The 72,089-nt window shown below is 42.9% G+C and overlaps 1 protein-coding gene across 1 annotated transcript; it reads left to right on the top strand.

Annotated features, from left to right (window-relative positions):
* Positions 1 to 51,697: 51,697 nt before the first annotated feature.
* LAPTM4A (lysosomal protein transmembrane 4 alpha) lies at positions 51,698 to 71,474 on the top strand. The gene is made up of 7 exons (XM_012475099.3): positions 51,698 to 51,960; positions 61,502 to 61,622; positions 66,832 to 66,908; positions 67,009 to 67,131; positions 69,368 to 69,463; positions 70,021 to 70,119; positions 70,856 to 71,474. The coding sequence occupies exons 1-7, from the start codon at positions 51,850 to 51,852 to the stop codon at positions 70,928 to 70,930; spliced, it is 702 nt and encodes a 233-aa protein (XP_012330522.1). The 5' UTR covers positions 51,698 to 51,849; the 3' UTR covers positions 70,931 to 71,474.
* The last annotated feature ends 615 nt before the right edge of the window (positions 71,475 to 72,089 follow it).

The following is a 72,089-nucleotide window of genomic DNA, read 5'->3' as shown; positions in this document are numbered from 1 at the left end:
TGAGGGATTTCTGCAAGGCAGGCTTGCTGTGTCTTTAATAAAAGCCCAAGCTCCCAGAGAGACCGTGTTCATGGCCTGCAGGGGGTGCCTTTGAGAGGAGCGTGGAAGAGAGCCTTTTTTTTTTCTCCCAGTCTAGAAGAGAGATTTCTTTTTCCCTCCCAGGTTGGAGGGAGCTCTCAGGGAAGCCTGTGAACAAAAGGTCAGGCCAGGTGCCCCTGGGCCCCCTGGACCTGAGACCCCAGGGCTTCCAGTCTTGCCAGACATTCCTGCACCAGGAATGTTACTCTGAAAGCTCAGAGCCACTGACCCGCAGGGTCCGTGTCTTCTCAGATTCCTTCAGTGGGTGGGTGTCCAAATGGTAAACAGGAAGACCAGTAACCGATGACAGGAGGAGCTCCCGAAGTCTCCATGCTGTGTAAGACCCCCATGGCCTTGGCACAGTCCTGGTGGCGCTGTGAGGGGATTTGGGGCAGATTAAAGTTGATTTAGAAGAATTAAGGCTGAGAGTCAGTCGGTCTAGAGCCTTCTGCCCTTGTAGCCTACCTGGGCTGAGTGTGTACCAGGGCTGGGATCTCAGTGACACGTGGAGATGACTTTTGTTCCCAGGGTGGCTGTGCCAATGAGGATGGCCAGGTCAGACCAGAGACGGGGTGCCAAAAAGTGCCAAATTGCTCACAAGGGGAAAATAATTACCACAAGCAGTTTAGGCTAGTTGATTCATCTCACGAGGCTGGGAAGGGGTGCTTGGATTCATTGCCACCTTTTACAGGACAAGACCAAAAGGTGGCCAGAGAAGGCAGGTGGCTGGGACGCCCCGGTGTCTGCCTCACACCTGCTTCAGTGTGGTCCGTACTGGGGAGGACTTTGCATGCCGCTATGTAACCTGGAAGGAAGGGAGGAAGGAAAGAATACCGACCTGTTCTTTCTGATGGAGCACACCCCCCCCAAGCCTGGGGCAAGCATGTGTGGGCCTGCCTGGCTCTATGGTGGGGAGGCCACCAGAAATCTGTCTTGGGGACACAGGAGCTTTCTGGGAAAACATTCACATTTGAGGACACAAAGTGTATCCTCACAAAGAGGACCCAGACCCAAGACTGAATCAGTAAGAATCCCCTACTGATGAATCCCAAAGACAAGGAATGACGGAAGGTTGGCAGAATGGGCGTCACTGGGGTTTATTTCCCCGCCCGGCACCCTCATGTCTTCAACAATTGAGTTAGTTCTATAGTCAAGTTAAAATAGAATGAGTGGCTTCACCGCTGGGCTCAGTGGCTCATGCCTGTAATCCCAGCACTTTGGGAGGCCGAGGCGGGTGGATCACGAGGTCAGGAGATCGAGACCTTCCTGGCTAACATGGTGAAACCCCGTCTCTACTAAAAATACAAACAATTAGCCGGGTGTGGTGGTGCGCGCCTGTAATCCCAGCTACTCGGGAGGCTGAGGCAGGAGAATGGCTTGAACCCAGGAGGTGGAGGTTGCGGTGAGCAGAGGTCGCACCACTGCACTCCAGCATGGGTGACAGAGCGAGATTCTGTCTCAAAAAAACAAAACAAAGAATGAGTGGCTTCACCAAAGTTCTGAGTTATTGCAGCTTGCACTTTGAAACCTTCTGGGAAGTGTCTCATTTTCCTGGAACAATATGACTTAGAAGACATAAGAGAACATAGTGTAGCTATGGCGCTTCATGGGGAGCTCGGTTCACCATCATGGTGGTGGCCTGGGGCAATGGCAGTGGCGCCTGGCAAAGCCAGCAGAGTCTGGTGGGATCCGGCGGTGGACCCCAGGTGAGTCATGGTGGATTCGGCAGGTGCCTTCATCTAGAGGGGAACACCAGCCAGGCCTCGGCAGGCACATACCTTTCCAGGACTTAGAAACAGGCACCTGTCTGGGCCTCCTCCTCTGATCCAAAGCAGAGCTTGACAAGCGGGGCTCAGGCTGTGTTCCAGTCTCTGCTTACTCTGGGCCAGGCACCTTTGGGTGACGACCCTGGACACCAGTGCAACCCTGTGGGAGATCCAGATGTGCAGAGAAGAGACTGGGGGTGCCGTGGATGAGGGGGCGGAGAAGCACCCTGGCTACAGCAATGCTTTTATAATCTAGAAAACCATGAAAAACAATGGAAAGCATGTGTAACCTCAGCATTTGATCTTCAAGTTTAAGAAAACTCAATGCAGAGCGAAATCTAATTCTGAGGGTCGTTTAAAAGGCCTTCCTTCAGGAGGAGCTTTGAGTCTCACTGGCCGAACCAGGGCTTTGCTAGACCCTGGGCGCAGCTGCTCCCTCACTTGCCTGCAGCCTGGCCAGGATGATGTACAGTTTATGCTGAAAAACGTTCCTGCTTCCTGTGCAGCCCCAACTCAGGAATTCCATTTCTCTTATTCATAGGAGTCCAAGTGTCAGATTCCTGGGGCTCACAGTCCCTGGAAAGCCCCCAAGCTCTGGAAAACGATTCAACGATTCATGCTCATTTGAGAATATTTCTTGAGAACCTTCTCTGCCCCATCCTTACCCTCAGGAAAAAAAAAAAATCAGTGTGTCAAAAGGCCAACACGATCACTGCCTCACCTCCCCTCTGGCAGCCTGGGCCAGCGCCTCTAACTCCCTGCAGCTGTCCCTGCTACTCAAAGCCTGGCCCCGCTGTGTCAGGGCCATCAGGAGGCCTCCATCACGAGGTCCTCACACCGCCTCCCGGAGATCTGGCTCTGGCTGCTTCCTTGCTGCGGCCATTCCCAGCAGAGGTCTCATTGTACCTCCCCAGCTTCAATCTGCTTTTCGCAATATCCCTTTGTATTAGCTCAGGACTAGTCCCCGCCCTTTTCTTAAAGGTCCCAACAGAGGAGGAGAGAAGGTGATGGCGATGGAAGGAGGGAGTGCTTTACTGCAGTCCTCTGATAAAGCTTCAAGGCTCTGAAGGTCATAAGAGGTGGAAATGGAATAGGAAGGGTATTTTGAGAATGACAGTTACCAGCTTCATTCCTGTCCCAAAACCATAATTCTCAGCAAACTGACACAAGAACAGAAAACCAAACACCACATGTTCTCACTCATAAGTGGATGTTGAACAATGAGAACACATGGACACAGAGAGGGGAGCATCACACACTGGGGCCTGTTGGGGGCTGGGGGCGGCTAGAGGAGGGATAGTAGGGGTTGGGGGATTGGGGAGGGATAGCATTAGGAGAAATACCTAATGTAGATGATGGGGGGATGGATGCAGCAAACCACTACGGCATGTGTATACCTATGTGACAATCCTGCACGATCTGCACATGTACCCCAGAACTTAAAGTAGAATTTTTAAAAAAGGGTATTTTGAGCCCATTTAGTCCTGCACGATGTGAACACACATCACCCTCACAAGCACGCTGACACAACACGCCTGTGTGCTCACACTGTGTAGCAGCTCCAGCTTAAGCTGACCCCCAAGAAATTTAACAGTTCTCTGAGTGGGAAAGGGCTTACAGACAGCTGCCAACAGCAGAGGTGGAGGCTTCAGTTATCTTTTTTTTTTTTTTTTTTTTTGAGATGGAGTCTCACTCTGCAGCCCAGGCTGGAGTGCAATGGCACGATCTCGGCTCACTGCAACCTCTGCCTCCTGGGTCCCGGTTCAAACAATTCTCCTACCTCAGCCTCCCAAGTAGCTGGGATTATAGGCACAAGCCACCATGCCCAGCTAATTTTTGTATTTTTTAGTAGAGGCGGAGTTTCACCATGTTGGCCAGTCTGGTCTTGAACTCCTGACCTCATGATCCACCTGCCTCAGCCTCCCAAAGTGCTGGGATTACAGGCATGAGCCACCGCGCCTGGCCGGCTTCAGTTATCTTTTAGGGAAGATCCTTCTTTCTGTTTTTCTTCCCTCCTTATTTCTTTCCCTTCCTTTCTCTCTCCTTCTTTCCTTCCTTCTTTTTTCCTACCTTCTTTCCTTCCTCAGCAAAAAGGGCCCTTGAGTCCCACAAATGTGGTGTGCCCATTGACTTTGGGGATAAAAGACTGTGTATAGGTGCTCCTGAATTGTCACCAAAGCTGCTGGGAATTTGTGTGGGGTGGGAGGTGGCGAGGGGTGTGTGTGCAGGGACAGTGTGGAAAGAAGGGAAGAAAAGAGCTTCCAGAAGTTGGAGGAGGAGGGACAACCCTGGGCCTTCACTGTGGCTTGTTCCTGGGGGGAAGTCACTGCCCAGGTGTTTCGCACCAGCCGTTCTGTGGGCTTCTTGAAAGCTTTTTCTTCAGGAAAATGAAAATACGTAAACATCACAGACATGTTCACAGATAATTGTATCATATTGTTTGGAAGTAAAGAACTGTTTGTAAAAAATAAAAATATTATAAACAGCACATAATCAACAAGTTGAAATTTTTTTTTTTTTTTTTTGAGATGGAGTCTTGCTCTGTCACCAGGCTGGAGTGCAGTGGCCCAATCTCTGCTCACTACAACCTCCCACTCCCTGGTTCAAGCGATTCTCCTGCCTCAGCCTCCCAAGTAGCTGGGATTGCAGGTACTTGCCACCATGCCTAACGAATTTTTGTATTTTTGGTAGAAATGGGTTTCACCACGTTGGCCAGGATGGTCTCAATCACCTGATCTTGTGATCCACCCACCTCAGCCTCCCAAAGTGCTGGGATTACACACGTGAGCCACCACGCCCGGCCTAAAATTTTTTTTTTTTTTTTTTGAGACGGTGTCTCGCTCTGTCACCCAGGCTGGAGTGCAGTGGCACAATCTCAGCTCACTGCAACCTCCACCTCCCGGGTTCAAGCGATTCTTCTGCCTCAACCTCCCAAGTAGCTGGGACTACAGGTGTATGCCACCACACCAGCTAATTTTTGTATTTTCAGTAGAGACAGTGTTTCACCATATTGGCCAGGCTGTTCTTGAACTCCTAACCTCGTGATCCTCCCGCCTTGGCCTCCCAAAGTGCTGGGATTACAGGCATGAGCCACCATGCCCCGCAAGAAGTTGAAATTAGTAGTTGAACTGTGTGAGTGCATACTGTCAGCAAACTACGGCCATATCGCCCTCCGTGAGCTGGCGCTCCAGTGTGCTTGGGGAGGCCATCTGATCATCCCAGGTGGAGAGGGCTTCTTTGAGGGGATGCAGGCTGAACAGAGGGAGGAAGTCGAGGGACTGTTTTCATGAGGGACTTGGTGGGAGGTAGGATTGGGAATAGCACTTTTCTTCTTCCGGTACACAGAGGCAGAGCCTAGCACCATCACTGCTCTGGCCATGGGGAGTGGGCCTTGGTGGCTTTCAAGTGGTCGCATCGCCGAGAGTCCTTCAGGAAACTTGAAGAGCAATGGGCGCTGGCTGGGGAGGCCAGACCAAGAGAGGATGCCAGAGTGCCAGGACATCTGTTGTGAACCAATGGGCTCGGGAACTCTTGGGGTCCCCTTTTGAGGATGCCCAGAAAATACCCAAGTGGTCAAACACAGGCTGCAGAAGTGCTGAGTGTCTGCCTCCTGCTAACAGGAGCTCAGAGTCACTGATATTTGGGGTATCAGTTCAAAGGAATCGTTTCTACTCTGTGCTGATAAAAACAGGCACTAGCAGCTACACATACATACACACATACACACACACACACCCCATGTGTACCTATACATGCAAATGTGCCCACACCTACAGACACATGCAGGCTGCATCTGACTCTATTCAAAAGGAGGAATGTCCTCTCTAGGTTTGACGGTCACTCACCCAATTCTGGCTTGGCTCCACAGATCCAGGTGCCAGCAGGTGCCAGCTCCACTCACCAGGTGTGGGAAAAGACCATGTGGTAGGATGATTTCCAGCTCTGCTCTTAACCTACAGACTAACCAGGATCTTGGACACAGAGTTGCAGACAGGCCCTAGGTGTCCTGAGATATTGGTCCCCTTAGCCCTTAGGGCAGCAGAGGACTCCCCGAGGTGGCTGAGCTGCAGGCCAGGCATGGCCTGTCTGGATTCTTCATCTCCAAATACTGTACAAATGTTGTTTGCTTTGCACTGCTTTTGTTCTCCGGGCTTAGATTCAGTCACCTGTAAGACGGTATGATGGCTCATTTTATGTGTGTCAGCTGTCTGGGCCATGATGCCCAGATGTTTAGTCAACCATTATTCTGGATGTTTTTGTGAGGGTGGTTGTGGATGAGATTTACATTTAAATTAGTGGACTTAGGTAAAGCAGGTTGCCTTCCATAATGTGGGTTGGCCTCATCCAATCAAATGCAGGCCTGAATAGAAGAAAAAGCTGGCCCTGCCCCAAGTAAGAGAATCCTGCCAGTGACAGCCCTCAGGGCTGGCACCACAGCATCGACCCTTCCTAGGTCTCCAGCCTTCAGGATGTGGCCTGTCCTACAGATCTGGGACTTGCCAGTCACCATAATGGCATTAACAAATTTCTTAAAATAAATTTTTATTTTTCCTGCCTACTGGTTCTGTTTCTCTGAAGCCCCCTGACTAATCCAAATGGGGATGACTGTGAGAGGGAAATGAGCTATGAACGGGGTGGAAGTGAACACAGCCCAGTCCTGCCTGCATGCTGGTTAGTGCTGCCGGGTCAGGCCCTGTGAGTTCTACCGGAAGGTCAGCAGGCGGATGAAGGACTGTGCATAGTACCTGCTCTAGGGGAGGATTACATTTCAAACAGGAATGAGACAAACCTCGATTTGCTTAATATCCCTGCGATTGACTATGAAGCCTCTTCTTTCACACTCTGCAATATGCACCAACCTTCTTTCTACAAGCTGGAACCAGTCACCCTTGCCAACGGGATTGTAGGACAGACCCACTTTTTCGTTACATCGGGGAGTGCTCGACCCTCCCATTCATTGGCTCCCTGTAATTCCAGGGCCATGTTGAACAAAAATAGCCCCATGGAACCACTAGAATTCAAACCACGAAGGCCAACAGCTTGCAATGGGGGAATAATCAGGGCAGAAGAGAGTGGGCGGAGGACGGGAAGAACCGTGACTGTGCCTCCTGACTTCTGCCTCTGTGCCAGGCTTGAGGGCACTATTAAGTACGGACTTGGCTTACAGGGCTAGCCAGACTGAACTAGAGGATGCTGGAGATGCCACAGGCACACTTAGGAGGCCTGGCACTGGCTTGAGAGTGAAAGGTCTGTTTCCTTCAAGGAGCTGGGAAAGATGTCCAGTCTGGAGTACCGGTGTGCAATTCAAGGGGTGGGGATTCAGCCTGCAGTAGAATAAACTTCATCAGAGATGCAGCCTACTGCAAGGATGATGCACACAAGGGGTGTGCCTTGTAGGACCGAACTCATACAGATGAATTTGCTTTGATTTAAGTGGCTGAGAAGAGAGTCCATCAGGGTCAGAGGACCTGGGAGACCAGTGGTCTTCAAAATGCACAGTGCATCAGAATCACTTGATGTGCTGGTTCAAACCCTGATTGCTGGGCCTCACTCCCAGAGTTTTTGATTTAGCAGGTCTGAGGTGGAGTCAGAGAATTTGTGTTTCTAACAAAGCTCCCGGGTGATGCTGAAGCTTCTGGTCCAAGGGCCACACTATGAGAATCAGTGCTCAAGACCACTGGTTTCCACCTCTGGCCGATCTCTAAGTCACCTGGAGGGCTCTTATAAGGGTAAAGATTCTTGGGCTCCTTTGCTAACTTGTAGAGCCAGTGTCCCCTACTCTGGGCCTGTCACTGTGGGTTTAAAAAGCTCCTCAGGTGATTTTGAGAAAGCACTTGGCTTAAAGTCTTTTTTTTTTTTTTTTTTTGTAGCTAGGGTCTTGTCCTGGGTAGAGCGCAGTGGTATGATCATGGCTCACTGCAGCCTCAACTTTGTAGGCTCAAGTGATCCTCCCTCTTCAGCCTCCTAAGTAGTTAGGACTACAGGCATGTGCCACCATACCTGGCTAATTTTTGTATTTTTGGTAGAGATGAGGTTTCACTATGTTGCCTAGGCTGGTCTCACACTCTTGAGCTCAGGGGATCCACCTGCTTCAGCCTCCCAAAGTGCTCCCAAAGGCATGAGCCACCATGCCTGGCCCTGGCTTAGGGTCTTGGATTGAGAAACCTCATCCTAGACTCATGGGTCTTAACTTTTATGGCATTGTGGATCCATTTAGGAATTTAATAACTATTGATTCTCCTCCACGAACTGCATATGATCACAAAAGCACAGCATTCTGCAACTGCCTGATGGGTTCTTCCTGCCTGCTGCACAAACAAGTCACAGCATTGCAGTAAAGAAAGAGTATAATTGGTGTGAGGCCAGCCATGCCATGCAGGAGACAGAGTTATTAATCTCATCAAAGGCTTGTAGGTTAAGGGTTTTTTCAAAGGTAGTTTGGGGGAAAAGATGCCAGTGGCTAGGTAATGGGTGCCTGAATTGGTGGGGGGTAGGGGTGCAATCATAGGAGTGTGGGAAATGATACTGAATTGCTTCTGGGTGGGGCCACAGGAGTGGTTGGTGAGTCCAGGTGGAGCCAGGCGTCAAACATGCAAAAAATCCGAAAAGATACTCAAAATGCCAATCTTAGGTTCTACAATAATGATGTTATCTGCAGGAGTAATTGGAAAAGTTGTGTATCTTGTGACCTCCAGAATAATGGCTGGCAATCATTTGTGTCTACACATTGGCAGAATTCAGGCTCCTCACCTCCCCCTAACCTGGTGGTCTCTCAATAGCTTTACAAAGCTATTTGTAATTGAGTTTTGGGGGAAGGGCTATTATCATTTAAACTATAAATTATTGTCTTCCAAAGCTAGCCCTAAGCCTAGGAATAATTAAAACAGCTTGAAGGCAAGAGTGGGGTTGGCTAGATCAGATCCCTCCCACTGCCATAATTTTCTCACTGTTATCATTTTTGCAAAGGTGGTTTTAATGCTACATATGCTTTAAAATAATTCACCAGATCCTTGAAATTCATCCAGGGACTGCAAGTGAAGAACAGCAAAGCTGGAGAAAAAGGTGTTTGGCAATCCTGATTTTAATGAAAAAACTAAACTTCACATTGAAGTTAATCTTGTTCAAATGTTAGCATGCCTTAAGGGAAGTGGTGCAAAATGCAGAAGTAGTTTAAACATCCATCAGAAGGGTCCTCATGCTACCAGGACAGGATATTTGCTCCCCAGTCTGTTGTGTGTGACACTCCCCAATCTGTGTGTGACTTTCAGCTGCAATAAGAACTTCTTTCACCAGAGTAAATTCAGCAAACATTTATTTTTAAAAAAATACAAACAAACCCAGGCTATTTGATTCTAAAGCCCGTGGTTTTTTTATCCCCCCATTATACCACAAGTACCAAACTAGGCAGATGTCTAAGTTATTTAATAACTATGATTAAATTGTTGAACTATAATCAAAGGATGTAATTTAAAAAGAAAATTATTGCATTCAAATTCCCAACACTATGCTGAAGGGAAAGCTAAGAAAAAGAACTTTGTATTCTGGTCAGGGAAAAGGGAGTTGGAGACAGGCAGCAACTAGAAACAAGGCAGCCAGTGATCAAAGGAGAGAGCCGTAAATGCAGTCCAAGTGCAGGCCAGGCAGTCCTGGATGGCTTCCTAGTAGAGCCCGTGGCTGGAGAAGGGCGGGTAAGGAAAGTTGGTAAGTTGGAGAAGTGTGTCACTTTAAGTGTGTCACCTCTTCCTACCAAGTCTGAGGTTTCCTGTCTGGGCCATAAAGGGGTAAAAAGAGAGCTTCCTAAAAGCCTTTCCAACCCTAAGTTCCATGACTGTCCAACGGAATAGCATAGGCGAAAGCTGTGAGTCTGGATTGAGCCACAATGAATTGGTTGTTTGTCTAGGAGTCCTGTCTGCTTAGAAAAAGTGGATGCATTCCAGGAGATTACAGGGGAAAGGCTAAGACTTCTCAAATGCAAAAATGATTAACCTTTGTGCTGAAGACGGTGGGAGCCATTGTAGGTCCTAGAGGAAAGAGGTAGTAACAGTAATCCAAACAGCTAAGGATGGAGTGAGGAGAGAATGGAAATCTGTATGTGTGCTGTGTTGAATATTTTCTATTTCCCTCTCTGTCCAGATGTATTATATGCCCTGCTCTGTGCCAAGGACCCCCTGATGATGAAATCAAATGACTCTGTCTTAGTCTGTTTTCTTTTGCTGTGACAGAATGCCATAGACTGGGTAATTTATAAAGAAAAGAAGTTAGGCTGGGCACAGTGGCTTATGCTTGTAATCCCAGCACTTTGGGAGGCTGAGGCGGGCAGATCACCTAAGGTCAGTAGTTCAAGACCAGCCTAGCCAACATGGTGAAACCTCATCTTTACAAAAATACAAAAATTAGCCAGGTATGATGGTGGGTGCCTGTAACCTCAGCTACTCAGGAGGCTGAGGCAGGAGAATCACTTGAACCTGGGAGGCAGAGGTTGCAGTGAGCTGAGATCAAGTCATTGCACTCCAGCCTGGGTGACAGAGTGAGATGCCATCTCAAAAAAAAAGAAAAAAAGAAAGAAAGAAAAGAAAAGAAAAAAGAAAATAAGTTAGCTCATGGTTCTGGAGGCCGGGAAGTCCAAGAGCATAGCACTGGCACCTGCCCAGCATCTGCAGAGGCCTTCTTGGTGCATCACAGCATGGTAGAAGGCATCACATGGCAACACATGGCAAAAGAGCAAGAGCAAGAGAGCCAGAGAGAACTTGCTTTTTATAGCAGAGCCACTCCGGTGATACCATTAATCCATCCTCACGGGCAGAGGGCCACATTTCCAATACATGATCTTTTGGGGGACACATTCAAACCATAGCAGATTCTCTAGCTAAAGAGAGGCACAGCAGGCAATTAGAGGGTGGGGAGAGAATGAGGTGGGGGTGTCTACTCCCCCCATTGACCTCCGCCCTGCCACCAACCTTGCTGAGCTCAGGTGCCGGCTGCATTCCTCAATCTGTGGGGAGCTTCAGCCCTGCCCGGTTCCTGCCAGGCAGTTCCTTCCCATTGCCTTTCCCGGCCTACTTTCCTGCTGCAGCTAGTTCTTGGATGTCCTTAATCTTGTGTTGCCAGAAAAAAAATATAGAATGCCCTGTTAAATTTGCTTTTCAGATAATATATTTTTAGTATAAGTATGGCCCAATATTATGGCTTTAAGTATACTTATATGTATTTATCATGAAAAAATATTCATTGCTTATTTGAAATGCAAATTTAACTGGACATCATATTTTTATTTGCTGAGTCTGGCATTGCAGCCTTAATCCCTCTAAGCCCGACACCCACATTCTGTAAGGGTCCCTTCATTAAACCTTTTCAGCGGAACCTCTGGCAGCTCTTCTGTTTCCTGCCACTCCGACCCACAAACAACAAGCCCTCCTATTTCCATGGAGGCTCTTGGTGTCACAGCAGCTGCAGGCCCTGCCCTCAATGAGGGTGAGGCTGGCCAGGGCTCCTAGCCCCAGGCGCCCACGTCTGCTCTCATGCATCCCCCTCCTCCAATGCATAACACCTGGAGGCCCTGCATTGGCTCTCTGCGTGGAGCAGAGCTCAGGCCGGACAGTGCCTGGGAGCAATAGCTGGACCTGCCTGGACCTCCCCAACAGGCTTCACTGCCTTTAAAGAGGGCCTCGCACTGCCGCATCATTATAGCTGGAGTTGGTGCAGGGCTTTGCCAGAAGGCAACCTCACAGCCACTTCCTGCTTGGGTACCCTTAATGGCTCTGAGCTTCAGTTTCCCATCAATAACTTGGAGGAAATGTACTCACCCCTCCCCTGACCCCAGGACGGTTAAGAGGAATGGAGATAATCTATGCAAACATTTTGAAATGTAAGAGGTATTCCAAAACTCATAAGCATTGTAATTACAGTGAGTTGCATGTGTCAGTCGCCCTCCTACAACCCCCACGGGCTGGCCAAGGGCAGTTCTCAGAACAGTCCACAGCGTGGGAGTGAAACTGAGTTAACCATCTGACCAAGGTCGCAGGATGGAGAGAAACAGTGCTGTCACTGAGTGAGTTCCCAAGAATGAAGAGTTGACTGCCAGGGGCCAGATTTATACCTTCAAAGGCCCTGAGCAGGACCCCGAAGCCCAAGTATGAAGCAAGCGGAGTCAGTGACCTGTGTCTGACTTGCACGCAGCAAGCCCTCCCATGTCCACTGTCTAAGAGCTGCGGCGGCAGCAGGCCCTGCCCTCGGTGGGGTGACCGTTTCCATGATTTTGTTTTAGGTTTCAAGCCCCCTCTCCTCCTTGTTTTGTGCATGTGGTGCAGCTTTGCTGATTCATTGAGTACAAACTTGATCTGTTTGTCATGTGTCCCTGCCCTGGGAGGTGGGGCTGAGGCAGGGCATTTCTGGGGCAGGAGACCTCTTCTTCCAGACAACATTCAGACCTGCTCGCAACTCTTTGGCACTTTCTACTTCTTAGGAGTGCCAAGATTTCTCCTCCAGGGCCACAACCTGGCAGATCTTAGCTGGGTTTTCCTGGGCCATCATCCACTCACCAGCTCAAGGATACCCTGGCCCAAAACCCAGGGGTTTTTGGGAGGACTGCGGAAGGTAGAGGGAGGTGATGGAGCCCACTTAGGAAGCCTAGAAATGTACCTCAGACACCCCTACCTCCAGGTGATGAGGGACCTCTGAGGACCCCGGGCCTGCTGCTGGGCCCAGCCAACTCCTGGTTTGGCATAGGGCTGGGTATGGTATCCAGCTCAGACCACCCAGCACAGACCTCTCCTGGGCTTTGCAAAATAAATACCTGGCCACACAAAGGGCCATAGCCCCTGCTAGCCTCAGACCTCCAAGGCTCCCCCTATTCCCATGAACTCAGAAGCTTGGGGCCAGGCCAGGGCAGGCTGGAGGTAAACCAGTAGAGACTGGGAAAGATCAGAGCCACCTTGCAGATCCAAGCGCCCATCCCTCGTCACAGAAGCCACGCTCCCACACCCTGTCCCGGATGCTGTTCTACAGAGAGGCAGGAGGAAGGGAAGGAAAGCTGAGACCAAGCTGATGGAGTAACCCCATCAGAGGTTGAGCACCTAGGAGCCAGAGCATCACGTAGAGGAATCATTTAACCTAATGCAGCAGATGAAGCCTCTTCTATGGACTAAAAGTGTTTTTCTTCTCTCTGCTCAGTGGATAGCAGTTTATTAGGAAGATCAGATCTACCTCATACTAGATTTTAAGAGCTATTTACTCTGCAAGTCTGAGGCATGGTGTAGATCAACGAGGGACTCTGTGGCAAACTGAGAAAGTATTTCAAGAAAACAAGAATTATAGGATCATATAGGACTTTGAGGGAACCAGGGATGCTTTAAGGATGCTTTTGAGTCTGACCAGGATGACATACTTTAACTTCTGTCTTAAAGTGTCCAGGAACCATGTCATATAGATCTTCTGAGTTCTCCCCATTGGGTGGTTTTTTAGCAATAAGCTGTCTCTCTATGGCCATATGTCAGGGGACACAGGACCTGGGCACAGGGCATGATTTCAGGTGGACCACAGCTCTGAGGACGATGGCAGCTGTGTGTGGCTACAGATCTTGTGGAGAGCTGGAAGGGTCCCACTGACCATGACTGAAGCAGCCACCCTCATGCCACCTTCTCCCTGAAATGCATCAGAAGTATTGCTTGGACCCATTTAGGTATCTGGAGGGTTCCTTGATGAGCAGGTCTCATCCTTTTTCGAAGGGTGGCAAGGACCCCTCTCAGCCTTCTGGGCTCGAGGAAGGACCCTGGAGAAGCTGCTGGTGAGCAAGAGAACTCACAAATCTGAGGGGAAAGAGATACCTGGAGATCACCTGATATCTCTCCCCTCAGTGATTTCTGAGTTCCCTCGCTCACCAGCAGCTGCTCCTCCCAACCCTCCCTGCTCTCTTGAATTGGGGGTACTGGTTATATTTCATTTGCCACCCCTTCCTTGCCCCCATCTGCCCTGAGATGCTGGACAATCACGGGAACTTCACACCTTGGGCCACTGCAAGCTGGAAGCCGAGTTAGCTCGCTTTCCGCCTGAGAAAATTATTCTAGACCAGGTCAGGCCTCACATATCACCTCCTCTGTGCCATCTTCTTCCCTCAGTAGAATTAATCATGGATCATGCTCCTTTGGCGTTTGGAGACATGGTACATTGTGTTAGTGGCTTACCTACCAAACCCAATCTCCCTACCTCTTCAAGGGCAGAGACCATGTCTCACTGCTCTGAGCTATGAGAAGATGGTTTATTATAAGACCTTTGGAAAGTGTCTTGACATTTGAATATAAATATACAGAATTTGCTTTCCTGGGAATGGTCTTGCTCTACATCAAATAATGAAGTCACACAGCATAGGGCCAATACGGCATGCTGGGGGGAAGTTGTTCTACTCACTCTAACTCTCTGTGCTCCTATTTTATGCTAGGAGGAACAGAAGCATTGCCCAGACTGTTTTAACACTAGCCTCTGATTTATCTTTACCTGCTTCGTTCCTTCCCTGAGGCTGCTTACTGCTCAAGGAAATAAGAGGAGCAGGAGTGCTAGAGAGAAATGAGAACTGACATTTACTCAGTATCTCTCACGTGGCAGGCACTGTGCTAGGTAATTAGCATCTGCTCCATGCAGCGCATAAGAAGATAGTGTATTGTCTACTGCTGGTTGCAATCTTCAATGTGTCAAGAACTGTGAAGGGTCTGATATTTTATCCTACTTGGAATCTAGTAACTTAGCTTGTCACAGTTTCAGAGATACTGACAGAAGACATGAGACTCCTGGATCAGAGACAAAGGATTTATTTCTCACCCCAGCACAGCAAGGAGCATGAGCTTCATGGTTATGCAGATTATTTTTGCCCTGCAAGTTCCACAGGGCTGTTACAGAGGCCCAGGTGGATGCTGGACATGCAGTGTATTTGTTTCACAGCTGAAGAACCTCAAGAACAGGAAGTTCCAGTTTTCTTTTTATAATGAGCTGCAAACAAATCTGCTTGAACTTCGCTCTAGAGGGAGGCATTGTCTTTATTAGACTGGGCAGTGAACAAACTTGCGGTTCACTCCAGAGGGAGTCAGTGTCTCTACAGTCCAAGACTATTAGCAGTACATACTTGAACAGATAATTCAGAACCAAAGCTGTACTCACAAGATGTGCAGAAGCATGAAAGAACAGTGAAGAATGATCTCCCAATACCATGTATGTGTGTTAAATCACATCCACTAATTACTTTTCTCAAATCTATTCTTTTTTGTGCTTGACATATTAATATATGATGGAGGTATGCCAAATCTCTCGCCATTATGGTGAATTTATTAATTTCTCCCTGTAATTTTTTTTCATCTTTGCTTTATATATTTTGAAGCTATTTATTTATTTTATTTCACACTTTATTCTCATTGCATTGGGCTTGGCAAAGTGTCACGCATACATGTATAGATCATGTTATTCTGCTTCTTTCAGAGGGAGTTGGGGTCCAGATTCTAATTGTCTCTAAGGTCAGAATCTGGATCAGAATCAGAAAAGGGTGGTCATTGCTGCTGGAGGCTGCAGGCTGCAGGGAAGAAGGCAGGAAACAAGCATGGAGCTGACCGTGGGGGGCTCATGGTTTAGGGTTCTCATCTGGGCACTCAACAATCCCTCATTCAGCTCATGGGTGAGGGGACCCACAGTGGCCCCTCAAAGTGAACAGGAATGGCACAGGCCTGGGATGGACCTCAGCAGCTGGAAGAATGATTGTGTCTGCAGAGGGAGGAACTGAAAAGACATCGTTCCATCTGTATCCCAGAATCCCATGTAGGGCCTCTCCATCAGGACAGGGCTGGCATTGGCTCTTTGGCCTCTGGTTGGCCTCATGAATAGTCCAGTAAAAGTCCTGCAAACTTGTCACCTGCCACCTCCACTGTGTACTCATCCACTTGAGATGCTGCACAATCACTTTCGACTGTTCGTGATTCTTCCTTGACTCTTCAAATTTAGGAGATTTCTTCAAATTTAAGAGATTCTTTTAGGAAACTCTGGATCTCCTGGTCACTCCAAGTATTAATGAACTGGTTGGATGTTTTTTCTAGTTCCTCGGTTTCATTTTCCTCCTTTACTTCTTGGGGGTTTCTGGTGATTTCAACCTGAAGTCTTCCTCCATTTTATTTCTGAGTTTTCTCCTGGAATTCTTTTCACTGAGGCCACAGGGCCTAGTCCTGGGTTGGCAAAAACTAGCACTCATTCTGCACTAATGGAAACTAGGAGTGTTGGGAGGTGCCCGTGTGGAAGTGTGTTTGCTCCTTTCAGCCTCTGGAGGTCTTTCATGTTGAGGCTAATGAAACAGATGCAATATGGCTTTGCAGTTGTTATGTCCTCCCAGTGAATTGAACCTTTTGCCATTATGTGATCCTCTTTATCCCTGGTAATGTTTTGTCTTAAAAATCTATTTTAGAACAGATTGCAAAGATTTTCTCCCATTCTGTAGGTTGCCTGTTCACTCTGATGATGGTTTCTTTGCTGTGCAGAAGCTCTTTAGTTTAATTAGATCCCATTTGTCTACTTTGGCTTTTGTTGCCATTACTTTTGGTGTTTTAGTCATGGAGTCTTTGCCCATGCTTATGTCCTGAATGCTATTACCTAGGTTTTCTTCTAGGTTTTTTATAGTTTTAGGTCTTACATTTAAGTCAACAAAGAGCTTAAACAAATTTACAAGAAAAAACCAACAACCCTATCAGAAAGTGGGCAAAGGATATGAACAGACACTTCTCAAAAGAAGACATTTATGCAGCCAACAAACATGTGAAAAAAAGCTCATCATCACTGGTCACTAGAGAAATGCAAGTCAAAACCACATTGAGATACCATCTCACACCAGTTAGAATGGCGATTAGTAAAAAGTCAGGAACAACAGATGCTGTAAAGGATGTGGAGAAATAGAAACGCTTTTACACTATTGGTGGGAGTGTAAATTGCTTCAACCATTGTGGAAGACAGTGTGGCAATTCCTCAAGGATCTAGAACTAGAAATACCATTTGACCCAGCAATCCCATATACCCAAAGGATTATAAATCATTCTACTATAAAGATACATGCACATGTATGTTTATTGTGGCACTGTTCACGATAACAAAGATTGGACCCAACACAAATGCCCATCAATGGTAGACTGGATAAAGAAAATGTAGCACATATACACCATGGAATACTATGCAGCCATAAAAAGGATGTGTTCATGTCCTTTGCAGGGACATGGATGAAGCTGGAATCATTCTCAGCAAACTAATACAAGAACAGAAAAGCAAACACTGCATGTTCTCACTCATAAGTGGGAGTTGAACAATGAGAACGCATGGACACAGGGAGGGGAATATCACACATTGGGGTCTGTCAGGGGTGGGGAGCTAGGGGAGGGAGAGCATTAGGAGAAATATCTAATGTAGATGACTGGTTGATGGGTGCAGCATATCACTATGGCACGTGTATACCTATATAACAAACTTGCACGTTCTGCATATGTACCCCAGAACTTAAATATAATAATAATAAAAAAGAACTCACATAACCAAACACCACCTGTATCCTAAGAACCTATGGAAAAATAAAAAATAAAAAAAAAATTTTTTAAGTCTATTTTAGGCTGGATGCAGTGGCTCATGCCTGTAATCTTAGCACTTTAGGAGTCCAAGATGAGAGGATCGCTTGAGCTCAGGAGTGTGAGACCAGCCAGGGCAACATGGCCAGACCCTGTCTCTCCAAAAATACAAAAATTAGCCAGGCATGGTGGTGTGTGCCTGTAGTACAAGCTACTTGCAGGGCTGAGGCAGGAGGATTGCTTGAGCCCGGGAGGCAGAGGTTGCAGTGAGCCAAGTTTGCACCACTGCACTCCAGCCTGGGTGACAAAGTGATACCCTGTCTCAAAAATATTAAAAAATAATAATAAATAAGTAAATCTATTTTGTCTGATGTCAACATTCTTATAATTGCCATTTGCCTAATCTGTTTTCCCATTTTTCGATTTTCAAATGCTCCATGCTCTTATGTTGTTGGTATGTCCCATGGAAAGAGCACATGGCTGAATTTTTTAACCAAACTGATACTCTTGATCCTTGAATAGGAAAATTAAGAAAAATTAACTTTATTGTGTTTTTAATATATTTGGACTTGTTTTTAGCCGTCTTACTTTGTGCTGTCTGCCCCACTGCTCGTTTTTTCTTTTCTTTTTTTCTCTCCGGTCTTACCTATGATGAGTTCTTGATTATAGAGATCAGAAAGGAAATTCTGAAAGGGAAATAGGCCATAATGTTGACCAAGAAGAAGAAAACAAAGGTTACTCTAATAAACCCCAGCGCTAACCAGACCAAATGATTGGTTTTTCTTTCCTCTACCAAAATAAGGGTTAATCTTGAAAAAAATGTAACCTGCTTACTTACTGCTCTTTTGTAGTAAAATAAGAAAAAGAAAAGAGAAAAAATTAAAGCCTTTTTTTGCAATCAGCCAGGCAACAACTGTTGAAAGACGACTTTGTGTAAAGCCCTGAGCCAGAGTCTAGGATAGGGTTCCCTCCTGGAGCTTTCATGCTAAGGGGGAAAGAGACAAGTGCAAAATCAAGCTAATTCACACATGAGATCAGTACCACGAGTAAATTACAGAGGGTGATGGCAGCCAGAGAGACACTGGGGCCGAGGTGGAGGAAGCGGCCTCAGAGAGGAAGGTGAGGGATGGTTTCTCTGAGCTGACATCTGTAGGAGGGAAAGGTGACCTTGGGAAAGAGCAGGAGAAAAGGGTGAAGGTGGTCCAGGCAGAAGGAATCACAGGTGGTGGGTTGAGAGAGGAATAAACTAAGCCTGTTGAGGGCAGGATGGAGGCAGGGTGGCTGCATGGAAAGGAGCCAGGCAGAGCTAGATGAGGAGTGAGCCGGGATCCAGATCGCCACCGAGCCCCAAGGCCATGGTAAGAGACAGTCATGACCTGACTTGATTTTTAAGTTTATCATTTTGTAGAAGGAACTTTAAATAGGGTAAACAATTCATCCCAGATTGCCTAGAAACGTTCTCAATCTTAGCACTGAAAGTCCTATGTCTTGAGAAGTCTCTCAGTTCTGAGCAAACTGAGACCACTGGTCACCTTAAGTGAATAGTGGGTATAAATCTTGGTCCACATTTAGGTCTTCAGGAAACACCACTTTATTTCCAGTAACTCAGCCTAATTTTGCCTTAAGCCCCTTCCTTCCTAAAAGGTCATTTTTGAGACCATTTTCCCTTTCAGGATCACAAGGGAATCCTTATTTGACACTCAGGAAACATGACAAGAGCCTCTTGTTGGCTTGATTACAATAGGCGCCCTGACTGTTCAAAGCTAGAATGCCCCCTTTAGTGACTCTCTGTAGGTAAAGTCCACTTCCTTGGCACCTCAGCCTGCCAGGCTCTCTGATCTGGGAACCTCCTAAGGCCTCTTCCTTGGAACCTTAACTGGGCTCCTCCCTGCTCTCAGGGATTAAGGAACTCCATCTTTTCTCAATTCAGAAAAAAATCTCATCTCTGTCCCTGCTACTGTGTCCAGACACACTCTCTCTCCCTCCAGGACACCTTGCCAAAAGTCATTTCTGATTCAGGCTTCTGCAAAAGCTGAGACATTGTTGGGCTGCTTTATAGCTTTTCTAGAATTCCAGAAACATGGGATTACCAAGTTTGTCCATCTGCTTGAAGGGTGGTGGGAGGGATGGGAGAGTGAACCAAAGAAGAAAAAGATAGAGAGAACTTTTCAGTGACTTTTTCTACACAAGAAAAAGCAAAGATAAGGCAGGGAGGTATTGCATATTCCAAGTGACAGAGGATGATAGCTAGGATTAGAGAGGTGGCAGTGGAGCTGGAGAGAGGGACATTTATAAACCATATTTTGGAAGTAGTGCATGCTGAGGGAGGTGGGAGATGAGGAGACAGAGCCACTCAAGGATCATGCCTTGGGTAAACCTTTCAGCTTGAGCATCTGGTATAAATAATTTGTCTGAATTGGAAACTAGGGGCATATGCCCACATACCAGAGCAGAACGCACAGCAGATACGCTTTCTGCCTAAAGAGGGAAAGCTCTGAAAGGGGGCATGGGCATGGCATTGAGGGGGTGTCCATCTGGGGGACTGCTCTGTTACATGAGGGTGGCAGGCATGCAAACATACAAGCCACCACTGGCAGTTAATTTTTTTTTTTTTTAGAAACGAGGTCTCACTTTGTTGCCCAGGCTGGAGTGCAGTGTCATGATCATAGTTCATTGCAGCCTCAAACTCGGGCTCAAGCAATCCTCCTACCTCAGCCTCCCAAGTAGCTGAGACTATAGGTGTGAGCCACCATGCCTAGACAATTAATTTTTTTTTTTTTTTTTTGTAGAGACAGGGGCTCACTATGTTGTCCAGTCTGGTCTCAAGCAGCACTTCCACCTTGGCCTCCCAAAGCACTGGGAGTACAGGCATGAGGCCCCGTGGCCAGCTCATAGGCAGTTTTATATCTTGGACGCTCTAAGGGGCCTTGGTGATATTTGTCTTTTGAAATGTGGTGCTTAAAAAGATGATGCAAGACAGTGGTGGGATAAGCTGTGCTTGTCACAAAAAGTGTACTTAAACCTCTTCAAAAGTTCAGAAAATAAAGAAGATTTTAGTTACAGGTTATGTTGGGGGAGGAGAAGCCTGTTAAAAGTTTTAGACAGCTAGAGCCGTGGGACAAACTCCTTTACTAACTTCTTCCCTTTGACATTGGAGAGAGTCAGCAGTGGATTGTTCACTGGGTCCTAAACCATGAAATGCTAGTTTTCTGGAAAGAAAAGGAAAAGAAGGAAAAAAAAATCCACTAAAGAATTTCCCTTCCCTTTCAACTCCCTCCAACTCCCAGAACAAGAAATGTACCAAAACAAGAAACGCCAACAAAACCGAAACCCAAAGGTCTCCCTTCCAAAGTGCCCCTGGGTTGAGTGAGTGAGGGGCATGTGGCCTTGGATTCTTTCTGTTCACTGGTTTTGGATATAACCTCCAAAGCAGTAGGTGGGGTGAGACTGGGAAGCAGAGGAACAAGTCCTTAGAGTTTGGGGGAAAGTCAGGGGAAGTGGGAGAAGGGGAGGAGGCTGCTAGGAACCTGGGAAAGAGGACAGAGGGCTGGAGGAATTCAAATTACACGGTGAATGTCAGCCTGCCCTTAACTACTACCAGATGCTGAGCCTGGGTTTGCAACACAAGTTGGCTGAAATTGCAACACATGTTGGCTTTTTTTTTTTGGAGGCAAAGCGCTGTTATTGTGGAGTCACAATCTTACACAACTGGGAAAGCAAAGGTATTACCTGTCCTCACTTACAGGGATTTCCTCTGCAAGCCTCCTGTGAGAAGGATGTCCTTTTACACAGATCTGCAACCCAAAAGGTCATGTCTGTGTGTAGCCCGCAGACAGAAAGAAATTTCACTGGGTGAGGTTCACGGTCTGGGAACCTATGTCATCTTCCCCAGCCTGGGGCTAAGAAGAGAGCAGCCCAGACTTCACCGCAAAGCAAAAGGCTGTGCGTGGTGGAGCCAGCGGTGCTGCTTCGCTGACTCAGCCCCTTTCTGGCTCTCTCAGCCCCTCCGTGCCCCTTGGAGCTCCAGCCCTATCTTTTCTGGTCCCTGGCACAGGCTGTCCACACCACTACAAACGGGTGAACAAGTGCTCCTGGACCCTGTTCAGGCCACTGAGGAGCACATCTCTGGCCTCCATCCCTGTCCAACCCCACTTGGTATCGCTTTTGCTCTAAAGCGGGCTCTCCTGTGCCTGCAGCCCTGGAGTGGGAAGGCTGCGATACATCTCTAATGCATAAAGCCGGGATGTAAAGCCAAGGGTCCTGCAAATGCCATAAAAATTTAAAAACATAAAAGGGTATAGAGTGAAAGAAAAAAAAATAAGCTGCCGTTGTTCCCTGTTCCTAGCCTGTCAGTTCCCCTCTTTCGAGGCAGCCTCTTTCTTTCCCATACCATTTTTTTTTTTTTTTTTCTGATATGGAGTTTCACTCTTTAGCCCGGGCTGGCGTGCAGTGGGGCGATCTCGGTTCACTGCAACCTCTCAGTTCTCTATTCCCTCGCCTCTCAGTTCCCCTCTTACGAGGCAATCTTTTTCTTTCCCATACTACAGTCTTCTTTTTTCTTTTCTTTTCTTTTTTTTTTGAGACCGAGTTTTGCTCTTTCACCCAGGCTGGAGTGCTGTGGGGGGATCTTGCCTCACTGCACGCTCCGCCTTCCGGTTTCAAGCTAGTCTTCTGCCTCAGCCTCCTGAGTAGCTGGGATTACAGGCGCCCGCCACCACACCCCGCTAATTTTTGTATTTTTATTTCTTTTTAGTAGAGATGGGCTTTCACCATGTTGGCCAGGCTGGTCTCGAACTCTGACCTAGTGATCCACCCGCCTCGGCCTCCCAAAGTGCTGGGATTATATGAGTGAGCCACTGCGCCTGGCTCCCATACACGTTTTCTTACAACCACATATATAGTCATTTTATATGCAAATGCACAGTGATGTTTTAGTCCATGATATACCACATATACACTAGTGATCCCATGAGATTATAACGAAGCTGAAAAATTCCTATCCTCCTGACATTGTAGCTGTCATAACATTGTAACATAATTATTTTTTATAAATTTAATACAGTGTACACCAGGGGCCCCCAACCCCCAGGCCTCAGACCAGTACTGGTTCATCGCCTGTTAGGAACCCAGCCGCACAGCAGAAGGTGAGCGGCAGGCGAGGGAGCATAACCACCTGAGCTCCGCCTCTGTCACATCAGCAGGGGCGTTAGGTCCTCCCAGGAGCCCTATTGTGAACTGTGCATGCGAGGGATCTAGCTTGTGCTCTCCTTATGGGAATTTTGTTTGTTTCTTTCTTTTGTTGTTGTTGTTATCTCCATATGAGAATCTAACTAACACCTGATGATCTGAGGCGGAACAGTTTCATCCCCAAACTATCACCCCACCCCGTGTCCATGGAAAAATTGTCTTCCATGAAACCGGTCCCGGCTGCCAGAAAGGCTGGGGACTGCTGGTGTACAGTGTTTATAAAGTCTACAGTAGCATCATGTCCTAGGCCTTCCCATTCACTTACCTCTCACTCACTGACTCACCAGAGTAACTTTCAATCTTGTAACCTCCATCCATGTTAAGTGTCCTTGGCAGGTGTAGCAACTTTTATCTTTTATACCATACTTTTACTGTACCCTTTCTATGTTTAGCTACATTTAGATACACAAATACTTACTATTGCGTTGCAGTTGCCTGTAGTATTCAGTACAGTAGCATGTCGTATGGGTTTCTAGCCGAGGAGCAATAGGCTATACTCTATAGCCAGGTGTGTAGTAGGTTACACCATCTAGGTTTGGGTAAGTATATCCTATGATGTTCATGCAACAATGAAATTGAGTAATGACGCATTTCTCAGAATGTGTGCCCATCGTTAAGCAATGCATGACGGTATTATTTTTCAAAAAAAATTCATAATGGTAGCATATTTTATATACTGTTCTATATCTGGCTTTCTTCATTTAATAATTTATCTTGGAGATATATCTTCTTAGTACATTTAGGGCTGCCTTTCATTTATATACATATATATATATATATAAAATTGCATTTTAGGTTTGGGGTACATGTAAAGAACATGTAAGATTGTTGCATAGGTACATAGATGGCAATGTGGTTTGCTGCCTCCATCTCCATCAACTAACTATATCTGGCATTTCTCCCCATGTTATCCTTCCCCAACCTCCTTACCCTCCACTGTCCCTCCCCTACGCCCCCCTCATAGACTTCAGTGTGTGATGCTCCCCTCCCTGTGTCCATATGTTCTCATTGTTCAATACCCACCTATGAGTGAGAACATGCGGTGTTTGATTTTCTGTTCTGGGTCAGTTTACTGAGAATGATGTTTCCAGTTTCATCCATGTCCCTACAAAGGACATTAACTCATTGTTTTTTTATAGCTGCATAGTATTCCATGGTGTATATGTGCCACATTTTCCTTGTCCAGTCTATCGTCAGTGGGCATTTGGGTTGGTTCCAGGTCTTTGCTATTGTAAACAGTGCTGCAATGAACATTCGTGTGCATGTGTCCTTATAATAGAACGATTTATAATCCTTTGGATATATACCCAGTAATGGGATTTCTGGGTCAAATGGAATTTCTATTTCTAGGTCCTTGAGGAATCGCCACACTGTCTTCCACAATGGTTGAACTAATTTGCACTCCCACCAACAGTGTAAAAGTGTTTCTATTTCTTCACATCCTCTCCAGCATCTGTTGTCACCAGATTTTTTTAATGATCGCCATTCTAACTGGCGTGAGATGGTATCTCAATGTAGTTTTGATTTGCATTTCTCTAATGACCAATGATGATGAGCATTTTTTCATATGTTTGTTGGCCTCATATATGTCTTCTTTTGAAAAGTGTCTGTTCATATCCTTGGCCCACTTTTGAATGGGTTTGGTTTTTTCTTGTAAATCTGTTTTAGTTCTTTGTAGATTTTGGATATAAATCTTTGTCAGATGGGTAGATTGCAAAAATTTTTCCCATTCTGTTGGTTGCCGGTTCACTCTAATGATTGTTTATTTGGCTGTGCAGAAGCTCTGGGGTTTAATTAGATCCCATTTTTCTATTTTGGCTTTTGTTGTCAATGCTTTTGGTGTTTTAGTCATGAAGTCCTTGCCTATGCCTATGTCCTGAATGGTTTTGCCTAGGTTTTCTTCTAAGGTTTTTATGGTGTTAGGTCTTATGTTTAAGTCTTTAATCCATCTGGAGTTAATTTTAGTGTAAGGTGTCAGGAAGGGGTCCAGTTTCTGCTTTCTGTACATGGCTAGCCAGTTTTCCCAACACCATTTATTAAGCAGGGAATCCTTTCCCTATTGCTTGTTTTTGTGAGGTTTGTCAAAGATCAGATGGTTGTAGAGTGTGGCGTTGCCTCTGAGGCCTCTGTTCTGTTCCATTGGTCTAAATCTCTGTTTTGGTACCAGAACCATGCTATTTTGATTACTGTAGCCTTGTAGTATAGTTTGATGTCAGGTAGTGCGATACATCCATCTTTGTTCTTTTTGCTTAGAATTGACTTGGCTATGCTTTTGGTTCCATATGAAGTTTAAGGTGTTTTTTTCCACTTCTGTGAAGAAGGTCATTGATAGCTTGATGGGAATCTATAAATTACTTTGGTCAGTATGGCTATTTTCATGATATTGATTCTTCCTAACCATGAGCATGGAATGTTTCTCCATCTGTTTGTGTCCTCTCTTATTTCGTTGAGCAGTGGTTTGTAGTTCTCCTTGGAGAGGTCCTTTACATCCTTTGTTAGTTGTATTCCTAGGTAGTTTATTATCTTTGTAGCAATTGTGAATGGCAGTTCATTCTTGATTTGGCTCTCTTTAAGTCTATTATTGGTGTATAGGAATGCTTGTGATTTTTGCACATTGATTTTGTATCCTGAGAGTTGCTGAAGTTGCTTATCAGTTTAAGGAGATTTTGGGCTGAGACAATAGGGTCTTCTAAATATACAATCATATCATCTGCAAATAGAGACAATCTGACTTCCTCCTTTCCTAATTGAATACCCTTTATTTCTTTTTCTTGCCTGATTGCTCTGACTAGAACTTCCAATACTATATTGAATAGGAGTGGTGAGAGAGGGCATCCTTGTCGAGTGCCAGATTTCAAAGGGAATGCTTCCAGTTTTTGCCCATTCAGTATGATATTGGCTGTGGGTTTGTCATAAATAGCTTTTATTATTTTGAGATATGTTCCGTTGATACCTAGTTTATTGAGAGTTTTTAGCATAAAGGGCTGTTGAATTTTTTCAAAGGCCTTCTCTGCATCTATTGAGATAATCATGTGGTTTTTGCCTTTGGTTCTGTTTATGTGGGGAATTATGTTTATAGACTTGCATATGTTGAAGCAACCTTGCATCCCAGGATGAAGCCTACTTGATCGTGATGGATAAGCTTTCTGATGTGCTGTTGCAATTGGTTTGCCAGTATTTTATTGAAGATTTTTGCATCTATGTTCATCATGGATATTGGCCTGAAGTTTTCTTTTCTTGTGAGTCTCTGCCGGGTTTTGGTATCAGGATGATGTTGGTCTCATAAAATGATTTGGGGAGGATTCCCTCTTTTTGGATTCTTTGGAATAGTTTCAGAAGGAGTGGTACCAGCTCCTCTTTGTATATCTGGTAGAATTCAGCTCTGAACCCATCTGAACCTGGGGTTTTTTGGTTGGTAAGTTATTAATTGCTGCCTCAACTTCAGACCTTGTTATTGGTCTATTCAGGGTTTCGACTTCTTCCTGGTTTAGGCTTGGGAGGGTGCAAGTGTCTGGGAATTTATCCATTTCTTCCAGGTTTACTGGTTTATGTGCATAGAATTGTTTGTAGTAATCTCTGATGGTGGTTTGTATTTCTGTGGAATCTGTGGTGATATCCCCTTTATTGTTTTTTATGGCATCTATTTGGTTATTCTCTCTTTTCTTTTTCATTAATCTGGCTAATGGTCTGTCTATTTTGTTGATCTTTTTAAAAAACCAGCTCCTGGATTTATTGATTTTTTGAAGGGTTTTTTGTGTCTTTATGTCCTTCAGTTCTGCTCTGATCTTAGTTATATCTTGTCTTCTGCTAGCTTTTGAGTATTTTTTTATCTTGCTTCTCTAGCTCTTTCAATTTTGATGATAGGGTGTTGATTTTAGATCTTCCCTTGCTTCTTATGTGGGCATTTATTGCTATAAATTTTCCTCTAGACACTGCTTTAAATGTGTCCCAGAGATTCTGGTATGTTGTGTCTTTGTTCTTGTTGGTTTTGAAGAACATTTTTATTTCTGCCTTCATTTCTTTGTTTATTCAGTCAACATTCAAGAGCCAGTTGTTCAGTTTCCATGAAGTTTTGTGGTTCTGAGTTAGTTTCTGAATTCTGAGTTCTAATTTGATTGCACTGTGGTCTGAGAGACTGTTTGTTATGATTTCCATTCTTTGGCATTTGCTGAGGAGTGATTTACTTCCAATTATGTGGTCAATTTTAGAGTAGGTGTGATGTGGTGCTGAGAAGAATGTATATTCTGTGGATTTGGGGTGGAGAGTTCTGTAGATGTCTATTAGGTTTGCTTGGTCCAGGTCTGAGTTCAAGTCCTGAATTTCCTTGTTAATTTTCTATCTCGTTGATCTGTCTAATACTGACAGTGGAGTGTTAAACTTTCCCACTATTATTGTGTGGGAATCTAAGTCTCTTTGTAGGTCATTAAGAACTTGCTTTACATATCTGGGTGCTCCTGTATTGGGCGCATATATATTTAGGATCATTAGCTCTTCTTGTTGCATTGATCCTTTTCCCAATGTGTAATGCCCTTCTTTGTCTCTTTTGATCTTTGTTGCTTTAAAGTCTATTTTATCAGAGACTAGGATTGCAACTCCTGCTTTTTTTTTGCCCTCCATTTGCTTGGTAGATCTTCCTCCATCCCTTCATTTTGAGCCTATGTGTATCCTTGCATGTGATATGGGTTTCCTGAATACAGCACACCAATGGGTTTTGACTTTTTATCCAATTTTGCCAGTCTGTGTCTTTTGATTGGGGCATTTAGCCCATTTACATTTAAGGTTAATATTGTTATGTGTGAATTTGATCCTGCCATTTTGATGCTAGCTGGTTGTTTTGCCCATTAGTTGATGCAGTTTCTTCATTGTCTGGATGCTCTTTACCATTTGGTACATTTTTGGAGTGGCTGGTACTGGTTGTTCCTTTATATGTTTAGTGCTTCCTTCAGGAGCTCTTGTGAAGCAGGCCTGGTGGTGATGAAATCTCTGAGCTTGTTCATAAAGGATTTTATTTTTCCTTCACTTATGAAGCTTAGTTTGGCTGGATATAAAATTCTAGGTTGAAAGTTCTCTTCTTTAAGGATGTTGAATATTGGCCCCCACTCTCTTCTGGCTTGTAGGGTTTCTGCTGAGAGATCTGCTGTGAGTCTGATGGGCTTCCCTTTGTGGGTAACCTGACCTTTCTCTCTCGCTGCCGTTAGCATTTTTTCCTTCATTTCAACCCTGGTGAATCTGATGATTATGTGCCTTGCGGTTGCTCTTCTTGAGGAATATCTTTGTGATGTTCTCTGTATTTCCTGGACTTGAATGTTGGCCTGCCTTGCTAGGTTGGGGCAGTTCTCCTGGATAATATCCTGAAGAGTGTTTTCCAGCTTGGATTCATTCTCTCCATCACATTCAGGTACACCTATCAAACATAGATTAGGTCTTTTCACATAATCTCATATTTCTTGGAGGCTTTGTTCATTTCTTTTTACTCTTTTTTTCTCTAACCTTGCCTTCTCGTTTTATTTCATTGAGTTGATCTTCAATCTCTGATATCCTTTCTTCTGCTTTGTCGATTTGGCTACTGAAACTTGTGTATGCTTAGTGAAGTTCTTGTGTTGTGTTTTTCAGCTCCATCAACTGATTTATATTCCTCTCTAAGCTGTTTATTCTTGTTAGCATTTCGCCGAACATTTTAGCAAGGTTCTTATTTTCTTTGCATTGGGTTAGAACATGATCTTTTAGCTCAGAGAAGTTTGTTATTATCCACCTTCTGAAGCCTGTTTCTGTCAATTCATCAGACTCATTCTCCATCCAGCCTTGTTCCCTTGCTGGTGAGGAGTTGTGATCTCTTGGAGGAGGAGAGGCATTCTGGTTTGGGTATTTTCATCCTTTTTGCAATGGTTTCTTCCCATCTTTGTGGATTTATCTACCTGTGGTCTTTGTAGTTGGTGACTTTCAGATGGGGCCTCTGAGTAGACGTCCTTTTTGTTGCTGATGAAGTTATTTCTTTCTGTTTCTTAGTTTTCCTTCTAACAGTTAGGACCCCCTGCTGTAGGACTGCTGGAGGTCCACTCCAGACCCTGCTTGCCTGGGGATCACCCGCAGGGGCTGCAGAACAGTAAGGGTTGCTGCCAGTTTCTTCTTCTGTTATCTTTGTCCCAGAAGGATATCCACCAGATGTCAGCCTGAGCTCTCCTTTATGAGGTTTCTCTTTGGTTATACTAGGGTTGGGGAGCTGCTTGAGGAGACAGTCTGTCCCTTATAGGAGTTCAAGTGCTGAGCTGTGAGCTCCATTTTTCTGTTCAGAGCACCTGGGCAGGTATGTTTAAGTCTGCTGCAGCGGAACTCATAACCGCCTTTTATTCCCAGGTGCTCTGTCCTGGGAAGGTGGGGCTTTATTTATAAGTTCCTGTCATTCTGCTGCCTTTTTTCAGAGATGCCCTACCCAGTGAGGAGGTAGCCTAGTCACAGTCAGTCTGCCAGCAGAGGCATTGATGAGCTGCCATGGGCTCCGCCCAGCTGCTGTGTGAACTTCCTTGCAGTTTTGTTTATAGGGTTATAGTTAGAACTGCCTTGGTAATGGCAGTCTGCCTCAGTAATGGTGGACTGTCTCTGTAATGGCGGATTGCCTCGGTAATGGCGCATTGCCTCGGTAATGGTGGACTGCCTCAGTAATGGCGGACTGCCTCAGTAATGGCGAACACCCTTCCCCCTGCAGAGCTGGACCATCCCGGGACTAGCTGTGCTTGCTGTGAAACTCTCAATCCAGAGCATTTCAGATTTCAGGTCTTTGTAGGGGTGGGACCAGCTGAGCCAGATCACCTGGCTCCCTGTTTCAGCCCCCTTTTTCTCAATTGAATGGGTGACTCTGTCTCCCAGGCATTCCAATCACCAGTTGAAATGGTGCATGGATTTGTGTGAATTTTTGTGTGGAGACCCATTGTGCCGGCTGAAGCAGCCGTGCTGGAGACTCGTGACGCTTTTCCACCTGGGAATCTCTTGATCTGTGGGCGGTAAAAATTCTTTTGGAAATGCGGTGATCACTCACCCTCTGCATTTTCACTGGGAACTGCAATCCAGAGCTGTACCTATCTGGCCATCTTGGATCCTCCCCAGCTGCCTTTCTTTTTAATGGCTGCATAGTATTCCACTCATACCTATGATGGTTATTTTTATGTCATCTTGGCTGGGCCACAGGATGCCTAGCTACTTAGACATCACTCTGGATGTTTCTGTGAAGATGCTTTTGGATGAGATTTACATTTAAATCAGTGAACTTTGAGTAAGCAGATCACCTTCCACAGCCTAAATGGGCCTCATCCAATTACTTGAAAGTCTCAGTAGGACAAAAATTGACCTTCCCCAATCAAGAGGGAATTCTTCCCCAGACTACTTTCAGACTTGAACTACAATATCAGCTCCTTCATGGATATTCAGGTTCATTGCCTTTAAAGTCAACTGCAACTCTTTCCTGAGTCTCCAGCCCACTGGCCTCCCCCATCAGATTTTTGGCCTGGCAAACTTCCACAATCATGTGAGCCAATCCCTTAAAATAAATTTCTTTAAAAATACACAATACACACACACACACACACACACACACACACACACACTTCCTATGGGTCTGTTTCTCTGGAAGTCCCTGACTAATAGTCTATCTGACATAGTCCATTAACGGACACAGGTTTTTTCATTTTTCTGCTATTACAAATAACACTGCAATGAATATATATGTCATCATGCACACGCCAAGCTCATACTTTAACCACTGTGGTATTTTGCTTAAGTACAAAGGAATTTAGAAGATCTTCTCCTCAAGCAATAGCCAGGCTAGCTTGGGTCGCCTGGTCTTCCTACAATTCTTAGTGTCATTAGTCATAAGGAAAGTACAAATTGCAATCAAAAGAAACTATTCTTATGTATTAGTCCATTCTCACAGTGCTATACAGAAATGCCTGAGATTAAGTAATTTATAATGAAACAATGTTTAATTGGCTGACAATTCTGTAGGCTGTATGGGAAGTATGGCAGCATCTGCTTCTGCAGAGGCCTCAGGAAACTTACAATCATGGCGGAAGGTGAAAGGGAAGCAGGCATGTCTCACGTGGCTGGAGCAGGAGGAAGCACGGGGAGGTGCTACACACTTTTAAACAAACAGACCTCATGAGAACTCTATCACAAGATAGCACCAAGGGGATGGTGCTAAACCATTGGAAACCAGCCCCATGATCCAATCCCTTCCTACTAGGCCCCAGTTCCAACTCTACAATTCAACATGAGTTTTTGGCAGGGACATAGATCCAAGCCATATCACCTTATATGTACCTACTAGAATGGTTAAAATTACAAAGACTGGCCATATTAAGTGTTGGTGAAGATAAGGAGCAACTGGAATTCACCCTGTTGGTGAGGGTATAAAATGGTGCAACTACTTTGTGAAACAGCCAATTTCTTAAAGCAATCAAAATACATCTGTGAGATGACTCTGACATTCCACTCCTAGGTATTTTCCCAAGAGAAGTGAAAGCATATGTCCACACAAAGACATGTACACAAACATTCATAGCAGCTTTATGTGTAGTAGCCAAAAACTGGAAACAACCAAATGACCATCAACTGGTAAATAAACAAACTGCACTGTATCATACAATGGAATTTTACACGGGAATAAAAAGGAGGGAACTATCGATTCCTGCAGCAACAAAAATGAGTCTCACTGTAATGATGCAGAATGAAAGAAACCAGACAAAACATGTAAACACTGCATGGTTCCACTTAAATAAAATTATAGAAAATGCAAATTAATCTGTAGTAACAGAGAGCAAATCAATGCTTGCCTGGGAACTGAGTGAGAGCCAGGAAAGTTTTGGAGGTGAGGATATGTTCATTATCTTGATTGTGATGACCATTTCACATATGTTGAAACTCATCAGATTATACACTTTCAATATATATCAAAAAACTACAAAACTTTTATTTTGAATGCCAAAAGGTGAATAATAATGTTTTTGTTGGTTTGGTAGTTATTTTAGAACAATTATTATTTCCCCCATGTAAATGAATGCCTTAGGCAGACTAGAGAGAATGTAAGATACTCAGAAAAGCAAAAGAGAAAAGCACATTGATATTTTTCCAAAGTATCACCCCAGTTGCAAATTTAAATTGTGAATATACCCCCGACTCCCACACTGCCCTTCAGTTTCATGGCCCACCACACCCCAAGGCCAGCCGAGCTGCATCATGCTGAACTAGCAGTTTCGCAGACACACCAGGCTGTGGTTACCATGACAGGTAAAGCAGGCAAAGCTAGGACCTGCTGCAAAGTCTCCAGAGAAGGAGCTCACTCTGCAAGAGGCCTGAGGATGTCCAAGGGGTTCATGCTCTTCCCTGCTCTGAACTGAGTGCTTCTTGCCTGGCCTTAAACTGTGGAGGAGAAAGATGAGTCAGTACCACGGTGCTCGGCAAGATGCCAGCAAAGAGGCTGGGCACTCCTTACCACTTGGCAGTCTGAGCAGATGTCCACCTGCCAGGCCCAGACAGGCCCTTGGTAGCTGCCCAGGTCCAGGGCTGGGTGCTGGGGTGAGCAACAGAAAGCTGCTTTATGAAGCTCTTACTGTCAGCACAGGTCAGAGGCCAGAAGAAAATGGATGCACCAAGGGAAAGGAGGAAGGCTACCCGCTGCAGGCAAGGGCTGAACCGGTTCCCCAACACCAGCTGGCCTGGTGCTCTTTCATGGCTGCATGCCAGAGAGGCCGGGGTTTCCTCCAGATTCTCATGCTCTCTGTAATTCAGCAAGCCCCAAACTCAGTGGCCTGGGATTGTCCGGAAGCAGAAGACTCAGGCAAACTTTGACGTCTTCTGTGTAGTTTTCACTGACATCCATTGTTCTTGGTATCTGGGACTCCCTCCTTCCCTAGCCAGCCCACACCTAGTCCCCAACCCCTGGCAGAAGGGTCTGCTGGGCTTGTTATGCTTCTCTTAGACTTCAGAGGACCGTATTCTCCATTTTATGAGCTAAATACTAGAGGTTAACATACCCTGCCCATCACCTCTGCACCCAGCAGGGACAAATTGCAATGGAAACTGCATTATTTATTATTTTAAAAAATTATAGTCCAGGTGTTTGGCAAATCCGTATTCTTAAGATGAAGAGAGAGATGCTTAAAAGCTGAGATCTTGAAATCAAAAAGGCCAAGTACTCTGGGTTCTTTGATTTCACTTGTTGAGATCCCCTTTTCAGCCCAGGCCTCCACCCACTCTCCTATTTTGCAGCGTTGCTGTTGCTCACACACACTGGATCTTTAAGTTCCCTGGAGACTCAAACACTTGGTTAAGCTTGGCTATTTGTCTTGATTTTATATATTCAGCAGTAGCTATTAAATTGAATGGTGAGGGTGGTGGGATTTTTCACTCTCAGTAATACGGATTTAGAAGATCCTACCAGAAACTCAGTGTACAAAGAATCCCAAGGTCAAGTACTTGTGAGGTATTAAAAACCCACCAAAGGCAAAAGATCTCAGAACCCTCATTTGATCTTGTTCTGAATGTGGCAGGGATAGTAGGGGCAAATGTATTCTGCCCAGTTAGGAAATGTTTAAGACATACGGTCAAGATCATGATGGCCTGGACTAGAGAACTAAGAGGATGTGTTTCATATTTTGCAGAAATAATATGGAGCCTAGGGATCAGACCAGAGGTGTGCCTTGACCACTATGTCTAATCGAACAGTATATTAGTCAGGGTTCAACCAGAGAAACAGAACCAGTAGGAGGAATGCAGTGAGAGATTCCTATAAGGAATTGGCCTCCACAGTTGTGGGGGCTGGCTATGCAAGTCTGAAATCCAAACAAATCGTTGGTTATGCTTGGCTATTTGTCTTGATTTTAGATGTTCAGCAGTAGCTATTAAATTGAATGGTGAGGGTGGGTGTAATAGGCTGAAGCTGCTATTACAGGTACAGTTTCTTCTTCAGGGAAGAAGAAATTCTATGCCCCAGATAATCTGGAATAATCAATTTTACTTAAATCAACTGATTATAGACTTTAATCATGTCTACAAAATACCTTCACAGCAACACTTAGATTCGTGTTTAATTGAATAAATGGAGACTGCTACTCAATCAGGGTGATACTTTAAAAAGCCATCACAACAGATTCTGCCTGTGGGCCTCTGCCTAAACCATTTCCAAGGGTCCTCTTGAGAAATCTGGTGGATCAGTAGGTGAGGCAGCACCTGGGGCACCTGAGAGGTAAGTCCCTCACAATGAAGGGGTGAAGATAAGTCTCCTATGCTGAAGGGGTGAAGGGAGGGCCTCCAGCCCAGATCATCAGGCACCACCTGGCTGTACATCTTTACACCATGGAATTTCAGGAAGCTCAGAGCCCAAGAGTTGGGTGAACCTGTAGACACTCCTAGTCAAACTGTCGCATTGTCCATTGGAAACCTATGGCTTGGATCAAAGAAATAGCCAAGACCAACTAGAAAAAGAATCTTGGTCTCCCATCTGCAAGACTGGAGAAAAAATTAGAACACTAAGTGGATGAGGAAGGAAAGAAAACAGCCTAATGGAGAAGATTCGCGAACCTCAGACCTGGAGGTGAGCCTGGGGCTTCCCTAGTCTACCCCTGCATTGCACAGATGAATGCATTGCACAGTCTCCCCTTAGGGAGACTGAAGCCCTAAGGGGTGGAAGGACTGCCTCAAGCTTACTCTGTGAGTTGAGGGTGGAACTGGAACTGAACTCAGGCCCACACGTCCTGGGAAAGTGCTCCATGCCTTCTGCCTGCCCAGCCCTCCTGCTCTCCTAACAAGCTAGAGACAGTAAAAGCTGCCTTTCTCAACCCCAGGCATTTTGAGTTCGTGTCTTCTCTGCAAAGTGTTCTTGAAATCAAATAACCAATTCATTAATCTGGATGATTAGTTTAGGAACTAGAGGGCTTGGAGACTGTGCTATGAGAACAATTCCAAGCTCAGTTTCTACACTGAAAAACCTAACTACCTCTGACCTGTGTCCAAAGGTGACACCTCAGCCTCAGCCAGGAAAAAGCTGGAGGCTCTGTACGGGCCTCCCCTATCCCGCCCTCCTCAGTTCTTACCCTCAGAGGCACCTATGGCTCAGGACAGGTGTCCTGTGGGCAGTGGAGCGGGGACACTCTCCTCTTGTTCCTCTCCTGTGTTTTACAAATGGCAACAGGAGCACAGAGAAATAATCTGTTTATGGCTATCCCAGAAGCTAATGACTAAAAATCCTAGTCCTCTGTATTAGTTTGTTTTCACATTGCTGATAAAGACATATCTGAGAGTGGGCAATTTACAAAAGAAAGAGGTTTAATCAACTTACAGTTCCACCTGGCTGGGGAGGCCTCACAATCGCGGTGGAAGGTAAAAGGCAGCCTCACATGACAGCAGACAAGAGAAGCGAGCATGTGAAGGGAAACTCCCCTTTATAAAACCATCAGATCTCATGAGACTTACTATCACGAGAACAGCATGGGAAGGACCCACCCCTGTGATTCAATTACCTCCCACCTCAGTGAAGTATCATCTAGCTATGCCAGTTTCCCTGCACAAGCTCTCTTCTTGTCTGCTGCCACGTGAGACTGCCTTTTACCTTTCGCCATGGTTGTGAGGCCTCCCCAGCCAGGTGGAACTATAAGTTGATTAAACCTCTTTCTTTTGTAAATTGCCCAGTCTTGGGTATGTCTTTATCAGCAGCATGAAAACAAACTAATACAGAGGACTAGGTCTAATACAGAGGACTAGGATTTTTAGTCATTCCTTCCCACAACATATGGGAATTCAAGATGAGATTTGGATGGGGACACAGCCAAACCATATCATCCTCTATTTCTGTTTCTCATTTCAATGTTTTTCTTTTTCTTCTTCTTCTTTTTTTTTTTTTTGTAATATTCATTTCCAGTTGATTCTGGCAGGGCAGCCCAGCACTTAGAAAATGCTTCCCTGAAAGTGTTCAAAGTATTCTTACTGAGTGTTAGTGGCCAGATGGAAGGCAGGCAGGCTTGGGAGGCTCAGTGAAGTATCATCTAGCTATGCCAAAACTTACGTTAGAGGAGAAGTATTTAAGTATGGGTTTGAGGCCTCATGCTTCAAAAAAAATCACACAGAGAAATATCGTGGGCCTGTGGGAGAAATTTGAGTCTTGGCCAGCTGCGAAGCTGCATAAACAGTGGTGATGACTGTGATTAATCCAAACCCCACTCCGGGATCTGCAGAGTGTGTCGGTTCTGCCTGTGGCTCGTGAAATCCCCACTCATTACTGAATCCTTTTAGAGAGGAAGAAACTGACACCAGAAGCAGAGGCATAAAGCTGCCCTAGTCACATCATGCCACTGCCGGGAGACACCCTGCGTCATAAAAGGTCACATTTCTAAATGGCTAATGCTAACCCCAGATGCCAAAGCTGGGCAGAAGCAGGTTTGCAGAGCTCTCTAGAGTACGTGTTCTCGTGAGCTTAAACGGTCCAGTTTTCTGCAATTCAGGGCAAATGACTCCATTTCTGGATTGCCTATGCATCAGCAAATATTGATCAAGCTGGGCTAGTGTTAGGTGGTTTGGTATATAAAAAGATTTAGAGACATGTCTCATCCCTCCAGGAGTGTGGTCTAGCCAAGGTTGTATGAAAAACTTATACCAGATACTGAACAAAACCACCCAGGGTATGCTCTTGCCCAGCAGCAGGCGTGGACTGTGTGCTTGCACAGGGAATGTGAATGGTGCATTGCCCAGCCCTCTGGAGTTGTGCACCACCACGGCCCAGGCTGGGGAACTCAGAGGAAGAGCAGATCCCAGTGGGCTGGGCTGGGCAGGGCAGGGCAGGGAAGGTGGCTGCTTTATGCCTACATCCCTCCTCTTCCTTTCTCAGGTGGCAGTCACTGGCTGAGTTTTCTAGCCAATGGCAGAGAGCATGAGACCCAGGGACGGGCTTGGTGAAGGGCTGGATAAAGGAGCATCACAGGGGAGGCCCGCTGACCTGGCCATGCTTCCTGTTCATGCCACGTTCCGTGGGCTGTTCCATAGCATTGCTGCACCTCAGCCAGCCAGTCTTCAGGTCTCTGTCCCCTGCGCCCCTTGGATGGGGCCCGTCGCAGGTTGACTGGACTAGCTCTTTGCCCTGCTTGTTGATGCCACTTGTCATTTCCCATTGTTCCAATCAATCCTGTGATGTGGAGGGCAAAAGTAAAGTGCCAGCCTTCCCAAGTGCCTCCCGTGACGCCTTTCCAGAGGAAACTATGGGAAATAAAGGTCTGCTGTTTATTAGTCACCAGGTCTATTGTATTCCGCTATAGAAACCCACATGGATGAAAACATTAGTCCAGCTTCACTGGATGGTTTCCCGGAGTCCACGTCCAACCTCATGAAATGGCGCTGGCTGTCACAGCTCAGAGGAATCTGACTCCACTTTCCCTATGCAAGTTTTGTCGCACTGAGCTTTTACAAAGTTACATTTACTTCTCAGATTAACTTAGAAACAGCCAAATTATACACATTTCTTGGAGTCTAAAACTTTGTTTTAGTTTTCCCTTCTTTTCAGGAAAGTCTAGAATCCAATGCTAATAAATACTTTGATTAAAATATACTCCTTTTAACGAGATCATGTCCTTTGCAGGGACATGGATGAAGCTGGAAGCCGTTGTCCTCAGCAAATTAACACAAGAACAGAAAACCAAACACCACATGTTCTCACTTAAAGTGGGAGCTGAGCACTGAAACCACATGGACACAGGGAGGAAACAACACACACTGGGGCCTGTCGGGGGGAGGGGGGCGCGTGGCGGGAGGGAGAGCATCAGGAACAAGAGCTAACAGATGATGGGTTTAATACCTAGGTGATGGGTTGATCTGTGCAGCAAGCCACCATGGCACACATTGACCCATGTAACAAACCTGCACATCCTGCACATGTACCCGGGAACTTAAAAGTTGAAGAAAAAAAACTATACTCCTTTATACTCCTTTTAAGCTTCCAAATGTTTTATGTTGGCTGGGTGTGGTGACTCATGCCTCTAATCCCAACACTTTGGGAGGCCAAGGTGGGAGGATTGCTTGAGCCCTAGCTCGAGACCAGGCAAGAACCCATGTCTACACAAAACAGAAAAACTCAGCTGGTCATGCTGGGATGCACCTGTAGTACCAGCTACTTGGGAGGCTGAAGAGGGAGGATCATTTGAGGCTGGGAGATTGAGGCTGCAGTGAGCTATGCTCCCGCCACTGCTCTCCAGCCTGGGCAATGGAGCAAGACTCCATCTAAAAAAGGAGAGAGAGAGAGAGAGAGAGAGAGAGAGAAAGAAAAAGAAAGAAAAGAAAGAAGCTTTAGGTTTTTACATTTTTTATTAGGTAATACATTTACATGGCTCAACAATCATAACACAGTAAAAGGTTGTCTGTGGAAAGTTTTCTTCCCACCCTTGACTCTCAGATGCCCTGCCTCCTATGTTCCAATTACTTACAGGTAACTGGCTGTTTTTTATATTCTTTCCAGACTATATTTATGCAAATGTTATGGTTAATACTGAGTGTCAAATTGATTGGACTGAAGGATGCAAAGTATTGATCCTGGGTGTGTCTGTGAGGGTGTTGCCAAAGGACATTAGCATTAGAGTCAGTGGGCTAGAAAAGGCAGACCCACCCTCAATCTGGGTGGGCACCATCTAATCAGCTGCCGGAATGGCCAGAATAAAAGCAGGCAGAAGCACGTGAAAAGACTAGACTAGTTTAGTCTTCCAGCCTACATCTTTCTCCCATGCTGGATGCTTCCTGCCCCAGAACATTAGACTCCAAGTTCTTCAGAACATTAGACTGGCTTCTTTGCTCTTCAGCTTGTAGACAGCCTATTCTGGGACCTTATCTTGTGATCGTGTGAGTCAATACTCCTTAATAAACCCCTCTTTACCATTAGTTCTGTCCTTCTAGAGAACCCTGACTAATATGGCAAATCTATATAAATATGAATTTATATTTTATTACCTCATTTGCTTTTACAAAATGAAATGTATACATAGTTCTGTATCTTTTAAAATAATATCATCTTAGAGATCTTTCTGTTTCTGGTTATACATAGAGCTTCTTCATTCTTTCCATTAAAATGGTGTGAAATAACTTATTAAACCAGTCCCTATTGATGGACATGTGAATTGCCTCCACACTTTTGCTATTAGTAACACTGCTGCAGTGAGTGACAGTGTTCATATATCATCTCACCATCTGACATAGATGCAAGTACATCCATAGGATAAATTCCTGGAATTTGTATTGCTGGGTCCAGAGGTGTGAATACATTTAAAATTGGTTCTATTTTACAAAATTGCCTTCCACAGAAGTTGCACCAGTTTGTGATCTCACTGGCCATGTGTGTGAGTGATTGTTTTGCACAGCCTTGTCAACAGCCTATGTATCAAACTTTTGGAGTTTTGCCACACTGCGAAGTCAAAAATGGCTTGAAATTTAATTTTTATCAGTAATTTTAAATTTTGATGTACCGAAGCAAGTTGGAAGGGAAGCACCACACTCCGAGTTCCAGTTGAGAGTCCTTTATTGCCGGCAACCAAGAGTCAGCTCATCCTCAAAAAATCTCTTCGCCCTGAAGAAGGGGCTTGATTCCTTTTTATACCTTGCTTAACTTAGGGGAGGGGGAGCCTAGCTGAAGCAGAATTTATAGAAGCAGAACAAGCAAGTTAGATAAGGAGGCTGGTAACTAGGAGGCAGGAGGTTCCCATGATTTTTGATTACTAAGGAGGGTATACACAAGCGGTTCCCATGATTGCTGGTTACCAAGGGGGGTATTTGGTACTTGCCATATAATCAATCAAGTGGGTATTCACAATAGCAAGTGGGCTTGCCAAGCAGGATCTGGTTACAATGGTTATATGCCTCTCTAGTTCTAAGCACAGCATGACCCAGCACAGTAGCATGACCCAGGTATGCACTCAAGGGAGAAATGGCAGGAGGGGTGAGGCAGAGTTTAAGATGGAGTCTGTCTGGATCTCAGCAAGATGGAGTCTGTCAGGCTAATACAGGGTAGGTTAGCACAGTTTAAAACTGACAAAATGTGTAAGAATATACAAAGATTTCTTATATATTTTTGATTGAGCTTTAATTGGCATTTTTCTAATTTAGAGTGACGTTATGAGGAAAGCCAAAGAACCCATTGATGATGTAATCAACAAAACTAGGCACAAAATATTCCTGTGGACCCTGAAATACAAGCAAGTGGGCCTGTCACTGAGATCAACAAGACTGGGCGATATCGGTTACCTTGCAGGGGAAGTAGAGGAAAGTCTAGAGACTGCTCATTGCCCTGCCAGTTGGAGAGCCCGAACTCACCAACAGATACTCACAGGAAGCTCAGCAGGTCACCCCTAGAACAGCAGCCCAAACTGGAAGGAGCTTTGTGAGCTCCGACCTGTGGGTACATGCAGATAAGTATGGTGGGTAAGGTCGGAGAGTGCTGGGGCAACCTGAGCCCTGTGAACTCTCAAATGAACCAACCCCAAATCCCTTCCAAGACAAAGGCCCACACTAAAGAGAATTGCTGGGAATAGAATCCAGGTTGAGCAGAACAGGGACACTAGGGATCAAAGAAACCAAAGATCTAATGGCGGTGGGAACAGAGCCAGCTGAAGGTATGAGGTCATATTTTTCAACACTTGGTGACAATAGAGAAGAGGGAATCCAAAGACACACTGACAAAAATACATATGCAATAATATTCATGTAGCATTATTTGTAATTGCAAAAATCTGGCAACAAACAAAATCCATCAATAAGAGACTATTTGAATCAACTATGGTGCATTCACACAAGGGACTACTATGCAGCGATACAAAGGAACGAGCATATTTACTACTGTGGGGTGATCTCTGGAACATATCATTAACTAAAGAAAGCAAGGTGGATAAAATTTGAGTATGCAACATTTATATGCAACTATTTATCTAAGAAACAGGAGTAATATGAACATAAGAACACAAATGCTTCGAGTTCTTTTTTAGTTTCTTTTTTGAGACAGGGTTTTGCTTTGTTGCCCAGGCTAGAGTGCAGCAGCATGATCATGGCTCATTGCCTCCTTGACCTCCTGGGCTCAGCGTGCACCCCTATACCCAGTTAATTTATTTTGTTTTCATAGAGACAGAGTCTCACTATGTTGCCCAGGCTGGTGTCAAACTCCTGGGCTCAAGCAATCCTCCTGCCTTGGCATCAATGCTGGGATTATATGTGTGAACCACTGCACCTGGCTTAAAATTCTTTTTAATTTAAAAAATGTCTATAGGAGAAGGAGAAAACAGTGTAGAGGAGACAGAGATAAAAACCTGATGTCTCCGAATGTGTAGTTGACCACTGAACAACTCAGGGGATAGGGAAACTGCCCCCACAGCTGTCAAAATCTGCACATAACATTTGATTCCCTCAATAAGTAACTATTAATAGTCTACTGTTGACTGGGAGCCTTACTGGTAACATAAGCAGTTGATGAACACAGATTTTGTATATGTATTATATATTGCATTCTTACACTAAAGTAAGCTAGAGAGAAAACAAAATGTTATTAAGAAAATCATAGGCCGAGGTAGGTAGATTGCCTAAGCTCAGGAGTTTGAGATCAGCCTGGGCAACATGGTGAAACCGCTTCCCTCCAAAAAATACACAAATTAGCCGGGTGTGGTGGCATGCGCCTGTAGTTCCAGCTACTTGAAGGCCTGAGGTGAGAAGATTGCTTGAAGCTGTGAGTTCGAGACTGCAGTGAGCTGGGCTTGCACCACCGCACTCCAGCCTGGCTGACAAAGTGAGACCCTATCTAAAAAAAAAAAATCATAAAGAAGAGAAAATATATGTACTATTCATCAAGTGAAAGTGGATCATCATAAAGGTCTTTATCTTTGTCATCTTCATCTTGAGTAGGCTGGGGAGGACAAAGATGAGGGGTTGGTCTTGCTGTCTCAGGGGTTTGCAGAGGCAGAAGAAAATCTGCATATAAGTGGACTCATGCAGTTCAAACCTGTGTAGTTCAAGGGTTAACTGTATTTTGTTTTATAGAGTTGACTTCGGAAACATAGCAAAGTTTTACCTAATTACAAAAAATAAATACATCAAAATGAAATAAGCAGTCCTAAAAAGTTGAAGAAAAAGTCAAACAAATGTCACTGTGTATCCAGTTGATAACATAACCAGACAGAAGAGACTGACGTCAGGTTACTTTAAAACACAGTGATTGAGCTTTGTGGGGGAGGCTGAAGGTAGTCCTTCAAGTTTTGCTGTCCAAAGGCTTTCACTTCTGCTATGGTAGCAAAGATTGATTTGCTCCAATATATCCAGAGTCCTTCCTGGATAGATTGTGTTATGAGTTGAAATGTGTCCTATTGCTCTCGAAGTACTAACCCCTAGTACCTCAGAATGGGACCTAATTTGGAAATAGGATTGTTGTAGATGTAATTATCTAAGTTAAGGTGAGGTCATTAGGATGGACCCTAATCCAATATGACTAGTGTCTTTATAAAAGGGGTTAATTTGGGTACAGACACACACACACACACACACACACACACACACACACACGGGGAACACCACGTGAAGATGAAGGCAGAGCTGCTTCTGCAATTTAAGAAATGCCAAAGATTGCCAGCAAACTACCAGAAACTAGACAAAAGAAAGGAACAGATCTTCCTCGAAGCCCTCAAAAGAAACTAACCCGGCAGACACTTTGATTAGGAACTTCTGGTTGCCAGAACTACGAGACAATACATATGTTGTTTAATCCACCCAGTTTGTGGTCTTTTGTTATGGTAGCCCTAGCAAAACAATGCAGGTGGCCCCTCCTTTTAAATTTTGTAGCCAATATCTTTTGCTCCTCTGAAATAAACCAGGTTCCAGGAAGACTTCAGTGCCACCAGGTCTGCTCACCCAAATCCATTGACAAGAAACCACACATTTGCACTAGATGGTGAGTCCCTCACTTTAGAGATCGTGTTTACTGATGCTTTCTGGATTCTGCTGCTGCTTGAACCTCATAGCTCTTTGCCAGCTTCTCCTATATGGCTTCTGTCTAATCTTAGCTGCTTTTAGCAGCCCTGATTCATATTTTGAAGGCTGTGGATTATACCTGCTCCTAAATTTGCTGAAGATAAGTTTACCATTTTTGTTGGTTTTATAGAATTTAGAAAAAAAGAAAGATGCTGAATCTATGTTACCACATTCACACCAGAAGTCCTTAAGGTTAACATTTAATCCCATAAACCTAAGTAGTGAATTCAGCCAAGTGCTTGAAAAGCATTTTTCCCATGGGGATAATTACATAGTACTTTTCATCTTCAAGGTAGTTGGCCAACACTTACTAATTAATTCTTCTAATACCCTGGAGTAATTAAAAATAAAACCACACATTTAATTTGACTAGAAGAGATAATTACCCATATCAACAGACAAGAAATACTGCAAGAGACTAGAGATGAATAATTAAATTGTGGTAGAAATATTTCAAGGCATGATTGCTTTCTGCTTTCATTACAGTAAGAACATTACAGCTTGATTAAGAAAGAAATCTTATTTCCCTTTTACAGGTGAAGAAACTGAGATTCAGACAAGGAGCTTCTTGTTCAGCAAACACTATTTAGCCAATAATCTAAATGGAAGTTAATGGAGAATTGTTTGACTCAGTGCTATGGTCTGAATGTTGTGTCCCTCCCAAATTCAAATTAAAATCCTAACCCCAAGGTGGCGATATAAGGAGGTGGAGTTTTTGGAAGGTGATTATATCAGGAGAGTGGAACCGTCATGAATGGGATTAATGCCCTTATATAAAAGCCTCCTCACCCCTTCAACTGTGTGAGGACACAGCAAGAAGATGCCATCTATGAACTGGAAAGTAGGCCCTCATCAGACTCCTAATCTACTGACACCTTGATCTTGGACTTCCCAGTCTCCAGAACCTTGAGAAATAAATTTCTGCTTTTTATAAGATGCTTGGTTTATGGTAATTTGTTGTACCATCCTGAATGGACTAAAACACCTATGGTATTAAGAATTTTGAGGCCGGGCATGGTGGCTCACGCCTGTAATCCTAGCCTTGGGAGGCTGAGGTAGGTGGATCAATTGAGCTCAGGAGTTTAAGACCAGCCTGGGCAATATAGTGAGACCTCATCTCTATTTTAATTTTTTTGAATTAAAAGAAAAAAGGATCTGAAAATCCTAAATCTGCTTTTCTCCTCTATTAAAAAATCTTCAGGTGGCAGCTGTTAGTGTCCTAGAGTCACATTCTGAATATTTGTAGCCATCGTCCACAAGGGCAGTCAGAAGGCTTAAGTTAGTGGTTTCCAAACTCACTTTTTGGTCTAGAACCTCTTCATACTCTTAAAAATTATAGAAGACACTGAAGAGCTTTTGTTTATCTGGGGTAACTACTGATATATCCTTTACTAGGAAGTAAAATAGAGAAAATTTAAAAATATTTCTAAATTGATTTTAAAATAACAGTAAGTTCATTATAGGTTAATATAGACAACATATTTTTTATAAAAAATAACTACATTTTTTAAACTACAAGAAGAGTGGCATTATTTAATATTTTACAAATCTGCTTAATGTTTGGCTTGATAGAATAGATAGATGTGGATAGAATAGATAGAACAGATAGGTGTGGATTCTCATATCTGTTTCTGAACTCAGTCTGTTGCAATATGTTCTTTTTGTTGAAATATAAGAAAAAAATCCAGTCTTATAGATACGTAGTTGGAAAAGTGAGGAGTATTTCATGAGCCTTTTTAGATAATTGTGGCTATTCTGTTTTGATTCTACACTAAAACATAGTCACTGGTAATTCCTCAAAATATCAGTTGCAGTGTGGAATCTGTAACCACATCAGTAAACTTTTCAAACTGTTATATTAGAAATCATTGGTCTGTCTTGCATTTGACTGGCTCTTGTATTTATGCATGATCTTATAACTTCATGCCTTGGTTCTTTGGCAAATGGTTCATTTAGTTATGCAGATAGTCAAATGCTGACAACATCAGACAACAACAAAAATCACATTAGCTTACTTCACCTCCAATCTCATCATAAAAATCTTGAATTATCATGGTCAAGCTCATAGTGGCGGACACAATTTCTTCCAAATCTCTAATTTTCCTCTTGAAAGCTCTAATTTTACACTGGCACAAATACTCCAGTTGCTTTCCTGAAGGTCAAGACAGGCTCACTTCATTCATTTTCAAGAAAATGACTGCCAAATACTCATGTCTGAATATTAATATCTGCCTGTCAGTCATTCTTTAAAACAAAATGGTGCTCCATGAAAAAGCGGCTAGTTCAGTTCCCCGGCCTTGGCATCACAAAGTGCTAGGATTACAGATGTGAGCCATGAGCCCAGTGTTGCTATATTTTTATTAACTAACTTTTTAAATTTTATTTTTAGTTGACACTATTATATACATTCACAGGATACAGAGTGATATTTTGATACATGCGTATAATGAGCAATGATCAGATCAGGAAAGTTAGCATATCTAGCACCTTGAATATTTATCATTTCTTTGCGTTGTGCCCATTCAAAATCCTCTCTTCTAGATTATTGAAAATATGTGCTAAATCTGTGGTAACCATATTCACCTCCAGTGCTGCAAAACACTGGAATTTATTCCTCCTATGTAGCTGTATAGTACTTTTGTATCTGTTAGCCAGCCTCTCCCCAGTCTCATCTCTCTCCTCTTCTCAGTCTCTAATAATCTTTATTCTACTGTCTACTTCTGTGAGCTCAATTTTTAGCTCCCACATATGAGTGGCAGCATGTGGTATTTATCTTTCTGTACCTGATTTATTTCACATAACATAATGTCCTCCCGGCTCAGTCGTGTTGTTTCAGTTGACAGGATTTCATTCTTTTTTATGGATGAACGGTATTTGGTGGTGTATATATATCACATTTTCCTTATCCATTCATCTGTTGATGTACATTTAAGTTCATTCCGTGTCTTGACTATTGTGAATAGAGCTGCAATGAACATGAAGGTGCGGTTATGTCTTCAATATACTAATTTTCCCCTTTGGATAAATACCCAGTAGTGGGGTTGCTGGGTCATATGATAGGTCTATTTTTAGTTTTTTGAGAAACTGCCATACCATTTTTCCATAATGACTATAAATCAACTTTTGACATTAACTATTGTCTTCCATTGCGGTAGATGAAGACCAATCACTCTTGGACTGTCATCTGCTCCCCTTTCTCCCAACCCTTCCAAAATATACATATCTCAATGTTTTATGAAATACACAATATTCAGTGTTTATTTGATTATGCCCATGTAATTACTATTCACAGTTACACACTGTGGTACACTCTGATTACCCTGCTTTTCCAAAGTTTTGGTTTTTTTGAACTTATAATAATTGCCTTGTTTACTAAAGTGCTTAATTTTCTTTGTGCTTGTCATTTGCTCAGTTTTGTCACACTCTCCCGATGCCTTTCACTGTAGTTTTCCTGCCAGACCTGCCCGATTAGGTAGCCTGCCGGTTCTAATTGTTTTCTTGCTCGCTTACCTCCCCGATATCTTCATTCTCTTCTGTTAGCACTGGTTGCTCTCTAGGCCTTCTGCACAGCTGTCATCCTGAGACTTCCTTTTGCTTTCAACTTACAAAATTTCCTCAGCTTTTGTCCTAAGTTTGATTTCTGACTTTCTGGTTCTCATCTCTTCCTCTTGGTTTTCTCCTTTGTTTTGGTGGAGTACATCCTCAAGTAGCTTCTTTAAGATAAAAACCTTTATCTTCTTTAAGATAAAAATTAAAGGCAGAAATGATGATAGCCCTCAAAGTGCTCCAATCTGGAATGGTTGACCTCTATACCTAATGTATAGTTTTCATACTGAAATTTCTATTATACCCTGGAGTCTTCATCCACATCTCACCTATGTTGGATCTCTTGTTTTCTGCATTCCACCCTTTCCTCTTTAATGGATTAATCTCGTTTCATTTTGATGGAGCACAGCATCAGGTAGCTGAGAAAAAGATACGTAGGAGGTAAATTTTTTGAGACTTATCTGAAAATGTGTTTATTATATACTTATACTTACTTGACGGTTTGGCTGTGTGTAGAATTATAAATTGTAAACATTTTCTACCCAGAATTTTGAAAGAAAATATTTATTGTGTTCTAGAGTCCAGAGTTGTTGAGAAGTCTAAGGCTATTTGACTGTGAGTTTTTCTATATGGCTTGTTTTTCTTCCCTCTTTCTGGAAGCTCGGAGAATCTTCTCTTTCTTCCCACTGTCTTGAAATTTCACTCTGATGTGCCTTTACATGGATCTATTTTACTGCAATAATATGGTCACTCAGCGAATACTTTCAGTCTTGGAAATTCATTTTTTTTAGATCTAGGAAATGTTATGATGATGATGACTTCCTCTTTCTCTCTTTCAGAAATTCTTATTATTCAGATATTAGATATCTGGGACTAATCATCTAATTTTAATTTTTTTCTTTTCTATTTTACATGGTCTTTGTCTTTACGTAGTCTTACATAGTCTTTGTCTTTTGATTTGCTTCTGGGAAATTTTCTCAACTTTATTTTCCAATCTTGAGTTTTTCATTTCTGCGCCCATGCTGTTAATTTCTAAGAATTCTTTTGTCCTATATAATTGTTATGGCATCTTATTCTTGATGTATGCTCACAGTGTCTTTTCTTTTCTAAGTTCTCTTGACATTTTCTCCTAGATCCTATTTTCTAATTGTCTGGCCTATGTCTTCCATGCTTCCATTTACTTAAAGCCTGGTATCCCTACGTTATCTGTTCTCCATTAGGAGTGGGGAATTGAAAGACTAGCTGTAAACTCTGACCATATTGGTGGGATTTGTCAACTTTGAGCCTCACTTTAATCCATCTGAATGGTTGGCAAACTACCCATTCCATTATCTTTAGGTCTTTCCTCTCGGACTAGTCATGGAGTGGATCAGCTTTTGTGGGGCTAGAAACTTACACAATTAGGGACTTTTTTTTTTTTTTGTTACAGAGTCTCACTCTGTCACCCAGGCTGGAGTGTAGTGGTGCGATCTTGGCTCATCTCTGCCTCCCGGGTTTAAGCAATTCTTGTGCTTCAAGCCTCCCAAGCAGCTGGGACTAAAGACGTGCTCCACCATGCCCAGCTAATTTTTGTATTTTTTGTATAGATGATGTTTGGCCATGTTGCCTAGGCTGGTCTTGAACTCCTGAACTCAAGTGATCCACCTGCCTTGGCCTCCCAAAAAGCTGGGATTACAGATGTGAGCCACTGTATCTGGCTGGGAAGCTAAATTATTTCTATAAAGATGAACTGTTAATCAATTAAACCTCTTTTCTTTATAAATTACCCAGTCTCAGGTAGTTCTTTATAGCAGTGTAAAAATGGACGAATACATCGGGAAATCACCTTGTAAATAAGTGACAACTGGGAGAAGGTAAAATGAGAAATAAAAGAGCCTGACACAGAGCCCTCAAGAACACTAATATTTAGGGGCTGGACAGTAGAGGAGGGAACTACGAAGAAGAATAAGAAGGAGCTGCCTGAGAAATACACAGAAAAAAAGAGTGGGTGGTTAATCAGAAGCCTAGAAAGAATTTCCAGCTCTAAGGAAGAGTCAACATATAAATGCTTTAAGAGATGGGATGAAGACTGAAAATGCTCATTGACGTTTTCCCCTCTAGACCATAAACACTCTACAGAAAGGCACGATATCTGCCTTGTTCGTTTATTATTTAATTTTTTTAATTTTTTATTTTTTTGACACAGTGTCTCACTCTGTCACCTAGGCTGGAGTGCAATGGTGCCATTTTGGCTCACTGTAACCTCCATCTCCCGGGTTCAAGCGATCCTCTGGCTTCAGCCTCCCGAGTAGCTGGGACTACAGGCATGTGCCACCACATCTGGCTAATTTTTGCATTTTTAGTAGAGATTGGGTTTCACCATGGCCAGGATGATCTCGAACTCCTGACCTCATGATCCGCCCACCTTGGCCTCCCAAAGTGTTGGGATCACAGGCAAGAGCCGCCATGCCCAGTGGCATTCTTTTTTTTTTTTTTTTTTTTTTGTTGTTGTTGTTTAATACTTTTCTTACTTTAAATTTTTGTGGGTACATAGTAGGGATATATTGTCTTGTTCATTCTCGTATCCTCATCACATGGAATATATAATAGATCCTCAATAAAAATAAGCTAAAGTAATGTGAATAGACTAATACATTTAAAAGAGAAAAATAGGTTAAACTATGTTAGCTAAAGAACTTCAAACTTACTCTAATTTCTTTTGTTTTGAGTTTTCCTAAGCTATTTTCTCCTGAAAATGTTTACCTTCCTTTCCCCATCCCCAAAAGATGGGTTGTTTTGCCAATAGTAACTTACAATTTTTCTCTAAAAAGTTGATCTGTATATATTAGATAAAAATTATCTAGACAAAACTCCATAACCATATTATACCCCTCTAATCCAGTTATGTATGCTCTTGTTGTGCCAAACTCCTACTAACCTCAATAGAGAAGGTATCGGGTTCAAGAGGCCAAGAAGAGACTGTAGAGCCAGTAAATGAGTCATGGGGTTGCATTAGGAGCTCACAGTCCAGTGGTGATAGAGGGGAAAGAATCCAGTGGCAGCGGGCTAGACAGGAGAACCAGCTATGTATAGAAGTGGTCCAGTGGCAGTGGGGTGCAGAACACATCTCCCTTCCTACTGTCCCCTGGCAGAGGGCTGGACAACATAACTGCATGACCCAATGTTAGTGGGCTGAGCAGGAAAACCGCAACTGCCTGTAAACATCATTCAGCATTATATAGGTTACATAGCATTTTCACTGAACACCGTCCCACTAATGCCCTCCACCTGTCAACCTGCATTTAACCCAACACTCAGGGCCTCAATGCCCTGTATGGCCCAGGTTTCAAGGGATGGGCTGGTGGGTGGGTGGGGGGTGGGGTTTAAGATGTTTATCATAGACAAGGAACACATCTCCGATTTGGCCACTCCCAGATTCCCTAGCTCAGCGCACACATTCAGGTGCATCTGCCATACAGGGTCGTTCTCAGGGGATGCTTAAATTATTGCTATCAGATGTGCTTCTGCTGCAGCTCTAATGATTTACACGTCCCTGGTTCCTTGCCTGGGGTAGTCCCAGTACAGGGACAGCAACCCTTACAAGCTGATCTGATGCCATGTTAGGTACGCCTGATTTTGAATTGATTTTGGCTTTTAGAGAAATCAGATAATTTCCCCTGATCTTTTTATTCTAGCTTTTTAATTGTATTATATTTATTTGTGTCTGCCACATTTCATAACAAGAAAGAATAACAGTGCCGCACATTAGAATCACCTGGAGAGCTTTTACAAATTTCAATTCCCAGGTCTCATCCAAATCAGAATGTCTGGAATAGTAAGCAGGCATCAGTGGTTATTAAAGATCCTCAGGTGATTCCAATGTGCAGCAAAGTTTGGAAACCATTGGCACAAAAGGTTTTAATCAGTTCTGACACTGGCCTTGCAATCTCGGATATGTGATTTAACTTCTCTGTGGAGTTAAATAATATAAAAGTACCTACCTCATTGAGTTGTAGGAATGAAATGATTCAAAATAAAATGATTGGATCCGTGCCTAGAATGAAATAAGGAATATGTAATTGTGGGGGCCGGGTTAAGATAACGTACTCCCTATATAAGCAGAGAAGTGTCATAATTCATTCTGAGTTAAATAGCCAGTCACACTCCATCCTTTAGCGTGGGTTGGCTTAACTACTGCTTCCCAGATAGCTTGAAAGTAGGCTCCATGGACAACTGCTTCAGTGATGAACAAATAGTCTCTACTCGTCCAGAATTTGTATTTTATTGGGAAGATAATCAACAAATACGTACATAATTTCAGGCAGTTTTCAAAGAAGCCATGCCAAAGAAATAACCTTTACTCTGAATTCACTGTGGTCTCTGGCTAAGAAATACCCGGCAGAAGGGAAGTTCTTTCTATTCTCTGAAAAGAAGTGTGTTTACCAAAGCATTAAAATGATAAATACATTTTTTAAAGATAAAGTCACAGGTCTCACACAAATACAAATGAACCGTGTAAAAAAATTTATTTACTCATTAACCAGGGACCAGTAAGCTGTCAGAATCAGCTCTAAGCAGAATTTAAAGCATCCACCTATATCGTTCAATCAGGACTGGGGAATGAATTTACAAATCGATGCAAAATAGCTTTCCCAAGGAGGGGTAAGATACAATATGGAATCCAGTGGAGGGGTCTTACAGAGTTGTGCAGAGCACCACAAAGAAAGGCGAACAGCCCCACCCAGCAACAGAATGTCCAGGCTGTTTTTTCACTGAAGACATTCAGTAATTTTTTGGTCCATTTCAATGTGTTTCATAATTTTTCCCTACAAAAAAAATCACTCATCTCTAAAAACCCAGCAGCTAAGCAGTTCTACGTTATCTTGTTTTCATTTATCCTTAATCCTTTTGCCTTTGGCAGGGTTGGATGGTATTTCTTCGCCCCCACAAAGGAGGCTTCGGAGGGAGGGGAGGGTGTAAATCCAATCCCTCCTCCCCTCCAGGCAGCCCCCCATTTCGCAACAAGGGTGAGGACACCTCTACGCTGGGCTTGGTCCCGCCCCTTCCTAACAGACCCCACCCCTGGCCCGCCCAATAATCGAGCTGCGCGCAAAGGTCACGTGACCAGCCCGTGACGCTTCCGAAGCAGTACGTGGCACACGGTGCTCAGGAAAGCCTGTGGTGCCTGCTTTGTGCCATCTACGCCATCTCGTGTCTCCTTTTTCCCATTAAATGCCTCTTTTCTTGTGGGTCTCATCTCCGGGATGGAGAACTACCGGGCTACAGCTATTCTAGGCCCAAGAACCAGCCCTTGCCCTCAAGTAACAGGCGGAAACTGGCTGAGGAGCGTTGCACTTCTAATTGGCCGTGAGGTCTTGTCAATCTCCTAGTTCTTCCAATCAGAAGTCGGGTCTATCCAGCCTTCCGCTCTCCATTGGCCTGTGTGGAGGAAGAGGGGTGGGTAAGCCGAAGTCGCTGCTCTCAGTGCGCAGGCGCGAAGGAGCAGACCCGGTCCCAGGGTGGGGGCGGGCTTGAAGACGCGTCGTTTGGTTTTGGAGACCGTGACCGAACCGTTTGAGTTTGACTGCGGGGTGGAGAACGTTTGTCAGAGGCCCGGCCAAGAAAGGTCGTCGAGATTCCCGATGGTGTCCATGACTTTCAAGCGGAGCCGCAGCGACCGGTTCTACAGCACCCGGTGCTGCGGCTGTTGCCATGTCCGCACCGGGACCATCATCCTGGGGACCTGGTATATGGTAAGGCGGGCGGGCGTGGCGCGCACGACCAGGGGCCCTGGGGAGCCAGGCCTGGTGCGGAGGGGGTGGGACTGGACACGGGGTGTTGGGTGGGGCGGGGACGTGGAGGGGCGCTGCTCTTTAGGGCGCGCCAACTCTGGATGAAGTCCAGGGACTCTGGGGAAGGAACCTAGTCCAGGAATCGGAGTGGGGGGTGATAAGCATGGGGATATTGTTCTTTGGCAAGAATTTGAGGAGAAAAGCGGGCTTGGGAGAGCAGAGGCGTTTCAGGCGGAGGCACGGGGGTGCTAGGATGTGGTGGGAATTCCTCTGTTTTGGCTCTTTTTGTATTTCTGCGATCTGAAAGGCAGCCCCTCCCTTCCTCCTACCCAGTGCTCCCTGGAATTTTTTCCCCTAATGAAACAATTAGGAGCGGACCTTGATAAATGCAGTTGAGTTTCGACATTGTCTTCCGGTTGGGAAAGCGAAAGATCCAGCGGTAATCCCGTTTTCTGTTTCCTGGACTTTGTTTTGTTACAGTGCCTCTCTTGCGAGTCTTCAGAATCGCTTGGGGGCGATAGCATTTGCCTGAGTTTACGCCTGACCAGCTTTTGTCCTGGTGCAGCCTCCTCCCTGCGCAGTAGATGCTCTTCGTAGCCGACCCGCTGTTTTTACGGAGACCTTTATTGAGAGCCCTTTCAGTCCTGGCCACCTACGCTGGTATCTCCTGGGTTCCAAGATCTGTCCTTACCAAGTTGACACTTGTTGACTGGTGGTTCACTAGTAATATGTTTGTGATTTTTCTTTTTTAATTCACCGTTTATAGTATCCACGCACATTAAACCTAATTTGTCCGTGACTTCCAAATACGTGATTCAGTTTAGGTAGTTTTAGGTTATTAAGACTTTACGGAAGCTCTGACGAACTTCTTACATGGTCGACTTGGCCACTTTCTTTAATGACGTCGTGCATATGGTTGTGTGGGGAGTGCACATTGATGATACTGTGCTGTTTTTGATATTTAACTGAACTGCAAAAGAGGAAGAGAGTCATCCCAGATGCAATCTGTTTTTCTCTCTACTCGCTGCTTCTCCCCACCCATTGTCTTGAAATCATCAGTAAGTATTTGGATAAACGCCAGATGCCAAACATCTTAAATGAGGCAGATACTGTTTCCTGGCCCACCCCTGGGGAACTACCTGACTCCACTTTCCTCCTACCTGCCCTGTTGTTAGTTACTGTCTTTTTTCTGATGTACATTTAAAAAACAACACAACTTGAATGTGTAGGTTTGCTTGTGCTAAGTTTATTTTCTTGTTTCCTATACTTTTATATTCAGAAATACCATCTTATTGGTAGAACTATATCACATTTTCCCTCAGAGACTCTTTTGTTCTGTATTTTAACTGATTTGGAATTCTAAACATACAGTTAATGACCATCAGCTGCATTACGTTTCTGACTTCGTTTTCTATCTTCTCCATTTTGCTGAGGGGCTGGGTCTAATTTCTTTTGTTTGTCCTTAGCTCTGTCTTCTATTTCCCTAAGTGAATAATTCTAACCTTGAGGATTCTCCAGCCTCTTACTCAATTCCGTCTTCCTCACCCCCAGAAGATGACCTTCTCTCCTACTTAACTAAGAGAATCTATCGGCCTGGCCTGGCTCTCTCGCCTTCAGTCTGAGTCTTCCCGTTTCTTCTCGGATCCTTCCCTCTACTCACAGAACAAAGGGTTCCTAACTCCTTGAGAGTACCACCATTTCTATTTCAACCATCCGGATGTAATTGGCTGTACTTATTTTCAGTTTTTTTTTAGGCAGATTTTTTTCATGCTATGGGTTCAGCTCGAAAATGAATAGAATAGCAGGAGAAAGTGGGAACTACAAACGAAACTCAAAATGCAGAGAGAAAAACTTCAGCAGGGGCGTTTATTCTAACAAAGTAGGGAGTGAGGAGCTTACATCTGTTCCCTACTTTAAGCCCTTGTTGTGAAAAGGATTCATGTGTCTCTGAAGACCATGCTTTAGTTTCACAATTTTAAAAAGATGCCATAGCTGTTCTTATTTTACATAGACTTCTCAGGTTAGTGTAAAACATTTTATTGTAAACTGCTTAAATCGTTTCACCTGTCTTAAATTGATTATGAGATTTACTGACTATCTGCAGTGTAAAAGGCTTTGGTGGATATACAAAAGGAATAAACATAGGGACCATGTGCCATTTGTCTTCTGTTTTCCTATTACCTGCCAAATGTTAGATTCTCAAATGTTTCTTGTCTAACACAGCATATGCCGTTAAGATGTTTATGTTATCATAAAGAACTTGGAACACAGGTATGAAAAACTTATGGTACAGTGATGAAGGAGAAGGGGAAGGTAATCAATAATATAAGATTCTAATCAGAATAAGTACTGGAAAAAGGCCATTGGTTTTGTTTATTATAATATTGTTGACCTTCAAAGGTGTAGCTTCAGTACCATAGCAATGTAAAGACAGTCTCTGCCAACTTGGGGAGATATGTAAGACTTATGATACAAGACCACCTAGTCCAAAATGTAGTATAATACTTTGAAACTAAGAGAGCTTGTCCAAGCAGTCCATTTTGTTCTCAGAAGCTGCTTTACTTAGACAGAAACAATATGGGGATGAGTGAGTGAGCGTTAAATATCACTTCCCTGCCTACCTATCTTGTCAAGATACTCTCTTCATTGACTCCTGGTGAGGCAATAATTCACAGTCTGCATAGGAGAATATTTATGTTTCTCTTTACTTGCCTGGGCCAGACTTCTGAGATGATGATTCCCCCTGTGTTGTGTGGAACTTGGGGATGTCCCTCTCCCTCGCTATCGGTGACTGTATTTGATACAGTCTCATTGCTTTCTAGCCGTGGCTTCTGCTGGTCTAGTGTTAAAGTACTGTAACACTATATACTAAAATATTCATTGTATGGTAGCAAATAGTGCTGTAGGACATAGAGAAAGCCAGAACCCACCGGATGTACCAGCGCTGAAGTGTTAGCCTTTGGTATTTTAGATTGAAAAGAAACATACCTGGTTAAGTAACAGGAAATTTCCAGATGAGCTCAAGTTTAAATTCTGGCATTCCTGAAATTGTTTTTGCTATCATTTATTGAAAAATTTGAAGCCAGTTGATTTTAAACAAGTTTTTTTTAGGAGGCATAAGCTCAAATGTTTATTGAATAATTGAAAATGGACTTAGAAGTCTGCTGCAGTAGATATACTTTGTGGTTAATGGTGTGTACTACAAGAATGCATTTTGAGCATTTGTAATAATTTTATCTCTTGGACTTAATATATGGCTAATTGTTCATGAGTGTCTCAACCATAAGCAGTTTGAAATTATGTATCTGGGAGAGAAGTAAAAACAGGTTTCCTTAAGCTCTATTCCTTTCCAGCCCTCACCTCTGACTTCATAAGCATAACTTGTTTATATTTCAGTTAGTTTCCTTCCTTAAACTAAGGAAGTTTTGTGCCTCTGCCTTTGCATATGCTATTCCTTCTCCTTGAAATACTGTCCTCCCAAGTCACTTTCTAAAAAGTTTGTTAAGGAAGTTTTCATACACACAAAAGTGGTGAAATAGTATGAAAACCTCCCGTTTATTCATCATCCAGCTTCAGCCATGAACAACATTTTGCCAATTCCAGATAATTTGTTAACGGTTAGCTTACATATTTTCATGGTCAAGCTTTCTTCACTTCCTAACCAGAGGGATCTGTTTTTCTCACGGTGCACCTGCAAAAGTTTCTAGATGCTTCTTGTATGTACTTATTAAATAGTACTCAGGACACATTGGTATGATTGTCTTTTGCTCCTTATTTTTCTCTCTACAGCAAGATGTTCTCCTGGAGGGAAAAGGGTGATATCTTACTTTATAAAATGTGTGTTGCTGGACTGGGGGCAGTAGCTCACGCCTGTAATCCCAGCACTTTGGGAGGCCAAGGCAGGCAGATTGCCAGAGCCCAGGAGTCCGAGACCAGCCTAAGCAATATGATGAAACCCCGTTCTCTACAAACAAAAAAAATATATATATATATTAGTGGGGCGTGGTGTGGTGGTGCATGCCTGTAGTCCCAGCTACTGGGGAGGCTGAAGTGGGAGGATCTCTTGAGCCTGGGAGGCAGAGGTTGCAGTGAGCCTAGGTCATGCTACTACTCTTGATCCTGGGTGACAGAGAGACGCTATCTCAAAATAAAATGTGTGGTGGCTAACTTATTAATTAAAACATTTGAGGTGTTCATTATACATTTGTTGAATGAATTGTCTCCTCCAAAAAATACTATGAATGCTCAGTTGTATTTACATCTAACAGTAAACAACAAAAAACTTTTAATTATACATTTAAAGAATGTTTTAAAGACAGTCAATTTTGATCTTTATCAGATAACAGACTTTGCTTAGTTCTGTAGATTGGCGGTACATTTAAAAAACGTTTTAAGCCAGGCGCAGTGGCGTGTGCCTGTAGTACCAGCTACTTGGGAGGCTGAGGCTGGAGGAATGCTTGAGTCCAGGAGTTCTGGGCTGTAGTGCCCTATGCCTATCGGGTGTCTGCACTAAGTTTGGCATCAATATGGTGACCTCCTGGGAGTGGGGGACTACCAGGTTGCCTAAGGAGGGGTGAACCGGCCCAGGTTGGAAATGGAGCAGGTCAAAACTCCTGTGCTGATGAGTAGTGGGGTCGTGCCTGTGAATAGCCACTGCACTCCAGCCTGGGCAACATAGGGAGACCCCGTCTCTTAAAAAAAAAAAAAAAGTTTTAAAGATAGTCAATTTTGATCTTTATGAGATAACAGACTCTCCTGTGGGTGCTTTCTCTGCATGGGAAGCCGTTATCTGGATGCCTCCTTGAACCAGACACACTATTTTAATTATTATCTCAGTAGATACTGCGTCTGGGCAAATTACACTGTGGGAAAACTGAAGAATAATGATTTTTTAAAAAGTCTTCAAAGAATCTTCTGCAATAGGTGTGACAATGAACCGAGAAAACAAAGATTCACTCTCTCTAAACCCTGTGCTTCCATGGATCTGATACAGTTATTTTGTAACAAGTCATATCGAGCACAGTTCTTATTGTACACACTTGTAAGATGTACAAGAAGGTTTCAAAAACAATGCACACCACATGGTTTGACTGATTAAATTTACAGTATTGTTCCCACATTGAGTGGTGACTTGAAGCCCATGCTGCTAAAATATTGCTGCATTCTATACCTGTCCATATTGTCAAGTTTAGAAGTGAATAATTTTTTTTTGAGAGATGGGGTCTTGCTATGTTGACTGTGCTGGTGTGCAGCGGCATGATTATAGCATACTGCAGTGTTGAACTGGGCTCAAGTGATCCTTCCACCTCAGGCACCTGACTAGCTGGGGCTACAGGCACACACCAGTGTCCCCAGCTTAATCATTCTTTTTAAATTACATTTTTATTAACTTTCTTTCCTGAATACAGCGAAAGGAAAAAAAAATGAATCAGGAATAAACATTTGGAATAGTTTGTACATAGGTGGATATTTTCAGAGAAATTTTATATTGTAAGACTACAGTTAATTTTATGTATTTTTTGAAAAACTAAACATGTAACTTAGAAATATCAACGTTAATCAGAGGTAAGTTGCCAGGGCTTATATATGAGCACAGGTAGGTGTTCATCGGTGAATATCTTTAAGATCACAAGGATGCCAGGAGCAGTGGCTCACACCTGTCATTCTAGTACTTTGGGAGGCCAATGTGGTAGGATCACTTGAGGCCAGGAGTTCAAGACCAGACTGGACGACATAGTGAGATGCTATCTCTACACAAAAATTTTTAAAAAGTCACAAGGATGGGTTTTCCAGTGTAATACCTAAAGTTGGGGTTCTAATGAAATGATATGATCTAATGGAATATAATTAAAGAAGATTTGAAAAAAGCTTTAAGTAGCACTGAAATTTGTTTCACTATTCTTGATCCCTTTGATTAGTCCTATGATTTATTTTGTTTAATATTCAGGGATATGACCTACAGTGAAATGAAATTTGAAGTGTCACTAAAAGAAGATACAGTGGATGAGCATGTGACTTATCCATGGAAGAGAAGAAAAGAGGTTTTTTTTGTTCTGTTTGTTTTTTTAAGGGATAGTCTTGCTGTTGTTGCCCAGGCTGGTCTCCAGAGCTCAGGCAGTCCTTCCCACCTCAGCCTCCCAAGTAGCTGGGACTATATATAGGTGTGAGATTTTTAGAAATCTTTCATGTGATAAAAATATTTAAGAAGGGAAAATAGAACTCCTAAACATTTTTAGCATGTCATTCCCTTCATTTAATAATTGGATTTGCATGCTTTTCTTGACAAAAGAACTTCTGTACCGCAAAGAGCCTTTTCATTGTGACTATTCTGTGTTTAGCAAACAAGAGTTTGCTGAGTTGATTTCAAACTGATTTCCATACACAGATGTATAATGTTTTAGTAGATATATCTGATTGTTCAGTAATTAATTCACCAGTTGTATTAGCTCATACTCATACCCCATACACACTGGCCAAAACTGTTGCAGTAAATGTGGGCAACAAAACAAATTAGCCTTCAACTGGGGAGCCACCTTGCAAAAGTGATTGTTCCCGGTAAGTCCTCTAAAGAATTGAAAGATAGTGTACCTTGCCTCTGAACAATGCAAGGAAAGAGGCGTGCTGCTGAACATAGTAAAGTATAAACATTTTATAGCCTTAGATAATGGTTTCTTTTGGAAAGACCTCAAGCAAGAGTTATTGGGGGATGGTTATTAATAATCATGTAGTGCTGAGAAGCAGGATGTCTTAAATACCGGATTTGTATCCTGATTCTCCCGTTTGTCAGCTCAGCAAGCTTAACACAAGTTACATAGCTTTACTGAATCTTAGTTTCCCCATCTGCACATGGGCTTTAGTAATATACTTCACGGGTTGTCGTGAGGAATATGTGAAGTAATATACGTAAATACACGGCATAGAGTGTATCCTCAATAAATATTGGTTGATTCCAAATTTGATATTGTGACATTGTTTAGATTATCTACCCTAAAGATAAAACTTGATCTGTTTATCTAGCAGATGTTAGTGAAATGACTTCAGCTGATAAAAGGAAAATGCATTTCCTGTGTGTTTATCATTCAAGGTGAAACGGAAGAAGTATATAATAGTTTGTTTAAAATACTGTTGATAGCTGGCTGGGTGCAGTGGCTCACACCTGTAATCCCAGCACTTTGGGAGGCTGAGGAGGATGGATCACTTGAGGTTAGGAGTTTGAGACCAGCCTGGCCAACATGGTGAAACCCCATCTCTACTAAAAATAGAAAAATTAGCCAGGCTTGATGGCGTGTGCCTGTAGTCCCAGCTACTTGGGAGGCTGAGTTGGGAAAATCACTTGAACCCAGGAGGTGGAGGCTGCAGTGAGCCAAGATCGTGCCGCTGCACTTTAGCATGGGCAACAGAGCGAGGCTTAGTCTCAGAAAAGTCCCAGCTACTTGGGACTACTGAGGCAAGAGAATTGCTTGAACCCAGGAGGTGGAGGCTGCAGTGAGCTGAGATTGCACCACTGTGTTCCAACCTGAGCAACGGAGTGAGACTCCATCTCAAAAACTAAATAAAAATAAAATTCTATTGATAGGAATTTAATGACCCTTGAAAGTACCAAACGTTCACATTTTCACAAAGGGAAGGAGGGCAGATTCTGTGAACTTAACTAGGTAAGGAAGCCTAACTCCAATCCTAGGTGAGATTTCTATCTTGAGTCATTAACAGTACTCTTTCTTAGTACTTAAATACAGTGTAGCCTCCTGGGATACTGCAGGGATTGGCCAGCAAGTATAGGCACAACTCATTTCCTTTTAAAATGGATTTACAATCCTGGGAGACTAGGAAAATTCACCAGATATTATGATGGGATTTCAGCAGGATGTTCCTCTATAGCTAAAGAATTTTATTCAGAAGTTGCTGGTTAATGGGAAGGGGCAGCCTCTGGCAGCTTTGTTCTCAGCTCTGTTCTCTTTTGTTAGTGACTTAGATGGAGATACCGATTACATGCTGATCCTAAATTCAGGAAGCTCAGACAGGTAGTAAATTTGTAGTGTATCAGAATCTACATCTAGGAAATCTTCACAGGCAAGAATATAGTAAGATGAAATTCAGTTGCAGGTATAGTAAGGCCTATGTTTGAGTCCCTGAATCCAACTGTACAGGTACAGGAGGTGGCTTAGCACAATCAAGCGTGAAAAAGAACTTGGTGTTTTAGGGAGTTACTTGCATGTGTTACTCAGAAAATTTATAAAGCCAGTGCAGGCTGGGTGCGGTGACTCACGCCTTTTATCCCAGCATGTTGGGAGGCCAAGGCAGGAGGATTACTTGAAGCCAAGAGTTCAAGACCAGCCTAGGCAACATGGTGAGTGAGACCTTGTTTCTACCAAAAACAAAAACAAAAAAACAGTACAACTTTAGGTTGCATTGATTGAAATTTGTTAGCTAGCATATGAGAACTGAGACCCCATTGTGTTCTGATTGGGATGATTTTACCTCATTTTAATATATATCCATCAAACTGGAGCATGTGTGTAAAGAGGAAAACAATAGGGAAATAGGTAGCTAGGAAACATGCCAGTCAGAGGAATGACTTAAAGACCTGAATGTCTATTCTAGAAAACACAGTATTTGGAGGCTATTTTCAGGTATTGGAGCACTAACTTAGAAGGGAGAGCACATTATCTCAAAAGGTAGAATTAAGGCTGGGTGTGGTGTCTCACGCCTGTAACCCCAGCACTTTGGGAGTCTGGGGCTGGGTGGATCACTTGAGGTCAGGAATTAGAGACCAGCCTGGCCAACATGGTGAAAGCCCTGTCTCTACTAAAAATACAAAAATTACCTGGGCATAGTGGTGGGCACCTGTAATCCCAGCTACCCGGAGGCTGAGGATCACATGAGTCTAGGAAGCGGAGGCTTCAATGAGCCAAGATTGCACTGCTGCAATCCAGCCTGGGTAACAGAGTGAGACTCCATCTCAAAAACAAAAACAAACAAACAAACAAAAAAGAATTAAGACCAGTAGATGAGTTAAGTGACATTCAAAATCTTGGTAAGTCTCTTAAGCATTTGAGTCTAGCTCAAGAGAAAATAGTTCTCTATCACCAGATGGGATATGCTGTGGAAGGATTTCAGGCATTTGATGAATAAATATAATGATGAACAGTAACTTCTTCATACCCAGAAATTCTGAGTTTGGTATATGAATAAGTGTGTAGTTTTGAACATGAACCATTTGTAATGATTCTTTAGTTTTAATTTTTCTGTCATTTTATTCTGGTGTATTGGTTAAGCATCTTATTCTTTGAAATGGTTAATATTATACTTTATAAATATTTATTTTTGAATTATTCTTATAGTGGTAGTTGCATAATGTTTGATCTCAAGGTAGTCTCCCACTGTTTTATATCTTTGTTACTTCAAGTAAGACAATCTTAAATATGAGAAGATACCTAGAGATTGTGATAAGATTACGTCCTGATGGTAATTAATGTAAGTGATAGAATGTTATCTTTTATAGGTAGTAAACCTATTGATGGCAATTTTGCTGACTGTGGAAGTGACTCATCCAAACTCCATGCCAGCTGTCAACATTCAGTATGAAGTCATCGGTAATTACTATTCATCTGAGAGAATGGCTGGTATGTGTTTAATTGAAAAAAATCTCCCCTGCTAATTTTTATATACAGTCATGTGTTGTTTAATGATGGGGACACATTCTGAGAAATGTCGTTGGGTGATTTTGTTGTGTGAACATCATAGGGTGTACTTACACAAACCTAGATAGCATAGCCTACTATACACCTAGGCTAAATGGTAGAGGCTTCTAGGCTAAAACCTGTACAGCAGATTACTGTACTGAATGCTGTAGGCAGTAGTCATACAATGGCAAATACGTGTGTATCTAAAGATACAAAAACATAGTAATACTGTAAATACACTATTACAGTGTTACGGAACCACCGTCATATACGTAGTCCATTGTTGACCAAAATATTATTTGGCACATGTGTCTCTCTCTCCACACACACTAGTTATTTAGAGGATTGATTAGATTATGCTTAAGTTACATTTCAGAAAGTTAAAATGATTACATAATAAGGGTAACAAGTTAAATTTAAGTCATCCTTACTGAGGCAGGAAAGCATTTTGATGGGGTTCTCAGAGATATTCAGCGAGGATTACAATTGAGCATTTCTAGCCAGAAAATCCAATGACTATTAGGTTTTTGAGAGATGTGTAAAATGTACCTTGACTCTCAGATACCAGGGAGAAAGAAATGAAATAAAAACAAACTGTAAACCTTTGAGGGCCAGCTGACAAATGTTGGGCTGGGAGATTTGCTCATGGAGCAAATAGGCTATTACAGTAAAATGTAAAATACAAATTATTTAACTATTGATGATGTCTTTTTGCTCAGAGTCACAATTACTATATATACTTCTATTTAGATGGACAGAAACATAACATTGGGTTAAACCTAGAGTAACACTGGAACATTCACATAAATCACCTCTTTAGACCTATTATTCCCTGATAGCAGCATTTTAAACAAATCATTTATTTTTCTCTAAAAGCTAGAAAAATTTTAGCTGGGATTTTAAATTATTATAAATTATGTAAGAAATATAATATTTGAACAGAAAATTATGCCTCATACTTTTCAGTGCAAGCAGTTTATACATGTATATTTTAAAATGTTACTTCAGAAAAATAGTTTCAGTTCCCATGCATGTTTCTAAATTATGTTAATTCTCATGTTTTTAGATTTATTAGCTTTTATTAAAAAGTTTTGAGCTTCATTACATTTATGGCCTTTGATCAGGTTTTGAAGTTGTGAGTGCATGTGTGTGTATGTGTGCTTGGTTTGTAATTCAAATAATTCATGTCCACAGGGTCAATTTTATTTCCAGGAGCCAGGTAGAATTTTGTGGCAGTCATATGTAGTAGTATGAAAGCACTTAACAGTTGATCACATTGTTTTTTAAAATGCTTTAAAAAAAAAAAAAAGGCTCCTGAAATTTAATTGTCAACTGTGACAGGAGACATAAAAACATATTATCAATAGCCCTTCTAGCATTTGTTTCCTTCTGAATAGTCTGTTTTTATTTAAAAAATAAATAAATAGGCCAGGTATGGTGGCTAACGCTTGTAATCCTAGCACTTTGGAAGGGTGAGGCAGGCAGATCACTTGAGCTCAGGAGTTTGAAACCAGCCTGGCCAATATGGTGAAACCCCATCTCTACTAAAAATACAAAAAAATTAGCTGGGCATGATGGTGGGCACCTGTAATCCAAGCGAAGCAAGAGAATCGCTTGAACCTGGGAGGTGGAGATTGCAGTGAGCTGAGGTCATACCACTGCACTATAGCCGGAGTGACAGAGCGAGACTCCATCTCAAAATAAATAAATAAATAAATAAATAAACTTTATCTTCCAGTGACTATTAGTCAATTTTTGATATGTTCAAAATTATACTTCAGGATGTAAAATTTTAATTAATCTGCTAATATCAGCATTTTCCCTTGTCATATTTCTCCTAAAATTGAGGTGTAGAAAAATGATTTACCATTTTTGAGATTCTTGTAGGTCTTTTAGACTGGCTTCTGTGGCTAGAGCTGTAGGGATGAAGTCTTGAGTTACTGCATATTGCATGAATGTTATTAACTACTGCGAAAATCAGATATATTCATTAGTATATTTGTTGATTATAATTGCACCAAAGCTCTTATTCTTGAGTGAATGTAAAAATACATAGTTCTTGCTGGGTGCAGTGGTTCATGCCTATAATCCCAACACTTTGGGAGGCCAAGGTAGGTGGATTGCTTGAGCTCAGGAATTTGAGATGAGCCTAGGCAACGTGGTGAAATCCCGTCTCTACCAAAAATACAAAAAAATTACCTGGGCATGGTGGCACACGCCTGTAGTCCTAGCTACTCAGGATACTCAGATGGGAGGATCTCTTGAGCCTGGAAGGCAGAGGTTGCAGTGAGCCAAGATTGTGCCACTGCACTCCAGACTGGGTGACAGAGTGAGACTGCATAAAAAAACACACACACATAGTTCTTGATTGTGTGGTGGTTTTGTGTTTCTTTGGAAATTGAAATTTGACTTTTCCTCAGACCCAGTTAATTTCTGATCATTGACCTAATGACCATAAATAAGGAGATTTGTGACTATTTTTCATCAGCTAAATAGGATTAAACCTATGCAAGCTGTTTTTCAAGTATGGATTTAACCTTATTTACATTCACTTCCAGAAGTGAAAGGAGACATTTAGGGGAGGTTCCTAAGTGTAGTGGCTGGAAACTGAGATTTCTCTCTGCACATCTAATCTAACTCTTGTGTTTTGTTAGCTTTATTGATTCACAAATATACCAGAGTGTCTGTTGTTCCAGGCATCCTATGTATTTCTCACCTGCCACCCCATTTCCCCTGTTTTGCTCTTTGTTCCAGTGTAAAACCTTGAACTTCACTTTATTGTTTTAATACTTTAAGAAATCAAAATAAGCATGCAGTTTCATAAGCCTTTTTTATTTTTTTAAATGTAGCTACTAATAGAAGAAAGTTGCTCTGGTTAGAAATACGTGTCCCTCCAAAATTCATATGTTGGAGCTTAATCTCCAAGGTAATGATATTAAGAGGTGGGGCCCTTGGGTGGTGATTAGGCTATGAGGGCTCAACCCTCATGAATGGGATAAATGCTCTTCATTTTTTAAATTGCATTTATATTATTTGTTTAAAAACATTTTTTAAAGACAAGGTCTTTGTTGCCCCAGCTGGAGTGCAGTGGTACAGTAATACCTCACTGTAACCCAGAATTCCTGAGCTCAAGTGATCCTCCCACCTCAGCTACCTGAGTAGCTAATGTTTTTTGTGGAGATATGGTGGTCTCCCTATATTTACCAGGCCAGTCTTGAGCTCCCAACTTCAAGTGACCCTCCCACCTCAGCCTCCCAAAGTGCTGCGATTACAGGCATGAGCCACTGTGCCCACCCCATAGCAGATTCTTGAAAGCTGATTGTTTGAATCACAAATTTTGCTTTCAAATTTGATAATACTGGTTTACTTTCATATTTTGTTTTTAACCTGAATTCTTCTAAGTGGTAGTTTGCCTGTTGTAGCAGGGAAGTCCCTTAAATTCTTAACATTTATCCTCTAAGAAAAAATAAAGAGGACTATTCTTAGTTTAGTGCCAAATACTGATGATGTTTTACTGCCTAGTGAAAAGATGATATATACATGCTGGGCATGGTGGCTCATGCCTGTAATCCCAGCACTTTGGGAGGCTGACGTGGGTGAATCAGTTGAGGTCAGAAGTTTGAGACCAGCCTGGCTGACATGGTGAAACCCCATCTCTACTAAAAATACAAAAATTAGCTGGGTGTGGTGGCATGGGCCTGCAATCCTAGCTACTCTGGCGGCCGACGCAAGAGAATCACGTGAACCCAGGAGGCAGAGTTTGCAGTGAGCCAAGATCGCACCAGTGTACTCCAGCCTGGGTGACAGAGCAAGACTCTGTCTCAAAAAAAAAAAAAAAAGTTATATTTACATTTACCCAATAAGGAATATTCAACAGTTGTTCTAATTAGTCATCATATTAGTGCCCCCAGTTTTTGTTTTTTTTTTTAATTTTGAAACATCTTTTGTAGATACGAGGTCTTGCTTTGTTGCCCAGGCTCGTCTTAAACTCCTGGCCTCAAGTGATTTTCCCACCTTAGCCTCCCAAAGTACTGAGATTACAGGTGTGGCTTGCCATGCCCATCCCCCTCAGTTTCTTAATCTCTGCCCAGATGTATCACCTGAGGTTGGGAATTTGAACCAGCCTGGCCAACATGGTGAAAGCTCATCTCTACTAGAAATACAAAAATTAGCCAAGTGTGGTGGTACGTGTCCGTAATTTCAGCTACTCTGGAGGCTAAGGCACAAGAATCACTTGAACCGGGGAGGTGAAGGAGGTTGCAGTGAGCCATGACTGCACCACTGTACTCCAGCCTGGGTGACAGAGCAAGACTCTTGTCTCCAAAAAAAAAAAGAAAAAAAAAAGAACACTGCCCAGAATCAACTACAGATTTGTGCTAAGAAACTCAATAATTCACGCATGGTTTAGAATTGCTTGATATTGCTGGCTGTTTTGTGAAAAAATTAGCATGGATTAATGGAGAGTTGGAACAACCCGAGGAAGATTTGAGAAACGAAGAAGAAAGTAGTTTCTGTAGCATAGATACCAGGGTGTAGGAAGCCATGAGTTTTAATGTTTGGGAGGTTGGGTGGGGAAGCAGGATTAATGGAGAACTTTGAATTTCAGGTTATATTTATCTAGGGCAAGAGGTAATGTATGTAGCATTCTGAGTTTAATACATCTGTCTTTTAAGCAAATGCCAGCCATTCCTTCCAGTTAAACCCTACTCATCTCATAAGACCCATCTTGTGTCATTTCTTCGTATATTTTCCTGATGCTTCAGACAAAGCAAATTGTTTCTGCCTCTGTTGTACCACTTGACACATTGAATTATAATGATCTGTTTGTACATCTTCAGACTCCTGGGCTCCTAAGGCACAGGGACCTGTTTCTCTAGCAGAGAATGTAATTCATGTGCCATCCTAAACCCATGTCAGTGAGTTGTTGTAGCAGTTTAACAAATACATGCTTTGTGCGAATGTCTCAAGGTTCATTACTTCATGCTGAGACTTCGATTTTTTTTTTTTTTTTACCCTCTTGGCCTTAGATCTTTTTATAGCCAGTTTTGAAAATATTTAAATTTAAATATTTTGAAGCTAGCTCTAAATGAAGTTTTGTTCTTTTTGTTGTATAAGTAGCTTAATTAGATTTTTGTTTTTGTTTTCTTAGATAATGCCTGTGTTCTTTTTGCCGTCTCTGTTCTTATGTTTATAATCAGTTCAATGCTGGTTTATGGAGCAATTTCTGTAAGTATACTGTATTTTCAGCTTTTGGAGTTTGACCTTAGGGGAACTTAGTCATTTCATATATGTGATACAATATTGTGGTGGTGATTTTTTTCTCCAGTATCAAGTGGGTTGGCTGATTCCATTCTTCTGTTACCGGCTTTTTGACTTCGTCCTCAGTTGCCTGGTTGCTATTAGTTCTCTCACCTATTTGCCAAGAATCAAAGAATATCTGGATCAACTGGTAAGTGTGTATGCTAATTAAACTTTTTTAAAAAAATTATTTTGAGTAAAATGTTTACATTGAAATTCTGAGTCAGCCTTAGATATTTTTAACTACACTTGCTTTTGAAAGTGTCTTAAAATAATTATTTCTGCTCTCTCCGCTACTGTGACAAAACTAGCAAGATGAAAGTAATTTCTTGTCGTACATTTGGATAATTCATTATTAAGAGTTCTTAGAAATGGATATTGTGGAACTCGTAGTTCAGCTTTTGTTTTTGAGTGAATCAAAGGTACAGTAATTTGAGTGTGTATGGTACTCTCTAAGTGATCAGCTTTTTGTCTTTACAAACGTCTGTAGCAAGTTTGTAAAGGGCCTATCGTGTTTATAGCCCCATGCTAGGCAGTGTTGGTGATCTAAAGATAACTGTCTCATCTTTAGTGAGCAAACCATAATATTTGGGGAGTCAAGATACATGAAGGTGTTGTCTGTGATAACAAATGGGAGCTGTCACTGCTTCAGCAAATAAGGAACTTGGATTCATGTCATATGGAGGGGGACGGGAAAACTCTGGGTTGAGTGGCCAAGGAGGGCTTCATGGAGGTGGTCAGAAGGAGATGTGGGATCCAGGTAGATGAAAATTGGCAGGGGCATCCTCAGTTTATTTCCAAAGTGCTGTCTTTCAGAACTTTGCTTCCCACTTCCACATTTCCTACCTGGCCCATTTCGCACACCACCAAATGTATCCTTCATTTATTCAGAAAACATTTGCTGGTTGCTCTTACGTGTAAGGCACTCTGCTAGGTCATAGCGATGCATCAGTGGAGCTTACTTCCTGGTGGAGGAATCAGGAAGTTGACAGTTAACTGACATACCATTGTTGGTTACTATGGGAGTGGATATCACATGGGAACTAAACCTGGGCTGGGAAGTGAGATTTGAATTGTACTCAGGAGTTTGAATAGAGAAAGTATAGAAGACGATGTTCCAGATAAGAGAGACCTTGAGGCAAGAAGCAGCATAGTGTATAGTAAGGGCACTAGAAGCTGGCCATGGTGGCTGGCACACAGAGGGAGAGTGGGGAAGGCTGGAGAGAGGTGGTCAGAGGCAAGGCCTGTTGGCCTGGTCAGCCATGGTCAGCAGCCTCTTCACTGTGGTTCTCTGCTCATGTCTCCAGTGGAGAAATTTCAAGTGGTGCCTACCTGTCTTCTGAATAAAACCCTTAGCCTAGCATTCCCTCATGAGCAGCTCCCTTCTGTGTTTGTCCTTTTGTTTACAGAAGAGGATCAAAAAAACTGGTTCCCCCCCCCCGCCCCCACCCCGGGGAGACACCTGCTTTGGGTTTAGGGAGTGGTGTGTGGTGGGTTCTTTTTAATTGTTTTTATATTTTTTTTCCAGTCCTTTGGGATTTCTGTTTATGCTGCTTTTTAAATGAAAATGTAATTAGGCCTTCATATTGACATTTCCATTAAAAACAAGTATAACTTTAAAAAATTAAATGAGCTTTATAGAAAAGAACATAAAAATGAATTTATCATTCCCTTTACAGACCGTGTTTTCTGTTTTGTTCACTTAGTGCCTCAGACTGGAAGGTATTTCTTCTGTTGGCTAGCTTTTACATCTTAAATTCTTCTTTTATAATGCCTTTCTCCCTGAACTTAGCTCATTGCCTTGTACACAGTCAGGTGTGAATAAGTATTTAAAGGAATATAGCTGATGCTTTTCAGTAGAATAGAGTATGTCTGCAGTAAAACTTGTGTCTTGCTTGGCTTTGTAACCAGTGGATGTCTTTTTGCCCCTGTCTGATGAGAGCTGAGATGAACGATTGGAATTTAGAAAAATAATTTTCCCCATATAGCATTTAAATGGCCCAGTTTATCTGTAGAACTTATATAGGTCTGAGCATCTCCTGAGTTAATGACTCAAGTGACATAGGAACAGATCTCCAGTGCCATGTAGGGGATAGTGTTTTTCCGAAGGCCAGGAAGATGGAAAATAGTGAAAAGTAAAGAGAAAATGAGCTAAATTTATTTAGACTTTTTGGAGTATTGTGGGTTTTCAAACGAGTGTACTTAAAGTGATTGTTAGCATGCATTAATGGTGATGATGCTTAAAAGCACTTTACATTCTGCTTATACATTTTTATTAAAATATCACTTTTGACTTTGGTGCCTTTGTATTCTTCAGATGCTCTTCAGTTATCAGCAAGTGTAAGTGCGATGGCTGACTTGTAAACGTGTGTGTGTTTTTTTAATAGCCTGATTTTCCCTACAAAGATGACCTCCTGGCCTTGGACTCCAGCTGCCTCCTGTTCATTGTTCTTGTGTTCTTTGTCTTATTCATCATTTTTAAGGTACATCGCTGACTCAATCTTTAGGGGGTAACTGAGACTGACACTGCAAATCTAAACCTTTTTGCTGCCTTACCACCTTACGAGTCACGGGAGATTGAGGATTTGTGGGGTCAGTGTTTATTCTGGTACACTAGCAGAGATTGCTTCTAGGAAATGTTTTCTGTCTTGTTTCCAAGGAGTATTTGTAACTGTCAGGATCCCTCTCTAAGTGAAAGGAACAATTTTTTATGTTTTTGGAAGTGGTTCATGATTTGTATTGAAAATCTGCTAGAATTCCCAAGGTTCAGAAACCCAGAATTTCTTCTGCAGCACATTGGGTTGACTGACCTGAACTGAAACTCCAACTCTTGTTTCTTTCTGAAATGTTGGCAGTGAAACTTGTGACATTTAAATGACAGCAGGTAGGGAAAGGGCCTGGCCTGTGCTGGGTCCACCCAGAGGTCAGTTCCCTTCTACACAGAGGACGTGTGGGGAAAGCACTGTTAAGTCACTAGCATTTTAGAGCAGGTAGTCTGTTGAGTTTCTAGCAGATGTCAACTTTGTTTTTATTCTTCCAGGCTTATCTAATCAACTGTGTTTGGAACTGCTATAAATACATCAACAACCGAAACGTGCCAGAGATTGCTGTGTACCCTGCCTTTGAAGCACCTCCTCAGGTTAGCTACTGTTGGATAGAGAAGAACCTGGAGCTTGCCTTTCTCTTCCATGCCATAACCATAGGTTAGGGCATGAACCTGGCTACTTTTATGAACAGCTTAAAATCCACAGGATTCAACATTTTCCACTTGGAATGCTGAGTCCATGGGTTGCTTGTCTTATCCAATTTGGCTGTTAGACCCTCATGAATGTCACGTTTGTGGGGGACAAGATAGGAAACAGCTGTGTTAGGTCCATGTAGTCTGGGGCTTCTAAGGATGGGGAGTTCCATCGACTGAAATTTGTGTTGTTTTCAGAAAACATCCATATGATCCAAAGGGGGAGCTGACCTGTCTGGGGAGATGCATGCAGAGGGTTCCATGGGTCTTCTGGGGAAGCCTACCTTTCAGACTCCTATGATTGCTGCTGTACTCACTTCCCAGGTTTTTAGCGTATCAAATATATGTGGCCCATCTAGGGCTAGGCTGTCACACACTGGAATGAGGGCAGAACAGTGGCACTTACTGCCTGCCTGTCTAGGAATCCTTGTCCAGAAGCAGAATTCTGCCTCTCCCCAACCTCTCCTTTGCTAGCAGTCTTGGTAAAATTCCAGGTTATTTGTGCACCTCCTCCGGAACATTTTAGCTAGCAGTTTTGTATAACCCTATTTAGGACAAATAGTCTGAAAGCTGAATTATTCCAGAAAGGATTTTAAAGGAGAATTAAATCTGATAACAATTTTTTTTCTCTCTTTAGTATGTTTTGCCAACTTATGAAATGGCCGTGAAAATGCCTGAAAAAGAACCACCACCTCCTTACTTACCTGCCTGAAGAAATTCTGCCTTTGACAATAAATCCTATACCAGCTTTTTGTCTTGTTTATTTTACAGAATGCTGCAATTCAGGGCTCTTCAGACTTGTTTGATATAAAATATGTTGTCTTTTGTTTAAGCATTTATTTCAAACACTAAGGAGCTTTTTGGACTATTAAACAACTTTTTTTTTTAAGTCTTTTACATTTTAATAGTTTTTGAAGACAATCTAGGTTAAGAGCAAAGTGCCATTGTTTGCCTTTAATTGGGGGGGTGGGGAGGGAAAAGGGGTACCCGCCACATATTTTCTTTTTTAACTGCACTTTCTTTATATAATAGTTTGCATTTTGTTATTTGCTACCCTGGGTACTTTCAGGAAGTGACTTCAATATTCAGGGTGACTAAGTAGTTGGGTATGAGATCTGAATTTTTAATCTGCGGAAACAAGAGAAACATTTGACATTTTGACTTGACTGTGGAAGATGATGGTTGCATGTTTCTAGTTTGTATATGTTTCCATCTTTGTGATAAGATGCTTTAATAAATTTCTTTAAATACTTAGAGTTGTCGTTTTTTTAAATCTGTTAGCTGTTTTTTTTAGATAAAGCTGACATTTTCCATTACAGTGTATTCAGAGTGCCAGTTTTTTTTTTTAACTTTGAGAATACAGTTGGCCGTTTGTATCCATGGGTTCTGTATCCATGGAGTCAATCAACTGGATTGAAAATATTTGGGGGGAGAAATGGATAGTTGGATCTGTACTGAACATGTACAGACTTTTTGTTCTCGTCATTGTTCTCTAAAAAATACACTATAACAATTATTTACATAGCATTTTACATTATATTAGATATTATAAGTAATCTAGAGATAATTTTAAAAATATGGTAGGATATGCATGGGTCATATGCAAATACTACACCATTTTATTAGGGACTTGAGCAACCGTGGATTCGGGTATCTGGAACCAATCCCCCCATGGACACCAAGGGACAGTGGTACAATGATGCACATTTAATTAGAAATCTTTTTTTTCTTTTTTTGAGAGTTTCGCTCTGTTGCCAGGCTAGAGTGCAGTGGCTCCATCTCAGCCTACTGCAACCTCTGCCTCCTGGGTTCAAGTGATTCAGCCTCAGCCTCCCAAGTAGCTGGGACTACAGGTGTGCATCACCACGCCT

Source organism: Aotus nancymaae, unplaced genomic scaffold (assembly GCF_030222135.1).
Source record: "Aotus nancymaae isolate 86718 unplaced genomic scaffold, 86718_ANA_hifiasm-v0.15.2.pri h1tg000057l, whole genome shotgun sequence".
In the NCBI taxonomy this organism is placed as follows: domain Eukaryota; kingdom Metazoa; phylum Chordata; class Mammalia; order Primates; family Aotidae; genus Aotus; species Aotus nancymaae.
Note: the sequence above shows the minus strand (reverse complement) of the source record. Positions and strands in the feature narration are given on the sequence as shown.

What these genes read in the sequence shown, in the direction of transcription:
- LAPTM4A (XM_012475099.3), top strand. Translation starts at nt 51,850, where the DNA reads ATGGTGTCCATGACTTTCAAGCGGAGCCGCAGCGACCGGTTCTACAGC. An exon ending in TGGTTTATGGAGCAATTTCT is followed by an intron (nt 66,909 to 67,008) that starts GTAAGTATACTG and finishes TTTTTTCTCCAG; the next exon opens with TATCAAGTGGGTTGGCTGAT. An exon ending in CCTTTGAAGCACCTCCTCAG is followed by an intron (nt 70,120 to 70,855) that starts GTTAGCTACTGT and finishes TTCTCTCTTTAG; the next exon opens with TATGTTTTGCCAACTTATGA.